This window comes from Desmodus rotundus, chromosome 7, assembly GCF_022682495.2.
Source record: "Desmodus rotundus isolate HL8 chromosome 7, HLdesRot8A.1, whole genome shotgun sequence".
Lineage (NCBI taxonomy): Eukaryota > Metazoa > Chordata > Mammalia > Chiroptera > Phyllostomidae > Desmodus > Desmodus rotundus.
In genome coordinates this window covers 131,247,027-131,317,585 of record NC_071393.1, presented here as the reverse complement: position 1 = coordinate 131,317,585, position 70,559 = coordinate 131,247,027, and the positions used below count along the sequence as shown (strand labels likewise).

The window sequence follows — 70,559 nt, the reverse complement described above, 5'->3', positions numbered from 1 at the left end:
ATACGTCAGTCCCCCTTATCTGCAGTTTTAACTGCTCATGGTCCACCACGGTGCCAGAATGCTACATGGAAAATTCCAGAAACAAACCATTCATCAGTTTTAAAGCGAGTGCCGATCTGCGTGTGCGACGAAATCTCGCGCTGTGCTGCTCTGCCCCGCCCAGGACGTGAATCATCCGTTTGCCCGGCGTCTCCAAGCGGAACAGGCCCCCTCCCTTAGTCAAGAAGCAGCTGCCTCGGTTAGCAGACCCACGCGCGGAGGCAGCGTCAGAGTGCTTGAGTTCAAGTCACGCTCGTTTTACTCAATCGCGCCACGCTCCCATGACTTTCGTTACTGTGTATGGCTGTAATTGTTCTACTTTATTATTAGTTCTTCTTGTTAATATCTTGTTGTGCTTAATTTATAAATTAAACTTTATCATAAGGGTGTATGGAGAGGAAAAACATAGTACATGATACATGGGGTTCAGTGTTCTCTACAGTTTCAGGCACCCTCTGGGGGTCTTGGAACATGGCCCTGGTGGAAAGGGAAGGGGTACTGTATTTTCTTCTCTCATTGCTTCCTGTTGGGAGAGGCGTGCCAGCATGAACTCTGCCATCCATCCAGCGGGGAGCCCAATGCCTGACCTGCCAACGGTGGACGTCTTTTTGTCCTGGGTTTTGGATGCTTCGACCCCACCCTGCCTGGGTCCCAAATCCAGGCTGCCAGGCCCCCGCCCCGCGCCCAGGGCAGTTAGCCCACAAAATGGTGTGTGTTTGCACAGTCCGGAAGAGTGTTAACTCAGGGCTGTGGCGCCCTTTTGCTCCAGGGCGGAATGACTTAATGGAAATCAACACATGTTTATGGCCGTCTGCTATGTTTGGTTGGCAGGATTGACGGCTAAAATACAACCAAACATTCTTAAAGCATGTTAATGACTCCTAATAAGGAAAGGTAATGGTTATAGGATTCATCGCCCCTAAATGGCATTTTGTCCGAAAACCGTGGGGGCCTCCAGGAAACCTGCCACTTCTTGGCACTTCACAATGTCCCGGCCACCGGTCTGTCCAGGCTCCTTTCCCTTTACTCTCTAGCCCTCCCACCATCAGCAACTCTGGCCTCTGCCCCTTCGCTCAGACCTCGAGATTTCGGCTTCTACCTGCAATGCAGACTTTTCGGCCCAGGTCTTAGGGCCGTAGAGTGGGCTGGGACATGGATTTGGGCTCTGAAGCCTAGGGTTGTGCATTAGCTTGCTGACTCCATCACAACACACCACAGACTGGCTGGTTAAACAACAGGAGGTCATTGTCTTACAGCTCTGGAGGCTAGAAGTCCAAGATCAAGGTGCCGGCAGGGTTGGTGTCCTCTGAGGCCTCTCTCCTGGGCTTGCCGAGGGCCCCCCTCCTGCTGTTTCTCCACCTGGTCATCCCTCTGGGTATCCCCCCCCCCCTCAGTGTCTCTGTGCTCTAATCTCCCCTTCCAATAAGGACACCAGTCAGACTGAATAGGACCCTCTCTAATAACCTCAGTTTAACTTAATCAACTCTTTAAAGGCCCTTTCTCCAATTAGCGCCCTATTGTGAGGTCCTGGGGTTAGGGCTTCAGCGTGAATTCTGGAGGCACACGATTCAGTCCACAAAAGACGGTAGATTCCTGAAGCCACAGGAATGAGTGATCTTACTGAGGGACAGGGTAAAACAGGGGCGCAGACTCAGGGGAGGTCAGTGACCCACGTGGGCTGGTGGTAACCTGTTAGCATCTCGAGTCATATTCTTTTCACACGTACACTTTACTTGACTATTATTCTTATTTTGAAAACAAGTGCTTTTCACAAAGAAAGGTTCTCTGTGCTACTTGTCTTAAAACCAGCCTCCCTCTCAGTGTATCTTTTGGTTTCCCGCTTTGGATGGTGGCCTTTGCATGGAGAGCACTTTCTCTGTCACGATCCAAACAATACAGCAAGTGCCCAGTAGGTGCAGCTGGTGCTCAGGCTCAGCTTTGGGGACACAAGTGGACGTGGCAGCGGCTGGAGAACCAGGAGCGCATGCTATGCCTAGAGTGGCAGCTACTAGTCCCATCCCCTAGGCTGCCACCCTGTGGTAGGGCTGACCCAGTGCTGCTGGATTTAGGTTCTTTAAAGGAAGCTGGAAAGATGCATTTTTTTTTTAAAGTGTGCAATCCTCCTACGTTAACATAAAGGCGCAACTGATCAAAACGCACAGTGAAGACCAAGAAAAATACATCTCCAGGCTGTGTTTGGAGGGTGAGACACGAAGTGAGACAAGAAGAGGCATCAGGACAGAGCTCAGAGGACCCGTCTTTTAAAAGTCAGAGGGGATTCGCCACCGCTCGTGACCCAGTTAAGAACCATGGCTGGATTCTAAAATGGTCAGATGAGAGATCCACGAGGAACTTTGCGTGGAGGGATTTTTATCCCACTCGCTGTGGGACAACAGACACAATGAGCCTCCCGGCGTGTGACAAAGCACCCGGTACCCGCTCCGAACCCTTTCGCCAAACTCACTCAACCTGAATCCATTCAAGCCTCTAGATAAAAAAAAAAAAAAAAAAAAAAAAAAAAAAAAAAAAATACAGGAAATTCAAAGGTTAGTGGAACTCATTAAAAAAAAAAAAACATTACAAGGATGTAGGAAATTCTCCTGGACAAATGGCCTGATGTTTTTCTGGGGAGCCAAGGCCTATTTTTATAACTTGACCAATTTTCCATCCCAAGCCCACACCTTTGTGTTTTCAAGTCTTCACAACTGTATGGTTCCTTTGACTAAAAGGCATAAAAGTGGCCAGCTTCAGTCACTTCCTTTAGCCTCATATTTTTATGTGGTGCCCCATGTACAAAGTTAAATTTGTTTTTCTCCTATTAATCTGCTGTATGTCAATTTAATATTTAGACCCGTTGAACAACCAAGAGAGGAGGAAGAGAAACATGTTCTGCTCTCCGCTGACCTCCCTTCCAGGGGTTATTCCCCTAAGATGTCCCCGAATCAATCATGGCGACGCTTCTCCTGGAAGCGATGGTGTTCACAGAAGGACCTTTGAGGTGGTCCTTGGGCACGCGCACCAGGAGCCCACTTCCATCACACAGAGACGTGTCTGCAGGTTTTCGGTGCGTAGCCTCTGCTCTGTCTGAAATGAAGAGAAAGCAAGAAGCAAGGCTTGAGCATCAACTAAGCTTTGATGCCATGCCTAGCACACAGGCACTCAGTAAGTGTCTGTCAAAGGCGTGGATGAAGCGGGATCTGGTATTACACGAGGCCCGATTTTCAGAGATTTTGTGGAAGGTCTGTTTCCCACTCCCAAATTTCCCATTCCTTTTACTGGGAAGCCTGGAATTCCTCCATAATCATTTGTAGCTTAAACTATTGCTCCTTTTCTGATGTTGTGAACACTCGGTGTGAAGGAAGGTTCTGGAGGGCTGGCAAGAGTGAGAGAGACAGTGAGCCAGGACAAGTGGAATAGGGGAAGTGAGGCAGAGAGTTAAACGGCCAAGCAGTTCACACTTAGGAGTAAACAGTTTATGTTTCTTTTCCTCACCCACAGGGTAGATAGCTTAAACCACCCTGCTGGGGGTGGGTAGCAGAAGTTCAATTTGTGCCCTTTGCCAGCCACACCCAAGGGCAGATGAAGTGAAGGGAATGAGTCTCAATTTGGTACATCAGCATAAAGCTGATGAATACTCTGTTGACACCCTCCCAAGTCCTTCCCTAAACTCCCAGCCTTTAAAAACTCTCAAATCAAAGGTCCTCGCACACACTCTCTGTCCTGGGGCATGCCCACACTTCTCCCTTTCCCCTCGTCTTCCCGCACAGGCACGAATTTCCTCAACTGCAAGGGTCCCCAGAGACATGCAACCAGGGGAGCAGTGGGCAGCGGCAGCTCGTCCTGGGCTAACCCCCCTGAACCTGTCTACAAGGCCTCTGGGTTACTCTTTTTTTCTCTGGCTTTCCAGTGAGCAGCCTGGCCTAGTCTCTCCCTTGTTGCTTCTTCTATCCCAAGCCCTTCCTTGTTTCACTGTCCCCAGCTTTAATAAACGTACTCTCAAAGTCATCTGGATTCATATTGTGAAATATTTCCTACATGACGTCAAGGACCTACACACTACCGGCTGGCCCAAGGCGGCCCCTCTCTGGCCCTTAGTACAGGGACAGGGACAGTCCCTGTCCCTTAACAAGCTCAGGAGTAATTATTCCATGCTTATTGTGTTTCTTGCTGTCTGCACTTAGAACTATGGAGTCCTCTGTGGTGGGGTTGGGTATTTCTTCTTTGTGTTGTTAAAAAGGAGGCAACATGGAGTCACTCGTGCTAAGCCCCACGACACCAATGGAGATTTAATACTTAACTTAGTTACAGTTGCAGCTTTCCCCGGGAATAAGATCATAAACCAGTCAGTGTGGAATTTCCTGCCACCCCCTAGGGAAGGTGACCTTGCCACAGACAACCAGGAATTGGCTTGTGTAGCTTTCTGTCCTGCCCCTGCTGCCTGTAGAATCTGTCATTCTGTACCGCTCTTTGGAGCTCCTCTCTGTTTGCTAGAGGACATGCTGCCTGATTCATGAGTCATTGAATAAAGCCAATACGATCTTTACATTTCACTTGGTTAATTTTTTTTTAACAGTGTCCTCTGTTAAAGGTAGTGGAATATGCCACCCGAAAATAGGACTCTTTGGCATAAAATTATTATTATTTTCTAACCCTCACCTGAGGATATGTTTATTGATTTTAGAGAGAGAGGAAAGGAGAGAGAGAGAGAACATCGATAGGTTGCCTCCCATAAGTGCCCCGGCCAGGGATCAAACCCTCAGCCTAGGTATGCACCCTGGCCGGGAATCGAACCTGCATCCTTTTGGTGCATGGGACAATGCTCCAACCAACTGAGCCCCCCAGCCACAGCTGGCATAAGGATTACTTGGAGGAACAGCAGATACAACAGAAGCTCTGCAAACAGAGTAGAAGTCACTCTTCTGTAAGGAGGGCTGTCTTTGGAAAGGAAATCGCCCCATGTCAGGGTCCTTCCCTCTCTGCACCAGGAAGAAAAGGTGGGTCTAACGCACCAGGGCCTCTCACCACCTGCGTGACAACCTTACCCTCTTGTTTCTCCCGGTCACCTCCCACGACTCCCCCCACCCCATTTCTTTGTAGCTAAAGATGGCGGTATGGGTGCTGGTGGGTTAGGCCCCCGGAGGAGACTTACTCACTTTCCCCCGGGGCCTCTCCCACGTCAACAGGTAGTATACAAGTTAATACACTCTGCTTATAGTTTATGTCTAGGACAGGGCAGCTCAGCCAAGAGCTCAGAGCCTAGAAGGAAAATTGCATTGCTATGCTGCTCACCACATAGTAGGCACACAGGAAATGTCCCTTGCATGAGTGACCAAGAGAGGGTGCTCTCGTCTTAGTGGTTAGCACAGGGCTTGGTGCACAGTAGGTACTCAGTAATGGCTTATTCTCTGGAAGGCCGAACACATTTTTAGGGAGAGTGGAAAGTGAGAAGCATTCTGACCTGAAAAAGTGCAGAGTTGGGCTGGATGGATAAAGAGCTTTCAAAATGCTTCCAGTCAGACCCACCGCTGATGAGTGTGCTTCCAAAATGTTAACTTCCCCCCTGTGACTCAGCGCCTCGGAGCAGATTAAGACGTTTACCAATGGCTCCCCAGAGGAATCCGGCAGCCAGAGGCAGGCTCCTGGGGAGAACAGAGGAGCTGTGAAATGTCAGACTGGGGGCAGCATGGGGCGGGGCCGGGGGGGGGGAGGGCTGGCACTTTGCCCTCATCCCCATGCCCCCATCAAGCCCCAGAAAGGACCCCTGCCTCGGCGGAGCTCGAGGCCGTGCCAAGTGCCTCCCCGGCAGCCTCAGACCCGATCCCCATAACAGTCCCACAAGCCAACCCTCAGGGGGATGGCAGAGCCATGCCAGTTCACGTGTGTGGGGTAAGCAGCAGAACGGGATTCACACTGGCTCCCAAAGCGTGTGTGTGGGCACAGGTGTCAGCACGGTGGACGCCAGCAGTCACCGAGCACTGACCACATGTACCTCGTGGTCACCAAACAGGGCCGGGCAGCACCCCCCTTTACAGAGGAGGGAAGACGCCCATTTTTCAGGGAGGAATGGAAGCTCAGTGAGGCTAAGGGGCTTTCCTAAGTGATAGGGGCTGGGACCTGAATTCAAACCCAGGTCTGTCCATTGTATCCCATGGCGAGTACCCGGCTGGGCTGTGGGTGAAGGTGGGGGCGGGAGGCTGGTTGCACGGGGCTGAGACTGGCTCTAAGTGGGAACACGGATGGGGTCACGTGACTCTGGGGCACCCTCCAGGATCCGTCTCTCTCACCCCAAGTGCTGCGTGGGAGTGGGGAGCTGGTGTTGGCCATGGCTGTGTCACCTGGGGCAGGGCGCTGACCTTCTCGCAGCCCCACTTCCCGCCTGTTGACGTGGGGCTCCCCTCTTTGCTCTGGGCATTGCTGTGACGATGAAGGGGCAGGATGTATGTGAAGCCCACACAGCAGGCCGGCTCCCTCTGAGAGAAAGAATGTGAGTGGGGCTGCTGCAAAATGGAGTCAGAGCTGCCACCCCAGAGCGGCCTTGCTCTCTCACGCCTCAAACTTTGGGATGTTTCATGTGGGCAAAATAACCCTGGGACTGGCCGAAAGCAACAGTGGATTGCAAACAACTGTTTGCAAAGCTAGCAGGAGAACAGGTGACCCGACTAGTGGACTAAAAATTAAAGACGTTCCTTAGAATCAGCAGCAGCATGTACAGCTAAAGGATAACTTAGCTTATTTGCATCTGCCCAAATCTCTTCCTTCACTTACTCACCCCAATTACTCCCCTTCCCTCCCTCATAAAACCCACTTCCCATCGCCTCCGAATAGGAACACCGTTCAAATTTCCACTTCCCAGAGCTGCAATTCTTTTTTGATCTCAAATAAACACCTGTTGCTTATCACCTTGACCTTTTATTTGTCGGCTAACACCTTGTACAGGAGCGCTCCTCTCTAGGAGCCCTGGGGAGGGGCAGGGGGTAAGCCCTGTGCCTGGACTTAGGGTGGGGCCCTGTTGCTCCTCCCCCTCTAGCCTCTCCCTCCAGGGTACACGGTGGTCACCCCCCTGGCCAACACATACAGGCTCTTCCTGTGGCTCAGAGCCTGGTCTGAGAGCTCGAGCGGCATTAACCCACTTAACGCTGACAGCAACCCCGTGAGAGAGTGCTGCTGTTATCTCCACCTTAGAGGAGGGGAAACTGAGGGCTGGGCAGGCTGAGAGATGTGCCAAGGTTACAGCTAGAAGGTGGGAGGAGGATGGTAAGCGCAGGTGGTTTGGTGTGGACGCCGCTGCTTCATGCCGGAAGCCACGCAGACTGGGTGGCTTAAACAACAGACATTTCTTCCTCACAGTTCTGGAGTCTCACAAGTCCAAGATCAAGGTGCCAGCCAATTTGGTTTCTGTTAAGAACCCTCCTCCTGGCTTGTGAATGCCTGCCTGCGTTCTTGCTGCATCCTCACTAACCTTATCAGGTCAGGGCTCCCCCCATCGAGGACCTCACTTAACCTCATTCACTCCCTTCCTTCAAACATAGTGGCAGGCACGCATGGATCTGGGGGGGGGGCATGATTCACCCCCCAGTGGGGAGAAGCGGGAATGGGTGGCACTTTAGGCATCCGTAAGGGAGATTTTTTGGGTGGGATCAAGGCTACTTGGAGTGATTCCCTTCTCTAATGCCCAGCATGCCTCAGTTTCTTCATCTGTAAAGTAAGATTATGGTATATACCTTCCTCCCAGCATTGCTGTAAGAAAGTAATGAGAAAACACTTCGGAAATATTTAGCTCGGGGCCTGGCATGCAGTAGCTGCTCCCATTTCTACCCAGGTAGGAGTGGGTCTGCTCCCACCGCTCCAACAGGAGCTGGTCTCGTGACTTGCTTCAGCCAATGGGATGTGGTCGAAGTGACTGGATTTCCGACGTCTCAAGAGGCCGTCCAGCCTTCACTACTGCTACTGCTCCTTTTGGAAGTCCGCACCCCATGGACTATGCGCTGGGCTGCTGGAGGATGAGGGCCAGGCCAGGGACCTGTGGGTGAGGTTTTTCTAGACTGTATAGTTCACAGATGACCACGGATTCATGGGCGAACCCAGCAACACATCGGTCTGGCTGGCCCGGACCAGAAGCATCACCCAAAGGACCCACAGATTCGTGAGCTAAATAAAGTGGTTGTGGTTTTTAAGCTACTACATTTTGGAGTCTCTCTCTCTCTCTCTCGTTTTTTTAACCAATAAAGGCTAAGTGATAGCGCTATTTTCTGCCTGCCTGAGTGAAGTGTGGGTGGGTATTTCTGTCAGTGGCAACATCTTGGCAGACTTTAGGGCTTCGACAGCTGACTGACGACATCTGAGATGGCATTCAGGTGTTCAACGTGGAAATGGTTCTATCACCTTGTTTTCTTAGAATGTTTAATTATGTAAGTGTAAAAATTATGCAAATAACCCATGCATAGTTCTCTGTGTAAAAGGTGAACATTTGAGGCAAGCCTGGAGGCTTTGGGCCCGCCCTCGCTCAGGGGCTTCTGTCCAGGGGTAACCGTGGTTACCATCCCATCTCATTTACATTCGTATCTATGGACCCCCACGAGTGAAGCTCCAGGTTTTCTACCCACTAAACGGAATTACATCTTCTTACCCTACAACTTGCTCTTACCGGAGGATCACATCTTGGAGAATCTTCCTGCATCTACATTTCCTTCCTCCTTTTAAAAGCTATTTCATATTCCAATCCCAGCTCCTGTGATTCCCACAATGCTGTAAATGAAATTCCTATACGCAGTTCCTGTGCAAAGCCGTGGGGGTTGCTTCAGAGTCAGTTCGCTGAGGCAGCGTTGCCGGGTGATAGGGTGGCACGCACATTTATATGGTCCGTGCTCTCCCACCTCTGCCTCCAGGGTGGGCTGTCTGCCTGCCTGTGCTCACATCTCGGGTCCCCAGCTCTTTGCAATCTGTGGCACTGCCCCTCCTCTCTGCTTAGTTCCCATTGGCTGCATCCCTGTGTGTGGGAGGAAGCCCTGGGCGATGATGGGGATGGCCCCACTGTTCCTGGTGAACTCACGGGCAAAATCGGAGCGAGGACAGGCTTGCTTTGCTCTCCTCCCTCGTACCCGCTGCTACATGAGCTTGTTTACCGGTTTATCGTCCACCTCCCTGTCCAGGGCCCAGCACATAGCACATGCCCAGTGAGTCTTCATGGAGGGACGTCTGCATAAAGAGTGGACGGGGCCTCATCACCCAGGTCTGGAGGGCAGCGGCCACCCACCTGTGCATAGCCCAAGTGCCCGGGGAGCCTGCCGAGGGCTCCTGTGATGTTCACCTGCACATGGCCCTGGTGTCTCATGGGAGAATGGAAAGAGAGACGCTGCAGCCCATGGCCGTGGCTGTGGACACTGGGGTGGGTGTGCTGGCATGGATTTGGGGAGCAGAAGAATAGCTTCAGCGTGTGGGAAAGGGTGTCTGGGGTGGCAGGGAGCCCTGGCCTCAGTGATGGAACTCCAGAGCCTTGTCCAGGTCTGGTCCGGAGAGTTCCCAGCTGCCCTGGTTCATGTCCACGCAGAGGTGGGGCTTGGGGTGATGTCTCAGTGCAGACAGTTTTGAGGACGGGTTTGTGTCCAAGTGACCTGGGAAGCAGGCAGCCTGTAAGCCCGGAGGAAGAAGGACTGTTGTTGGTCTGTGAAGTGGGGTGGTGGGTCAGTGTGTGGGGTGACTATTTCCTGTGCGGTTTGTTTTTGTAGGAAAAGATCTGGCCTGCCGGCCACCAGTGACCAATCTGAAAATCACTTTGCTTTCTGAGGCTGCCCGCAGCTGACATGATTACGGAAGCCATGGGGTGTAAATGACATCACTCTCACCCTGGCCTGCCGCCCACGGCTTGGCGACTCTGGAACTGGCCAGGGGGTATGAGTGCTGTAATCTCCACCATCTGGCTGTCTTTGGCCTCCTGCCCTTCCCCACATGGTCAGAGGTCACCCCTTATCTCCCTAGGCGCTTCCTGGGATGGCAGCCCTCCCGGGCAGGCCGGAAGGCCCAGCAGGGAAGGGCAGGCGGAGGTGAGGAAGCCCAGTTACTGGGAGGGGGCAGCAGCCGGGGACCGAGCCCCCTCATGCTGCTCCAGGCGCTGGAATTTTACAGGCATTGTCCAGGCTCCTCCTTGCAACCAGCCTCTGAGAGGGGCGCTAGTGTGAGGCTCCTGTGCTTTTTGAACAGATGACCACTAGTTATGTGGCTTACAACAACACAAATTTGTGATCTTAGAGTTCTGGAACTAGGAAGTCCGAAATCAGTGTCACTGGGCTAAAGTCGAGGGGTTGGCCGGGCTGGTTCCTTCTGGCCCTTTCCAGCCTCTGGAGGCCCCTCCTTGCATCAGCCCCACCCTTGGCTTCCACCTTCTCACCTTACGACTCACTCTGGCCCTCTTCCACCCGGGCCACCCTGCAAGCTCATACGGGCCACACGCGCCTTTCTGAGAGGAAGGGAGCACCAGTTTCTCTAGGTGGGTGTAGCTCACGCCAGGCACACAGCTTGGTCATCAGCCCGCAGATGCTCCCTAGGCCAGATGCCTCTGCGTAGTGACAACTGGAACGGCCATAGGTGACCACCAAGGCTGCCTCATGTAAGCTCCCTCTTTCCCCAAGGCTGATGGGTGAGCTATTTAGGATACAAATGGGGGGGATGGAAGCAAGTATACATGGGGCTGCCTCCTCCCCTGGGCCAGCTGTGTGGAGAATGGCCTCCTCCTAAGCTCCCTGGGCATCTCTGCCCCAAAAGAGGACCAGGAGTGGGGCCCGCTGTTTGGCCAGCCAGGAGGACCTATCTCTCTGTAGGAAGGGCCAACTCTCAGCCCTCCCCTCTGGGGTGGGGTTGACAAGCTCTTTTTTGTAAAGGGCCAGATAAGAAAGATTTTCAACTTTGCTGGCTACACGGTGTCTGTTGCTGCCGCGCAAATGCTATCTTAGTGCTTAAGCAGCTACAGACAAGAAGTAAATGAATGGGCTTGCTGGGTGTGTCCCAATAAAACTTTATTTATAAAAACTGGTGGTAGCCCCCACTGGCTCCTGTCCACGAACCATCGTCAGAGCCCACCTACCATGTGTCCAAATGTATAAAAGCTATAAATCAACGAATATATTTTTTAGTGAAGTACGTACTTCATTCTATATTGACAACTACACCTTCCCAACAACCTAGAAGGCTGAATTTGGACATAGCCTCCTTGGATCCTAGTCTGGTTAATTCTGTGTATCATCTTGGCTAGGCTACGTTGGCCCAGGCGCTTGGTCAGACGCCAACCTCAATGTTGCTGTGAAGGGATTTTGTAGCTGTGATTAACATTTAAATCGGTGGACTTTGAGTAAAGCAGATTGCCCTCCATGGGATGTTGGTGGGCCTCGTGCAATCAGTTGAAGGCTATCAGAAAAAAGACTGAGGAAGGCTCTTCCCAAAAGAGGAAGGAATCCTGCAGACTATAAACACGGCCTGAGTGTCCAGCCTGCTGCCCTGCCACATTTGGAGTTAAGAACAATTCTCACCTACATTTCCAGACTGATGACGTGCCTTGCCGATTTTTGGCTCACCAGGCCCCTAATGGCATGAGCCACTTTCTTAAAATAAATGGCTTTCTCTATCTATCTTGTTGGTCCTATTTTTTTTGGAGAACCGTGAGTAACATAGACTCTGAGGAATTCTATGCTAGAACATGGTCCCCAGGGAGAGTGGGCTCTGGCCTGGGTCCTGCCCCCCACGACCTGCACATCTGAGTCCTAGTCACTGCCTTGCCCCCATCCCACATACAGCTGTCCTTGGCATCATCCTGGGGCCTAAAGGTGCAGACACCTGTGCCGACAGGTCTCAAAAGTATGAGCCACCCAGGCCCGGAGGTGGGCCGAGAATTCTGGGGTCCCGCGGACTGACGGGTTGTCTAGAGGAGGAAACGAGGTTGCAGGTGGACGCACCCTCCTGGGCCCCTGGGCTCCTTGTCCCACAGTAAGTAGCATGTAGAGGAGGACAGAGAAAGACCCTTTAACATGTGGGGCTCGGGGACGCTGCTTGCCTGAGGCTGGCATGACCTCCCGTAAGGCGGGCAGCACCCTGCTCCCTCCGCCCGGTGGGCAGGCGGCCCCACGTGGGCCTTTTCATTCTGCCCAGAAACCCAGATTTTCCATTGCTGTTGTTGTTGGCAACCCATTAAATGGAGCTTGACGGCGTTGTGAAGGGGTTTCTGGATGAGCTGAGCGGACTTGCCCACTGACCCGAGTCCTTGGTGTATGAGTGTGAGGACTTTGTGAAACTTTATCGAACTGTCCACGTAGGACACGCGCGTTTCTCTGTCTCTGTCATCCTTCAACAAAAAGCTTCACTGAAACAAGACAAGAGTCGTGCGCAGGCCCATAGCGACGAGGTCTGAGGGCCGGGTTCCGCCCAGGACCCACACTTATTTTTCGGGGCAGGACCTAGATGTACACAGGACGTTTTGATCGATCTCCCCTGCAGTTCAGGGCTACTCCGTGCGTGCGGGCGTAAGCTACCAAAAGATGCCATTCCAGAGCTTCTGCGGGGCTTCCTGGAGGAGGCATTTCTCTCCCAGTAGATGGCAGCGAGGGGCCTGGAACCTGCCCTACACACCTGGCACCTTGGCCTTTTCACATTTCTAACGCCACACTGCCCCCTGCTGGCTGGGGCTTCTGTGTGTTTCCAGGTCCTCCAAGCCATGGTGCCCTCTAGGGGCAATTTTTGGGAATGAATTAAACGCACTGGAGTTTTCTGGGCCGGGCAGGATTTTGAATGGGTGTCCAGAGAGTGAGCATCAGTTTGTTCTGTGTCTCTGGGTCGCTTTCTGTTTTGTTTATTCTTTTGTTGTAAGAACACATCGTAAGATCTGCCTTCCTGACAAAGTTTGAGCATGTAACACAGCATGTTGAGGAACAGACACTATTACATATTTCTCATCATGTCACTAGCAGGCGTTAGTTAGCTATTTCCTCATTTGCTTCCCGCCCGCGTTTACCGTCAGAAGGTGGTGGACACACCTGCTTGTCCCCTCACGCACCCCCGCGTCTGGAATAGCGCCTGACTCACCGTGGCGCTCAATCGGTAATTATTAATTGAACTTCAGTTTTATTTTCTAAAAGCCGCAGACTCGACTCCTGTGACTCCGGGGCTGCCGGCCTGCCTGGGAGTCCTCCTCTGGTTCCCCTCACCCCCCGGCCCCCAGGCTCCCCACTGTCCATGCTCACACCCTATTGTCTTCACTGAGCATCTGTGCCCCCACTTCTACCCCCGCCTCCAGACAAAGCAGAGGGGCCCTGCCTGCTCCTGCTTCTCAGAGCCTCACCCTGACGGATGCTGTGCTGGGGGCAGTTGGCCATTGGTTGGGAGAGGCCAGCACAGCCGCGCCTGTCCAGAGGATCGGAGCTGGATTGGAAAGCGCTTTGCAAACCCCGAGGGCAGCACCTCCGCAAGTGCTGGTCACCAGTGACCGTGGCAGTTAATGTCCTTTGTGCGGTTTGCAGAGAAGGCCCCGGCAGCCTGGCTGGCATAAATACGAATCACCAGGCCGTTCCTGTTGCCCTGCCCTGCCCAGGCCAGCGCTCACACAGCAGGAGCCTGAGCAATTGGGGCCTGATGAGGCCAAACGGAAAATCACCCACTGGCCAGGCTCCTGGAATCACGAGGGGGCTCATCACCATCCTGTAACCTGTCCCTCTTCTCTCCCCGCTCTTCCTGAGTTCCTCCAGGCTCTGGCAGCTCTGGGGGGTGATGGGGGGAGTGGCTGCGCGTGTCATCCCAGCTCCCCTCCTTTGTTTATTCGCCCACTGGGTGAAGTATGACACTCCACTTTGCCTGGGCATTGTGAGGGCACAACAGTGGTCCTGGGAGTCTTTGCCCCCTAGTGGGACAGGCAGGCTTGTGCAGGAGAGGGCGGCACACCTGCCCCACCAGCTCAGCCGGCTCCTGGTCAAAAGCGAAGACCCATGGTGGTTCGGCTGATTATTTACAGGCCTGGTGCTCCACGCTGACAGCCTGCTCTGTGGAAGCCACTTCAAACCACGAAAACACCAAGGCTGACTGGCAGCAGGCAAACAGAATGCGAACCCATGTATTTACAAACCAAATTTGATAGCAGGGAGGATGGCAGTGGGGAGCAGGGGACACTTTTAGAATGGACTGGCCTCAATGTCACCTCTTAAAATATAAACATAGTAGTATTGGACTGTGGCTGCCAAGAAAAAAGCCTTGCTACTAGCTTTCTTCGTTGTTTCAAAACGATGCTCCTCCGTGGTGAGAGGATAGTCTGTTGGGCCATGTGAGACTGAGCTGGGGGCAGGGGCAGGTGCCAGGGAAGATGGCCCGAGGGGCAGGTTTCAGGGGAAAAATCAGGAGTCGAGTCTCATCTTCTTTGTCGCCTCCCTGTCCCAGACACTGTGCTTGGGTACATGTGACGGCAGCCCATTGCCCGCCACACTGGCGTTGAGGGCCGCTCCAGGCTGGTTTTAATCACCACCTGGACCTCCAGCTTGTAGCCTGGCTTCCCACACCACAGCCAGGCTCAGGCTGCAGTGGGAGTGCGGGGCACGCCTGTGCCCGAGGCTTCGTGGCCGTAAACCCCTGACGCGGGACCCGTGAGTCTCTGGATGGCATCCCTGCTCCTGCACCTGCCCCAGTGGTGGACAGCTCCTGCCTTGTAGGGTGACCAACCTTTAAGTTGGGACCCAGAGCTTTGGGCCCCAGCTCCAGGAGCTGTCTGCTCCTGCATAATCCACTGATCCGATCAATCCTTTGCACCCACTGTTCCCGCTTCAGTGGTGCTGGCGCCCCGGGTGGACCTCCGCTGGGGCCTGGTATGGATTCTTCAGAAGAGACCCTCGTGCAGAACCCAGTACTTGGGTCCCCATCATTTCAGCATATAACACCCGACAGTGACATTATTTGGGCCCCTCTCTGCAAAAGTGGGTTCCAAGGCAGGGGCTGCTCGCTGCCCCAGCATCCCTGCTCCTGGCACGGGGTCCCCAACAAGTGTTGAGGGGGCATCTTACAGCCCTCGGAACATGGACTCTGAGCCAACCCTGGATTCCAGTCCCATTGTGACACTACACGAGCTGGGGCGAGAAATCGCTCCAACCTCAGCGTCCTCCTCTGTGACAGCAGGATAACAGTAGTGTCTCCTCTGTATACTACATGCGCAGAGAGCGCAGAGCCCAGCAAGTGCTACATGTCTGCTGCTATCAGTGAGCAAATGCATAAAGCTCACTGCCTACGCACTGTCCCGGCTTGGCTGAAATTTCCCGAGCGGGTCTTTCAGACTTCATTCATTCGCCCTGGACGTCCGCTGGCTGTTAGTGAGCCAGGCACCGTGCGAGGTACGGGGGTAACAAGTTGCCTACGAGAAACGGGGCTCTCACATGACTCAGAGGGTGGGGAAATGGGCGATGGGTGGGTGAGCAGAGCTTCTGGACTCACTACAGGAATGATGATAGGGGCGGGGCAGGGGAGGCAGGGACTGTCCTGCCAAAGTTGGGGCAGAAGGAGCCGCAGGGTGGAGGTGATGCTGAGCTGAGCCTCCTGGAGAGAAAGCACAGGCTGGACTCAGACACTTTCTTTTCTTTTAATTGTCACAACACACGAGGACCACAACAGCAAGAGCGCTACCAGTCAAAGACCCACGATCCCACAGCCACATTTTTACATCCACTAAAGTTAGATACTTGTAATCAAAAGAGCGCATTGAAACTCTACGTTAAGAAATAGCCTTTCCACTGCAGTAAAAGTTGGCGATCTCATCCGAACCAGGGGGTTTGAGTAGCAAAGCTAGAATTGTTAAAATACTTTTTTATTCAGCAAATGACTTACAAGTTGATTATGAAAACGTTAGTAAAACACAGAAACGTTTCTGATTCGCTCAGAAGAACTGGTATCTAGAGGTGGCTAGTTATAAGAATAAGTTTTCTGTAAAACTTGAGACGGTAGAAAGAGGGTTAGTGAGCATTCAACGGGGGGGGGGGTAGGGCGGGGGCAGGGCAACAGTTAGAAGCTGGAGGGATGTGGGTTTCTCCAAGGCTGTCCAGCGGCCCCCATGCCCACCCCTCCTAGGCTTTTCCCCAAACCGTGCTTCTCAGAGGCATTGGCAGGAGGCCAGGTCCCTCAAGGTCCCAGAGATGCGAAGTTACTGGGACAAGTTCAGCCCCACCCACCCACCATCCAGGGCGGGGTTTCCTCCATCCAGGCTGAGACTCCCCATGAAAGTCGAAGGCTGTGGAAATGAAGAATCACAGGGAAACAGTGAGTCCCGAGTATTTCAACAACGTCCGGGTTCCAGACCACTGCCCTCCGCTACCCTGTCTGAGCTCGAGGCCGCAGCCACGTGGCTGCTTGCTCTGAAGAGCTCTGATTTACTCAATGACTCGCAGCTGGGGAAAGCGGACCTTTGGGAGATACCACCGCTTTGGAATCAGAGATAGTGTGGTCTGGGGCTGGGTTTCCCGCCCTCGGCACTGCTGGCGTTTGGGGCCAGGGAATTCTTTGTGGTGGGGGTTCTTTGTGGATCGCTGGCTTCGATCGCCTGGTAGAAACGCCCCCTCCCCTGCAAGTTGGGAAAATCAGATTGTCTCCAGACTTTGCCAGAGGGCCCCTGGGGGACAACATTGTCCCCCGTTGAGAAGCAGTGGCCCAGTGGTTCAGACATTTTGGAGACAGATGTCCTGGATGCTCTCCTGCTGGCCAGCCTGACCTGACAACCCCCCCCTAGACCTCTCGGAGACTCAGTTTCCTCACGTGTAAAAGGCTGGCGGCCCCCCACCTGCCAGTGCCCTGAGCCCTGGTCAGAAGCATCTGGTTTGGTGGGACAATGCTTTGTGCGGTGCATGCAGTGACTCTCTGATAACGATGCTGGGGAGAAGATGGCAAATCAGACAGACGCCACTGGCTGCTGCTCAGGCACAGGGGGTGCTTGGTGAAGTGAGGAACGAGGGTCTGATTCCCCCACGGAGGGGCTGTGGTCAGGGCAGGTGCACATCGGCACCGTGCACAGCACACCCCGGACCGCCGGCCACCTGTCCAGCTGTCCGAGGGCTTTCTCTGCCTTTATTGTGTCTTGATCAGACTTACATTCCAAAATGTATGCAGTGGATTTCGTGTGCCTTCGACCACTCCGCTATGCTCCTGCTGGCTAGCGTCTCTCACTCTGGGCCAATCCTTGCTCTCTCCAATCACTAGGGTTTGCACTGTTTTGGCCCCTGCCTCCCCACCCCATCCTGGACCCCACCCCTACAGGGAAAGGACACGCTGAAGGTTGAATCTCAGAATTGCCTCATTGAGACCATCTGGCCTCTGCTTAATTCTGGCTACCTGAGTTTCTCAGACTGGCTTCTTTTTCTGCTTGGAGATCATAGACTCGGTCCTCTGGGGTCTCGGGGCTCAGTTCACCCATCCTCTCCTGCATCCCTCTCACTGAATGACCCAGGTCAGGGGCCGTGGGGCGGGCAGGGCCAGAGAGGTGGGTGGGGCAAACACAGGGTGGTCAAGCTCCTGCTGCTCTGTTTGGCCCGAGTTACAAGTCATAGCAGCCCAACCCACTTGTTCTGGGGACAAAGGGATTTTGCCAGGGCGTGGCAAAGGGGCCAGGTGACAGGTGGCAGAGAACATGATGCCTGTCCCAGAGCTAGGGCTGGTAACCCAGGGCCACCCCTTCCTCCCCGTTGAATGCCCTGCACTCGGGGAGGTGGCGCCCTGGGCCAGGCATCCGGAGCCTCCTCGGCTCTCCACTAATTTGCTGTGTGGCCCCAGCTGCCCTCCCCAGCCTGAAGGGTCCTGCTGAGCAGCTCTCTAAGGCCGCTCACAGCTCCGGGACCGATAAACACGTGCTCACTGCTGTCCAGCCCTTCCCAAGTTCACAGCCGCCAGCCTCAGAGGCCCGTCCTGGTACAGACAAGTCCAGAGGGCTCATCTGCTGGGGGGCGGTGGAGGCAGGGAGATGTCAGGCGACTATGCAGCCTGTACAGCCGAGGAGGTGGAGCCCAGTCACGGCTCCTTAGCTGTGGGTTCTGGGGCACAGAGCCTGGCCACAGGTTCTCCACAGAGAAGTGCAGCAGTGACAATAAATGAGCCCTCCCCCGCACCCTCACTCCTGCCCAGGGGGTGGGGGGGGCCGTCTGAGGAGTAAATGAGGTGCCAACTGCCCTCTGCACAGGGAAGGAGCAGGGTGCACGACAGCAGGAAGAATGACCATTAATGGCATCATCATGAGCCAGGAGTCGGCGAGGGCGCCGATGGCCAGCCTCTCTGGTCTCCAGGGAGGGGTTGGCATATGTTGGTGGCCTGGCAGGTGTCCAAGCCTCCCACTTAGACGGCTGGAACACGGCCTGTTGTTGCTCCAGGCAAGTGCCACCAGCCGGCCCTCCCCGGATCCTGGAGAAGGCCTGAAAGAGGAAATAATCGTCTCTCTGAGGGGGCAGAGAGGGTCAGGGGAGCCTCATTTACCTCTTGACCTGGATCTCATGGGAACGAGGAGGGGCAGCCATGACAGAGCAAAAGCTGGCAGAGTGGTCCCCTTGCCCAGGCTCCAGCAGGAGGTGGCATCCCCTTAGGACACGCCAGGCTAAAGGGTCCTCTGGCCTCCCCATCAAGCTCCAGTGACAGGACCTGACCTGGCAAAGCAGGTGTTGCTCTGTGTAGCAAAATGTGCCCCTCGTGCAAACAAACACTGGCATGGGACACCTACAGCTTGCAAAAGGGAAGGGGAGTCAAAGTGTGCACAGAGAACATTCCAGAAAATGTAGGACCCCTTCTTGGAGGAGCAGCCACAGAAGGGTCCAGCCGCTCCTTCTCAGTGCTGGCTTCTCAAGTCAAGGTGGGTGCTGGGACCACCCCACCCGGGAGAAGCCAGAACGGGAGCCCCAGGCTGGCTAGGTTCTGAGAGAGGAGCACCGGTCCCCTCCCCTGACTCCTGTCCCCAGCTCTGGGCAGCTCTGAGGTTCAGCAGGAAGCCTGAGCCTTGGCCGGAGCCAACCTGCAACTCCAACTGTCCCACGGCCCTCCTCAGCAATTCCAGCTGCATGTGCCTCACTGCTCAGGGCCCCCCTGTGGGGCTCCCCTCTGCATACGTCCTCAGAAAGCTGGTCTCTGGGGGCTCCTCTGGTGTACAAAGTGAACTATGCTCAGCCTTAAAGAAGGGGAAAGGCTACAGAGACCCCCACCACCCCGAAGCCCAGGCAGAGAGGGAGCATCGGCCGGGGGAGGAGCATGCCCCATTCCAAGCACAGCCGGAGACTTCGACCTGTGGAAGCCAGAGCTGGCCCAGGCCACGCCACGATGTGGGACCTTGGAAGAGGACCTCTGGAGACTCAGGGACTGGTGTAAAGGTGGCCAAGAGGCGCCACCCAGCCACCAAAGGCAGCATGGTGTTGCAGAAAGAGCCCGGCCTTGGAGCTGGACGGTCCAGGCTCCCATCCCAGCTCACCACTTTCACGCTGTGTAGCCTGGGGCAAGTCACTCTGGTTGAGCCTCCGGTTGCTTGTCTGTGGGCTGGAGCGATGACGCTGTAAGGTAACCGTCAGCATTAAGTACGTGCACGCCGGTCTGGCACGGAGCCTGGACACACGTCTCAAACAACGGTGCCGCATCTTTCTGTCTTCCACCCAAGATTCAAGACAGAACCCCAACTCAGACAGGAGGGACGGCGCAGAACACTCTGGCTAGGACTTTATCACACACGTCTGTCGCCATTGTTATCTGAGAAATGGTGGGAAAAATCAGTAAGGAAACCACGGGAGGTCGAGATGCAATAGCCCTGGGTACGTCGCTGTCATCTGTGCGATGCCAAGTTTGGACAAGAGGGTCCCTAAAACTCCTGACTCTCCTTGGCCTTGACACTGAAGAGAGATGAAGGCGCTTATGTCTGGGGAAGACAACCTTCACGAAGGAGACCGCCATGCCCAGGGAACGCTGGCTCCCAGGGCTGCCTGGGAGGCTGGAGTCCACCACCCTTTCTCTCCTCCCCACAGAGCTCCCTGTCCAATGCCACCTTAACAGGCCATTTGGAGGACAGGGAGCTGCCACCTGCCTGGTCCAGGGCCGCAGGTGTCAGAAGATGAAGAATCAGGGCAGGTGGGCTGGAGAGACCTCCAAGCATTGTGCTGCCTCCCCAGCCTGGCTCTGGCCTCCCTGCTTGGGCTCTCTAAGAAGACTTTGCTCATGGCAGACATGGGGGCTTGACGGAGCGGAGTGTGCTGGGACGATGGGCACTCAATGGCTGGCTGGCCAGCCCAGTGTCCAGGCCGGTCCTGCAGAGAGCAGGGCCACCTCAGTGATTCCACAAGGAGTCCAGGCAGCAGGTCCCATGTCCCTTCTCCTTCTCTGCAATGTCACACCAGTCCCCTGCACTCCTGACCTCCCCTTGAGCAGAAGCATTTGTGGTGGCTGCGTGGCTGCAATGACAGATGTGACTAATAAAAGCTTGTGGCCATCTGCCGGCGCTGTCTGGAGGAGGGGCTGGTAACCCTGTTATCGCGGCAGCTCAGGGCCAACCTCCCAGGGGCGAGCGGCTGCCTCTGGACAATGATGATGTCCCTTTGCCTGTTGACAAGAACACTCATCTCCCACAGTAAGCAATGCAGCCCGTTCCACGACTGTGCCCAAGCAAGCACAAGGGCTTCCTAACCAGCCTTTCTAGTTTCTCGACTACAGAGGGGGAGCTTGTGCCCTGTCTCGTACAGTGCAGGGAGAGAGCAGGGAGACAGCTACCTGGCCCACAGGGGAGAAAGCCCCCCCACTCCCACTCTGTCCCCCTCCAGAAGGGCATCCTACATAGTGACCCTCCCTAAGGTCAGAAGAAAAACAAGCCCTTTTTCTACTGCTCCCCTGGCATGTCCCATCATGCTCCCGTCTTCATGGGGGGTGGGCTCCTTGTTTGCCAGGCCCCCAGCCACTGACTTCTAAGAATGTCGGGAACAGACTTGGGCAGGTACCTTCACACCTGCAACAGACCACACGGCAGCCAAACCGAGTTCACAGAGTGGGTGTCCGACCGCCCCGCCCACCCTGCACGCAGTTCCAGACCCCCTGGGCACTGCCCCGAGGGCAGCTGGGGAGGGAGAACGCTGCTCAGAGAGGGCCCTGAGTGGAGTCAGGAAGTGTCCTTCCAGATCTGGCCCCCCCCCCCCCATGGACCTGCCCCCAGACCACACCCCTCTCCCGCCCATCTACCCAAGGCCAGGTGGACAAGGCCTCATTCATCTCGAAGAGCCTGGTTTCTCAGGGAACCAAGGGCGTCTTCACGTGTGTGGCCCGAAGAGCGAATTGACTGGCAGTTCTCATTTTCAAAGGTGGCTTTTCCGCTTGTTAAAAAGAAGCAAAAGTCCATCCAGCTGAGGAAAACCGCCACCCCAAAGTCCCACCACGTCACCTCTCGTCTCCCCATCCCTGGGTTTCCTGATGCTTTGGGGTCTCAGAAGGTGTCTGGTGACAAGGGTGCCACTCGGAAGTAGGATGAGGACTGTTCGATAGCCCTTCAGGGACCCCCACCAACATGCCCGGGGGCCGAGACAGGGGCGGGAACGCTCAGTTCTGAGGGGCTCCAGCCCGCACCCCACACACTGGACATGCTACGTCTGCATGGAAACAAGATACGGAAGTGATTATTCCCTGCCAGCAAGCGCTTGCCGGACCGTGTCTGCACTTTGACCCTGGCTGGCCGATCCCTCAGGTCTCTTGTTCTTGGACAGCAGTTTTAAGAATTCCCCACGCTGCTCCTCGAAGGCCTTGCCTGCCAGGGCTGTGGGGCTGGGAGCTCACATTGCCATGTTTTCGCGATCGGCTGGACCACAGCGTGGAAAGTGAAAATCAGGGCTGCTCGGGGAAATCCCAGACGCATGCTGCCACCCACGGAGAGGCCGTGCGTGCGGCCGGACCTCCTGGTTCTGGAACGTGGGCGCAGCCGGAGGCCCGCAGCGGCGGCGAGCTGGCCCGAGCCGCGCCCGCCGCCCGGCAGGGCGGGTGCCCCTCAGAAGGTGAATGCATACACCACCCCCACCACCACGATGTTCCCCAGCGTGGCTATGATGGCGATCCAGAGCAAGACGGCGTCGTTGGAGGACCGCGGAGGCTCCTCCAGCTGGCCCTGGCCGCTGGAGGCCGCGTGGATGTTGGTGGAGGAGTTGAAGAGGGAGTACTCCGCGCCGAAGTCCTCGTTGGGCGAGTCCATGAAGGCTCCTCCCATCATGGGCAGCTGTGAACGAGGAGAGGGAGAGTTAACGGGGCCACCGGGCCTGGGGAGAAGTGCCCCCCATAGGCACAGGGGCCGGTCAAGCCATTCCACGCAAAGACACAGTATGTGTAATTGCCTTTATAATTGCCAGTGCATATTTTAATCTCTCAAAGTTAGTATCCATAAACCCTTTGGAGGCAGACACTTCCGTTTTGCAGAGGGAAGTGCCCAGGCCCCAGCAGCTCCGCTGCCAGCTGGCCGGCAGCAGGCCTGGCCCCTCCAATGCAGTGTGGCTGCAAAATGCCTCAGTACTATATGTACTAAGTACTGTATGCTCCGCTTAGAACACCAAGAACGTAGAAAAGAAGATAAAGAGAAAAACGAGAATCACAACTCCACCATTTGGGGATAATTGCTGCTAACATTTTGGTATTTTTCTTCCAAATCTCTTATCTGTGAGAGAGAGAGAGAGAGAGAGAGGAAGACACATTTAAAGATGTGAGTTTATATTCCTGTATAAAAAGTGCATCAAAACACCATTCTGATAGTTGTATAATATTCTTCCATAAACACAAGCTACAGTCTAACTATCCCCCTAGAACTGGAGATTTAGGAATCTCGGTTTTTCCTATTGTAAATAATGCACACATAAACAACCCACACCTGCGTGCGGGTGTATGCACACAATTGCACAAGCATTGTTATTTATCAGGCAGACTCCCGGACGCGGACCCCTGGGCCCACGGCGTGAACACTGCAGAGCTGCTGGAGCACAGGGCCCAGCCGCAGGACAGAGTCCGGCCCCCACAGCCCCCTCAGCCACGTGAAGAGAAGACGGACCGAAAGGCCAGCCTGGGTGCCATCAGTGGACATGGGGAATCGGAGAGCAGGAACCGACTCATGGCCAGACTGAGAGAACAAGGGCTGAAGTCACCTCGGGAACAGGTTGTGAGAGAAACATCTAGAAGAGGGTCCCATCTACTTTTAGGCCACTTTTGGGGATGTCGTCCAGGTGATAACTGGGCATATCACACCAGAGGGCAGGTGCAGTCACTGGCCCCTGAGAATGGAGTAGATTTGGGGACACAACCCCTAGTATCAAACCCTGGAAAGGCCACCATGCAGAAGAGAGGGGCACAGGACAAGACGGCAGGTTCCCTATTGCTGAGTTAGACACACTCAGCATGGCACGGGGTGGGGAAGGGGGCAGGGGCGGGGGTCTCGCTGCCCCATCAGATGCTGTCATGATCAGAAGAACACTTGTTGGCTTGTTGAAGAGGGGACACCAGCACATAGTGGACCCATGGCCAAAAGTCAAGGTCAGGGTCATCTCTATAGACTGTGCTTCCTGACTACAACTTCCAGGAAAGCGGGGACCTTCCCTTTCCCCCCGTACCCCCAGGGCCTAGAATGGCATGGATGCTCAAAAACTGTTTGGTGAATTAAACAAATTCTAGGACCATCAGCCAACAATGCTGCAGGCAGGATGAGATTTGGCCCCAGAGCCAGCGTGTCCTTGCTGTGTGTCCTAGGGCCACTTGCTAACCTCTCTGAGGCTCAGGTTCCTCATCTGAAAGTGGGGAAATGAACCTCAACTGCCTCGTGGCTGACGGCAGTCTCACTATGTGAACAGCGCTTTCTGGGGGGAAAGGCAAGTCACAAAATAAACCCAGCTACCATCCCCGACATTAAAAACACGCCTACACGATAATACTACATGTTACACATGGAACCACACATGCGTAAGTAAAGTACAGCCACGGATTGTGAATAGATAAGCCAGGCCCACGGCAGCAGCTGCCCCTGAGAAAGGGGGACGTGGGGACCACGGAGACTAACTTTGTAATTGTTTATTATATGAAAAGATAAGCGAACACAATGAAATATATCTTTTTAAAAGATCTATTCTGGTCAGTGGGCTTATGAATGTCTGTTGCTTTTTGGCATTTTTAAACTTTATAACCAAAAGAGCAGGCTTTGAACACTAGGGTGCACCACAGAAGATGATTAGGGTCACCCCAGTGGGACTGGCTCTTCCCTGAAGCCAGGATGTGGCCCCAGCACGCAGGGTCCCGTCCCTCAGCGTCAGGGTCACTACGTGGCCTGTGGTGGCCGAACGCTGTGTGGAGGGGCTCCAGGAGTGCACGGCGGTCATGGACACTGGGGTGCCTGGGGGCCACGCTGTCCCCACCCTGCCCCCCATAGCAGAGCTGCTCCGGGAAAGGTGGCAGCCTCCTGGTCCCCATCTGCTCCTGTTGAGAAGACAGAGGTTACAGAAATTTCCCCCAAGCTGGGCCTGCCCTGAGCAAGGGACAGAAAAGCCTTTCAGAAGGAAATCTTCAAAGCACAGTAACCAGACGTGGCTCAGGCACTTCCCCGAATAATGCCCGCCCTTCAGAGGCGGGAGGCCAGAGAGAATGGGCTTTTGTTGGTGGAGGCTCCGTGAGACCGGCTTGCAGGTCATACCCTGGTGTCCACTCCGCCCTTCAGAGGCCGTCCCCAAGGCCCTCCCTGGCACTGTGGCAGCCTGGCCACAACTAGGGTAAAATCTGTGCTCCTGGGCTGTGGATTGTAAAGTTACGTTTGTGCATGAGTGAGAACATTTGAATTGTTCCCTCGTCTCCTTGGGGCCAAGGTCAAGTAGGGCCAGGGTTCTGGCTCCACTGGAGCCCTGCCTCCCTCTCTGAGCCCCACTCACTGGGGAGTGATGGCCAAGGTCAAGCCCAGTGCTCAGAAGTCCTTGCCAGACACCAACAAGGCGGCAGTCAGGTGCAGACAGCCCGGAGGTGGGAGCTGGGTGGAGAGGACTGTCAGACACAATCCACAGAGAAAAACCAGCGCACCCGGTTAAATCTGAATTTCAGATAAACAACAGAACAATTTTTTTAGTGTAAGTACATTCCAAATATTGCATTGGACATAACTATAGTAAAAACTTATACTTTTCCTAAAGAATGATCTGACCTTCCTTCAAGTTTAACTGGGTGTCCTGTATTTTTATTGGCTAAATCTGGCGACTCTATGTGCGGCCAATCTGAGAGATAGCTGCAGTTTGTCCAAGGGGCCACGCCCCCAGTTTTGTCTGGTCGCAGCGCCATCTGTGGCCCAGGCTCCCCGAGTGACCTAGTTCATCGGAAAATTCCAGGGCTGCCTTCAGCCAGCCCACAAACATCATGAGAGAATTCCTCTTATCACTACGTTTTCACAGGCGCTCCGTGATCCAGATACAAAGGCGGATAGACTCAGGTGCCATCTTTCCATTCCTGCTTCATCCAACAAAGTCTGAAGGCCCAGTCCGCTCCGGAAGGTGCCACACAGATCGTGGGGATGCCGGGGGTCACCCATGACCTCTGACCTTGAAGGGCTCCACATTGAAAAGGAATACGGACTCAAACACCATCCTACAATAGCATTACATGCACTTTAACGGAGATAAGAACAAAAAATGGGGGTCTCACACATAAAGCAGGGAGCGTTGGGGTTGATTCCTTGGGCCAAAGAGCCAGGCATGAGGCTGGGCTTCGTGCTGTTTCCTTCTGGCTGAATGACAAGGGAAAGTGACTGACCCCCTCTGGGCCCCAGTTTCCCTATTTGTAAAAGGAGTGTAATACTGGGGATCACCCTTCAGGTGCTGTGGGGGTGGAACGTGCTCCCGAGGCTGAGGCCCAGCGCTGGCTGCAGTACTCAGCGCTCGTGAGCCGCGACTGTAAGGGCCACACTCGCTGTCATCGCGGGGTGGGCCCCAGGCACACAGGGATGAGGGCCGGCCAGCCTGCTGCCCCCTCATGGCCTCGCCCTAGAGGAGAGCTTTGGTTTTCTCCCTTTCCCTCTTGTGGATCTCGTTAGGGTTAAGTGAATTCCGTTGGGAGCACGAGCATAGAAACAGAAGGCCCAGGGAAGGTGAACAGAGATAAAGGTGATTTCCTGCCAACGTGCCCTGAAGGTGAGGACCGAAGACCCTCACCGGGAGCAGCGGGGAGGCAAAGGCACCCTGAGCTGTCGTCTCCCGCCCATGCAACCTCACCAAGTGGCTCGGATCCTGGGAGGCCTGGAGGGGACCCAGAAGGGGCAGGGCCCCTCCAGAGGACGCGCAGCCCTGGCTGCAGGCATTGCTGAGCCTGCTGGACGGGCCACTGCTGGGTCTGCTTCCTGTCTACACAATGACGGTTTCAGCCAGGACCCAGGGGATCCTTTGGGAAAAGTTAAAATACAACAAAAGGCTCTTGCCGCCTGCCAAGACTGAGCAGGCCCACTATGAGTACAGCGAGGAGCTCTGGGCACTGCGGTCAAGGCTCCGAGGCTCCGCCCTGCGGACGGTGGGTAGCAGCTGGGCTGGAGGGAGGAGAAACCTTGAGCAGGACAGGCCATCGAGAGTGCTGGGCTTTCCCTCCTCATCTCCCCGCTCCCACTGCAAACACCCTCGGAGAAAGATGGAGGGCTGAGAGGCTTCTGGGGCTGGAGAGGGTGGGGGAACCCCCAATTTTTTTCCTTTTTCTCTTTTCTCTCTATGGCCCCGCTCCCAGGCCAGCCTCAGTCACTGAGCTGTGCTTCTATGGCAGAAACAGTGGCAGCAGGGGCCCGGGAACCCGAACCTGAACCCTAATGCTTCTCTCTGGCCAGAGGACCAGGAACGGGAAAAGCGTCCCATGGTTGGAAGAGTAAGGGGGGGGCGGCTCCCTTGTCTTTTCTTTCTTTTTTCCCTCCTGCTTTGCCAGCTGGCACGTGGCAGTGCAGAGCCGTGTGCCAGACAGCACAGGATAATAAAGTCGACAGGAACACCTAATTTCTAGCCTGAGGGTTAGGAGAGAAGGCCCCTGGGAGCCAGAGTGTCCTGGGAGGGGGGGAAGCTGGCAAAGGGGACCCCCGCTTCTGTGCAGGACTCTGCACAGAATCTGGTCTCGCTCCAAGCTGGGTGTGCATGGAAGCGACCGGAAGACACACGGCGAAGACACTGAGCATGGAACCAAGACATGAACCCCGCCCCCGCCCAGACACAGCCCCAGAGGTGGGGGTGTAGCAGAGGCCTGAACGGACTGGCCAGGGCTTTCCTGTCGGAGCTGACGGTGGGACCACAGTGTGCAGAACTGAGGCAGAAAGATCCTGAGAAAAGAAATCTCCAAATGCTCTCACTGGTGAATTCTACCAAAAATGCAAGGAAGACTAATACCAGTTCTCCACAGTGAAAACCCTCTTTGGCCAAAGGGTGCGTGGCCCAGGGGCTGTCGGCCCAGCTCTGGCTACAGGTGTGGAGGGCCGGGGTGGGGGCGGGGCATTTCAGCAAAGCCACCCGGCTCCATACACGAGGTAAGTCCTGTTCTGAGAGCAGGCTCCAGGGTGTGGAATGTTAAGTGGAAGCAGGAAGATATCTTGCTCCCTTAATTTCCTGGGGTGAGACCTTTGGGAAGTGCTGGAAGAAATGCTGACAAGCACAGGTTTGACGACTTCTCCTTAAGGAGGGGTTTATGCCGAGGGCCCCCCATAGACTTCCAGCTTGTAAAAAAAAAGGTTGGCAGGCTTGTGCTGGGAAGAAGGGCCCCCCCACCAATAAAGCAAGAGCCATCCCCTCTGAAACAAAACACATTTAAGTCCTAAAAGGTCTCAGAGAAAGGCAGCATCTCCTGGAGCTCAGAGCAAAACCATCCATTGCCTTCAGCTCCCTCGCACGAGTGGTCCACGAAGGTCGCAGTCAGATGCCAGGCTCTGAGCCCAGGGCCTTCGAGGCCGAGGTCTTCAAACGCTGGCCCGCCTGCTCAGGCCGGCTGCCCCAGCTCCGCGTGGCCCTCTCACGTCACCTGCTTCATGTCCATGCCACACCTGCCCTAGTTAGTCAAGGTGCCTCTAAAGGAGGTGGTATTTCTCTGTCTTTCAGGTGGTCAAACCGGGGCTCAGCATTTCCAAGTCCCAGAGCCTGAATTCAAACTGCCAGAGCACGGGGTTCGTGGCAACACTCCAGGGTTATTGTAACAGAACCGACCGTTTCCACTGTATCCCAGCGCTCGGCACGCGGCACACGTGCTGTGTGAAGGCCACGAGGTACCGGGGAGCAGAGACCTTCTACAGAAGCCTGATGCTCATAGGCTTTTGCCAGCAGACGTGTGTTCTGCCCACCGTGCAGCCCAGCGGGTGCTCCTGACCCCACACGCGTGCTGGTTCTGATGGAGGCGGAAACAAAGAGCCCCAGACAGACCCGCTTCCGCCCCATTTGTCAGCGGGCGGGCTCTGCGTCCTCCTCCTGTCAATGCTCATTGCTCGAGTCAGTGCTGGCTGGTCTGGAGTCTCAGCTGGCTCCAGGTTTTCGGGCATCATTCGCGTGGACATCACACGTCTGGGGATGGCGTCCAGGGGCTTCTGGACCCCAAGTGCCGCAGGCCTTCTCACTCAGTCATCCAGCGGCCCCAGGACACTGTGGGATGATGTCCTGAAGAGAACTGGCCTCCAAACTAGGCTATTTTGTTGAAAGACCCAAGGAAAAAATCAGTTCTGCCCTTTCCCCAAATTTGACACCACAGACAGCCCCCCACCTATCTGTGTTTTCTTCCATGTGGGCGGTAGGTAACGGCGATATTTGTTGCCTGGTGTCGGTGCCTGTCACTCTTGTTGGCTAATGTTTACATGAAGAATTTTCAGTTAAATGAGGTGTATGAAATAAAGACCAAAGCTAGTATTTATTGAGAGAGGCTCTCTGCCAGGTACGGGCCGGGTGCTTTATGGGTAGGAGTGTGTTTTATCCTGAACGAGCCCACGAGGTGGTACCATCACATGCGTGTTGACAGGCGACAGACCCCACAACGCTCACACCCGCTGTAAGGGGCACCCCTGTGTCTGACGCCGTGCTGGACAAAGACAGGAGACTCTTCGTTCCCTCAAAGAGGGGAAGGCAGAGGTCACACCTGCAGCACCCGCCATGTGACAAGCCACAATGACACAGTGACCGGTGCGGAGCGTACACTGAGAACTTCTAGAGCAACATCTGTGTTTATTTCAGTGCCACCCTTGGTAACTCTGAACCACGATGACATCAGTCTCGTTCTGCAGCGACTCTCAGAGGGCGGCTGCCCAGTGCCCAGGGGTAGGGATGGGCCAGATCCGATTCCTGCACTGGCCACCCTGGCTTCGCCCCTGACCTGAAATGATGTGCAGGCGTTTTCCTGAAGCCCCCTTGCTGCTCACGCTGCTGACTTTGTTGCAGGCACTCCTGCCCCCTGACCACCTGTGGGTCCTCCATCTGTGCTCATGTCCTTTCCCGAGGCGGCTGAGCGGGGGTGAGCAGGGACTCCCAATGAAGGGCAGCTCTGGACTGGGAGCTGTAACTTCGTGGTGTTGCCTCACCCTCACCCCAGCTCAGCGTGAGGTGGGTGACTGGGGGCTCAGAGAGGGAAAGTCATTTCCCTGAGCTCACACAGCGCATGAGTAACTGATCTGAAATCAAATTCCAGGTTTGCCAACTCCTAACCCGAATTGTCACTCTCGGTGAATCAATGGCTTTCTCCACTGGGTCCCACACTGATCTGTTCCCACAGTTGACAAAATTACTACATTGTTACACTACATTGTATTATTGTATATATTATTATATGTAGTTACAATTACATGTTATATATAATTATTATATATACTTACAATTATTCTATATAATTGTTATATAACTATATATTATAAAATGACATTGTATTTACATTATGTATTGTTGCATTACTTTCTATTATGTTCCATTATAGTTAACTATGTACTAACATTACATTATTCTATATGTTATAACATTATAGTTGTGTACTCATATTACATTATGTGATGTTATGTTACATTATATTATAATTAGCTATGTACTTATATTACCTTGTTATGTTGGTTATATTACATTACATATTGCAGTTAGATATGTACTAACATTAAACTGTAATATGTAACTGTAATGTATGCTACATTACAGTTATATTACATTATATTATAGCCAGCTGTGTACTTACACTGTCTTGTTAAGTTAGTTACATTACACTACATTATAGTTAGGTGTGTACTCACATTATGCTATAGTATATGTTACATTATATTATATCATAGTCATGTTACACCATATATAGTTAGGTGTGCACTGACATCACACTGTGTTATGTTACACTGTATTACAGGGGATCGCAGTTAGCTGTGCACTTGATTGTTTTCCTTAGAGGAGGCGAGCTTGTTAGGGACACCAGCTGAATCTAATTTCTCTTTCACTTCCCAGCGCCTAGCACATCAACTCACAGAGTGGATGGTAAGAACGTCTTTTTAATTAAAAAATGTTTGCTTAATTGCTTACTGTGCATTGTGTTATGTGACACAATACCTACATACATGGTGGATGATGTGGTTCCGTGTTCTGTGGCCAAACATGTCTAGACCCACACAGGACCCAGAAAAAGAAGGATATTTTTGGAAAGGCTCAGAACATCACAGAATTAATAGGAACAAGCAAATTCACCTCTTTTGAAACCGTTGCCACAGCAACTCGGCACAACACAGCGGGAGAGGTGCTGTCTCAGCAGAGTGTGGCACCTTGGATTAGCAATTGTGGAGGAATGCATGCCAGATGGAGGTGGTCCCGGGCTCTGGGAACACGCCCTCCACAGCGTGTCTGTGGTGCCCAGCGTGTTCGTGGTCCACAGTGAGCAGTTAGGGGTCAGCGCTTAGTTTTAGAGGGGCCTGGCCAAGCACCTAAAGGAGAAGCAGCCAAGACTAGCTGCTAGTGCACTGCCCTCCCTGGCTGCACCTGGCAATCCTTCACCCTCCGCGGCTCCAGTGGGTGGAGGCATCACTGAGTCTCTGGGGTTCAGCTACGAGATGCTCCTGTCTCCGCCTCTGCGCATCAGCGTGTCAGTAGAGCAAACAGAGAGCGATGGGGAGTCTTCCAGTTCCTCCTTAGGGAACAGCTGGCAAAGGTTGTCAGAAATTAATTAATCCACTAGCCTCTTTGGGGTGATTTAACAGCAGTGGTGGAACCAAGTGGGTGTCTCATGTGAGCCAGCTTCCTTCCAATCCTCCTCCTGATCATATGAAGCTCCCTTTCACCAAGCAGAGTGAAGCCTTGGGGCCTTAGGGTGATGGGTGGGAAGTTCGTTTGTTCAACTGTTCACTCATTCTTTGGCTAAACAAGCATTTATTATGTACCAGGAAGGCTGGGAAAGCCAGAGGGGCAAAGAGAAAAGCCAAGGGATCTCTGCTTTGGAGGAAGAGAAAGAGAAAGAAGGAGGAGATGAAAGGGAGGGGGAAGCAAGAGGAGTGGGGACTAGAACAAAAGAAGTAAAATCAGAAGAGAGCGTCAGAGCATCAGCGAGCTTGCCCACCCTGGAGCGAAGGCAGCACGGGCAACGGCTCGCCTGTGTCTTCACCTCCTGCGTGGGTCCCTTTGGGTCATCTTAAATCTCCCCTCCTCTAAGAGCCAAAATCACTTTAAGTGGTAATTGTTCCATAAAACAAATGGCGATAACAAGACGGCAGACTCTCCCTGAAGGTGCGCAGGGGAATGTTTTTAACAAGCCAGAGTCTCTTCCCTCCCACCAATGAAGCTGCACCCCTCCCCCAAAGGGACACCTGTGTAAGCAGGAAGAAAGGACAGATATCACACAAGGCAGAGCATGCCCTGGAATGTCCAAGGAAGCTTCTGGGAGGCTTCCAGGAGGAGATGTCCCTTGAGATGTATCCTGACAGACAGACAGGAAGGAGTCTGCCCAGAGAAACGGTAGTTCTATCCGACACTGGCCGGTACCATGAATCAGGACCTGCTCAGCAGCAAACTCGCGCCGTCTCCGCTGTCTGTGCTGCACACTATCTCGGAGAGCTGGCTCTGTGCCAGCCCGCGCAGGACACGGGCAGCTGCCCACGCAGGTGTTTATTTCCGCGTGCCCAACGGGGTCAGAAGCCAGAGAAAGACTCTTCCCCCCCGTCTGTGTGCAGAAAGCCCCGTCAAAGCCTCCTGTCTGTGCACGGGAGGGAGAGAGCCCTGTGTCATGCTCGGTCCCAGCCAGAGAGCACACCCACTCAGCGTCAACCCGAATGGAGTCCCAGTATGCAAACGGCCAAGTGCCAGACAAGCGAAGAGAGACTGGAGGTGAGGTTTGTTATTCCTCAAAAATACCCAACAGTCCCGGTCTGTGGGTCAAGAGGACTTTTAACGAAGAATCTTAGTTCCTTTTCAGGTGGTGTGTCAACAACAGGGATGCCCCTTCTTACCCCTGAGGACAACCACCCACCATTGGGGACTCAGCCAAGGTCGAGGACAGCTGCCACCTGTCTCACAGCTGCAAATCCCAGCTGCTTAAAAGCCTCTCTGGTCTCAGCTTACCGAACTTTCAAACCGACAAGACGATCCTGGCCTCATCTACCTCCCGGAGGTTTCACAAGCATCTGATGAAAAATTTTTCTCTTTATGTGATGAAAGCCGTGGCCTGACCATGGGCTAACACCCTCTCCTTTGATTCAGCCTGGAAGGACCCGAGTGGCCACCTCTGATCCTGAGTATTCTACGCACAGCAGGTAACTCAATAGATGCTCACTGGCTCGTCTGAGCAAAATTCAGTCTACAGGGAACCTGCCTGTTGAAGAGAAATCATCTCAGAAGCAAGGCTGGTTCTTCCCAAGAACAGGCAAGGACCCTCCGAGGACTGAGGAGGCCCAGCGCACCACAGAGAGGAGGTGCTTGATGGCCCTGAAGCAAAGAAAAAGCTTCAATGCTCTGTTTAAAACCCTGGTCCAGTTTCAGCTGCAAAGTTTGGAAGAGGAATCTGGGCCTGTTCCCTGGGGAGTCTGGCAAGGGGGTGCCCAGAGGAGTCCCTGAGGGAGGGAGCTGGGGAGTAGGCACTTCCTCTACAAGGAGAAGGCCTCCTTTGTGATGGGAAAGACCCTCCGTATCTCAGATGGTCGCGACAAAGATGCAGATGAGCGGCCATAGTTGCAAAGTCAGCTTTTGCAACCGGTAGGAAAGAAAGGAAGAGAAGAGAGACGAAGGGGGTGATCCAAAGATTCATTTGTCTTTTTTGGCTCCCCCCCCACCAGATTAACTGGGAACGATCAGAGATGTGGTGTCTGTCACAGGGCTGAAGGGACAAGGAGAGCCGGGGATCTGCCAGAGGCCAATTAAGGCTCTGTCCCCATAGACACACCTGTGAGCCCACCCAAGCCCATTTCCTCACCCGACCTGGGGGACAACGCCCTGACCACCAGGCGGTGGGGTCATCCAGAGATGCTGTGCACACAGCAGATGCTTGGTGACTTGCTGGAGAAAGTGGTGAGCAGAGGAGAAAGCAGCTTGAGAGGGCTCTCGACTTCAACACACGCTGAAGGCCCCGGCAAGCTGGACAGAGCACCTGTCTTCCGGGTGTTTGAGTAACTCCTCATGAAGGAGGGGTGTGGCTGCAGACCTAGAAGATGAAGTATCAGGATAATCGTCCCGGCGAGGGCTAGAGAGAAAGCCATGGCTTATGCTGAGGTGTTTATTTCTTTGCATCTCGCTCCCCCGAAGGCCTCATCTGTCACACACCAGTTACACGGAGACTAACAAGTTCTGCTTGAAATAAAGCACAGTGTCACACACACACACACACACACACACACCCTTCACTGAGCCCAGGTGTGCATGACAAGTGCACGGGCTCTCCTGGTGCCCTTGGTTGTTCTTCAACAAGAGCAAGCAGCTCCTCGAGCGAACTTACAGCTTGAAATACGGAACAATCGCACGCACGCCCCATGGTGACAAATAAAACCAAATCCCGCCTCCTCCCACAGAGAGAACATGCTGGACAAGTCGCGGGGCCATCTGCATCCCGTGTGTGATTTGGCTACCGAGGAGATGTGTGCCTGTAGACCAATCCGTCACCCTTCCTGGGCCTTACTCTTCTCTTCTGTAAAATGGGGCTGAGAACACCTCCCTCCTCGGGGGCTTTGAGGACTTCAGGAGCCGACAGATGTAAAGACCTGAGCCCAACGCTCGGCCCAGGGCCTGGCACCTGGTGGATAATAATTTAAAAAGCTGCCGTATTTCTTCATGTTACTGTTACTGTTAGTGGGGGTAGTTGCTGGTGGCAGTGTCTTAATTTTCACTACTTTATGAGGGCGCACGCTCTGGGAGAAACACGTCCCAACTGTGGAATTTTGAGCACTTGGTATTCTCCTTCCCACTCGAGCGTGGCAACTACGCAATGAGCTGGGGAGGCGGGTGGGGGTCTGTGATGGGGACCCACCCGGTCAGCCTCTGCCAGCCCCCTCTGCAGATGGTGTCTTAGAGCCTCTGATGTTTGCTGTGACGGATGTAGGGCTTATTCCTCTTCAGACAGGTGTGTTGGGTGATTCACCATGGTGGGCAGATTCCCCGGGGTGGGATGTACGTGGGGTGGGGTGCAGCAGACGCCCCTGGCTGAGGAGGAAAACTAGTGGGCTGGTGAGGCAGGAGGACAGTGAGGAAGACGGAGGGAGAAAGGACCGAGCTGTGGGTTAGTGGAGCCCTAAACTGCTGGCCCCTAGCAGGAGAGGATGTGGCGGATACGAGCCATCTGCTCAGACACAACATGTTCATCTGCTGGACCAGCATAGTGTACAACTGGAAATGCCACACCCCGCAAGGCACACCTCCACTGGCTCCACCTGTTCCAGGGCGCTAGCCGTCCAACCCGGACTTCGGAGGAGCCTGCGGACTTCGGAGGAGCCTGCGGCTCTAGGGCAGGAGGACTTGCCAGCGGCCCTGCAGTGAGCAGGGCGGGGCCTGCTCAGACCCAGGCCTGCCACCCCAGTCCTACCTGCCTTCATCTTCTGTGCAGGGTCGACTCCATCCCCGCCCCAGGCTCTGTGCTTGGAAGAGCGGCTGGGCCTGGGCCGGCCAGGGCTCCACCTGACGTCCGCACAGCCAGCACAGTCTGGGGATGGACGTGAGCAGGGCCAGGGGAGCGTGGCAGAGAAACGGCACTGCCTTAGAGCGTGGGGTCCAGGGCGCCTAGCTATCACTCCACGACAGGATCCTGACCCCTCTGGGGAGGACAAGAGCCCAGGGGTCACTGTGCCTGCTCCCCCAAGCTCTCTGCTTGTGAAAACAGATGCATGGAAGCATTTCCAACATCATGTACAAATCTCCACACCATGCTTGAGTGCCTGGCTACGTGGGAAAACCGCAGTGTTGATGCTGATTGAAAACAGTTCTAATGAACCCTGCCCTGCTTTCAAATAGTCTCAGAGCAGGTGAGGGACTGGAGCCATTTAGGAAGTCTCCAGCAAGAACGCAGACTAATAAACACCTCCCCCCCACCCCCATGGGAGCGTTTTAAAAGGGTGCATCATTTTAAATAAGTGAATAGTCACAAGGCTTTAAGTAAGAAGGGGAGTTAAGTGCTGGGGTGGGGGGTGGGGAAGAGGGGAAGTAGAAATGGTGCCACTGAGCAACATTCTTCTGGGGGCTAAAACACGACCTGGTCAGGGGCTGCACTTTCCAGGAGACAGATGTGCTTGTCAGTAAGCTCAGTGCAAAGAAACCACGCAACTGTTCTGGGTGCAAACAGATGCAGACGAGTGATCGAGAGAGAAAGGTGCACCCCAAGAACTACTGGGAAGCATGGGGACATGAGAGCAACAGGTGACAACGGTGGTTGGGGAGCACTGGCCGGGAGAGGGTCCCTCAGAGGCGTTGGAAATGTGCTATGTTTGGCCCGGGGGCAGTTGTGGGGGTGTCTGTGTGTGTACGTTGGGGTCCCCAAGCCCACTGCAGGTTCAGTGACCCTCCAGGACCCCTGTCATTTATTACAGGGCACAAAGCACAGGCATGGTGCTGAAGGAGCAGGCGCACGGGTGAAGTTGGAACCAGGCACAGGCTTCCAATGTCCCCTGCCGGTGGAACCGCACGGGACACACCGAATTCCCCAACAAGTGGTCGTGACGTGACGTCTAAGATGTAGCCAACGAAGGACACACGGTGCCCAGGGTCTTTACTGGGGCTGGTCACGGGGGCACCCCCCGCCTAGCACGGACCAAACCCCAGACTCCCAGCAGGAAAGCCGCTGTTCCGCCTACCTGTGCTGTTTGCCCAGTTTAGGCTCCGCGAGGCATCGTCCTCGGTCAGGACAGCTGGGACCCTCCCGGATGCTGTGGGCACAGAGCCCAGCCGGGGCCGACCGTGTAAGCAGGGCTCCCACAGGGTGGCGGTCAGGCCTGTCACGGCGACGACCTGCACACTGTGCACTGGGTTGGCCAAAAAGGGTGTTCGGGTTTTTCTGTACGACGGCTGTAGTAGTGCGTAGCTGTCTTTAGCGTCATTCGAAACAACTTTGTTAGGTTGCACTGTGACAGCCGTCCTGTCTGCGTGCATTTTAAGAAAACACTTATCAAAACGGGTGAATGTTTGTGTAGCCATTTTAACACTGAAGATGGAAGAAAATAATACGCAGGATTTTTGGCATTTTATGCTTCATTATTTCAAGAAAGGTAAAAATGCAACTGAAATGCAAAAAAAGACTTGTGCAGTGCATGGAGAAAGTGCTGTGACTGACTGAATGTGTCAAAAGTGGTTTGCAGAGTTTCGTGCCGGAGATTTCTCGCTGGACGGTGCTCCACGGTCAGGCAGACCAGTTGAAGTTGACAGCGATCCAAATAATCGAGAACCACCAATGTGATACCACATGGGAGATAGCCAACATACTCCAAATATCCAAATCAATAAAATTATTGGTGAAAATGAGAACTGTGTCTTTTATTTTACAGAAAAAAAGCACACAGACTTTTTGGCCACCCCAATAAACTCACCCAACTGAATGTGGAAGGAATGCTCTGTGTTGTCTGTGAGTTACCCCCCAGTTAGAAAGTAGACCCAGAAACAAACGTAAAACAGAACCCACAGATGGGCTGGTGTGAAATCTGAGAGACTTGGGAAACCAGGGACACAGGGCGGGTCAGTTTATCTTGTTCGATAAGTGGGGAGAGAGGATTAAATGTTTACGTAAGTTACTGATCCATTTAAGTGGCAGCCGTTGGATTCTGCACCTGGTCCTCAGAAGGTCAGACTTCATTCCAGGTACCAGGAAGCATCACCAGCTTTGCTGTCACAACGAATGTTTGGTTGTAACAGTTCGAATGGCTGTTGACTTGTAATCTTGAGCCTATGAATATGTGTTTTCATTTGTTAGGATATTTGCTGACGGACACTATTTGGTCACTTGAGGTTATGAACCATCTTTGCTCCAGGAGGCTCTCCTCCAGCCCCCTGGGCCAGAGGAGTCCACTGACCGCCAAGTCCCTAAAGTAGCATCAGTCAGCTCAGCCGTGCTCACTGTCTTAAACTCAGGAACATAGCGAAGGCTTTTGCTTCCTTGAACAGACGTATTTTGCAAGTGAAACGAGGTGGTGGATGGAGGAGCTTTCACAGCAATGCTGATCTCACCTGCCGCCCAGCACCACCCTAGACCAAGAAGGAGCTCAGACAATGGAACTGGATTTCCACATTTGAGAGAAGGTTCTGGGCAGGGGCTGGTGTGAGTCCGAGACTTCGCCAGCTGGGGCCAGGCTGTTCAGCCGGAGCACGAGGGAGCCAAGAGACCCCAGCATGGGTGGCTGGCAACCCAAACCCCTCAGGTCCGTGTCCTTGAGCCAGTGATGACACACAGGGCCATTCCCTTCCCTGGGTCTCCTTCCTTAGATCTGGATAATGCTGAGTGCCAGGTGTCGCGCCCTTGCTCTTCCTAATCCTACTCTGCACTTCCAGGAGGATTTTACAGGCGAGAACACAGGTGCAGAGCCGTTCGGTGGCAGCTCTGGGAGAACACGGCAGCTGATGGCAGAGCCAGATTCGAAGGCAGATCCAGAGGCAGAAGCACAGCTGGGGAAGGGGACACAGAGGGCAGTGTGTCCCTCCAAAGGGGAGGCTTTTCAGGGTATTACGAGGACAAGACAGTTGTGAAGACCGGTGAAAAGGAAGCAGAGGGACAGCAGGTGGTCTAAGAGGCACCACTTCAAAGGTGGCCCCAAACAAGGGCGCAGAGCCTGCCCTGGGTTCAGCCCTGCACCCCACTGCTGCCCCGCCCAGGGCACGCACTGGCCCTGTGTGGAGGGACCTCTGATGCCAGACAGAGCCTGGTACCAGCTGGAACCTAGAATTACAGAACTGAAGGACCTGCCAGCCTGTTCCCTCCAGGGCCTGTGGCCACACCAGAGCTGCTGTGACCTCGAAGAAAGGTTCAAGTGCTCAGAGGCAGAGCAGCGGGAGAGGAAGACCCGTAACAGCAGGCTTCAGACACCACCTCCTCCAGGAAGCCTTCCTGGACAGCCTGCCCCTGCAGATTGCTGGAGGTGCCCTCCTTTGAGGCCCAGAGATCAGAAAGCCCTCTGAATCCCAGAGGATCTCTCAGTAGGGTGACCAATTACCCTGGTTTGCCTGGAACTGTCCAGGTTTCAGCAGTAAAAGTCCTGCATCCTAGGAAACCCCTCAGTTGTATGCAGACCTGGAGGGCTGGTGGCCTTACATCTGAGTCACCAGTTTGACCGTGAAGTCCAGAGGTCAAGAGGCATCAGCTTTCTATTCAAACTCAAGGGCTATCAGCTGTCTGCTGCAGACACCTGCACTGCTCTGGGCCCCATTCCTCACTAGTCAACCGGGGGCAACCACAGGTCAACACCACGGCCAGCACAGGGGGCTCCACGGCCGGCACGGGGTGGGGGGCCCCACAGCCAGCGTAGGTTCACACCAGTTATCATAGGTTCACACACTACAGTCATCACAGGTTCACACCATGGGCCTGTTCAGAGGAGGGACCAAAGTGCTACATGGGAAGCTCCTGGTCCAGGAAGCAGCATTCACCCCGCAGGGGACAGGGGAGGGTGCTGGGGCCTGGGGGCTTTCAGGGGCAGTATGTGGGTGCAGGAGCAGGACTGGGTGCTGTTAGTGACTGGCGGCCTTGGGGAAAGCTACGACGCAGACCCCAGGAGGGATGCTGGCAAGCTGATTCAAGACACGCTTTCCCATCCCGCTTTTCCTGTGCTTTCACTGCTTCTCCCTCTTGGGTTGTTTATGAAATATTCACCAGCTCTGGGCCTGGGCTGCACAGCTTCTGACATAAAGGAGACGGGAACCTCAGACAGAGGGATGCTCCAAGGGAGAGCCTGACACAGCTTTGGGGGCCAGAGGAGGGGAGGGAAGGTCACTTCTAGAAGGAGCAAGTGTCCCTTCCCCCAGACCTCTCCTTATCCTTCCAGCCTCCTGGGGTCCCCAACCCATCTCTGGCGTCAGCCTGTCTGCGTTTTAGAATAATTTGCTTCAGCTATAATCCACTCTGTCCGCACAGGCAGTGAGTGGAGGACCGAGCTAACAGATGGCTGGGCTGCGGAGGTTTGTGACACAGGACCACACGTGTCTAGGCCTCAGGTCATCCTCACTCCCACTGCAACAAGTGTGAGCCACCAGCTGCTGTCCCGCTCTGGCATCTGGGCCCCAGGCTCCTACCTGGTGGCCAGGGGCCAGGCCCTCGGTCTCCTCCTCTCAGAAATGGGCGTGTGATCGGTCGCACTGCATGCACAGGGCCGTGCCCTCCTCTGTCCCCTCCATCCCTGCCTGCCTCACCTGTCTGCACACCTGAGAGCCATGCCCTGCATGTAATGTGCTCACAGGATGTCGGTGAGGGTGACAGAGACAGGCTGGCGATAGCTCCTCTGTGGCTCCTCAACACCCCCCAACACAGCACAGGGGTGTCTCCAAGGCATGCTGCCTGCAGGGCCCACCCTGCCCGACTGATTTGGTCATCCAGCTCTCCTCGGGAAGGTAGAAGGACTGCCTGGGCGTCAGAGAGGGGCCAGGTGATGTGGGCAGTGCTGTCATGGCTCAGCAAAGACCGGCGGGAGTGTAGGGCCCGGAAGCCCATTAGTCTACCCACGCCCCTGGTCTCCCTCAAAGCCACTGGACGCCAGATTATAATGAACTTGTAATCAGCTCCTAGCATGCTATGCCAAGGAGATGGAGGAAGGGATTTTGGGGGATCTGGAGGGGGCAGACGGGGTCCCAGCTGTTGGCTACCACCCTGGTGGGGGTAAGCCTGGAGTCACCTGCTCCCCACTCTCTCGATTTCATCTTCTGGGGAATGAGGCTCACCAGGGCTCTCATGCCTAGGACAGAGGCCTAAGGGGACCCAGCCCTGGTCACTGAGCTGCCCGACCTCTGGCTGCTGGCACACAGTCCTCCCGCCTGATCACCCTCAGGTTCTATCGATGTCCCGTGGAACGTCCTGTCACAAGACACCCTGAGGGAACTCAAGTGGCAGGGGCAGTGTGGAGAGGAACGTGGTCCGTCCACGCACAGGTCGGGCCCCCGACTCTGGAGCTTACCTGCGAGGTGAGTGTGCACGTTACCTGCGTGTGAGCTCACTCAGAAGACACAGGGCAGTGCTGGACCAGGTCCCATCACTGGGAGGGGAGGCCGTGGGCCAGACTCAGACGCAGGTGTCACACTCCTTCTCCACGAGGGGAGGGGGGGCAGGGGTGGGAATAGGGCCATTAGGAGCACAGACTTAAGAAAACTCTGCTTCCCGCCCTGGCTGGTGTGGCTCAGTGGACTGAGTGCCAGCCTACGAACCAAAGGGTCACCGATTCAATTCCCAGTCAGGATGCATGCCTGGCTTCCAGCAGGTCCCCAGTAAGGGGCACACAAGAGGCAACCACACATTGATGTTTCTCTCCCTCTCTTCCCTCTCTCTAAAAATAAGTAAATAAAACCTTTAAAAAGAAAATTTTGCTCCCAGCCAAGATGGAGAAACAGGGACAAGATTTTCCCTCCCAAATGAAACAACAGAAAAGGGACAAAATATACAAAAATGGCTTTCAAGATATTGGACACCAGGCCACGAAGGACAGTGACCTTGAGAGATAGAAACAAACAAGGCGAGCCCTACAATCGCCTCAGTTTACTGCCTGGGGAGAGTTTCCGGGCCGTAGAGCAGGGAGGGGAACGCAGGCAGAGACCAGCAGACTCCCTGGTTGAAGACACAGGACGGAGAGTCGGGGAGACCGAGGCAGCCGGAGAGCACAAGGCAGAGTGTGGAGAGGGGACAGCTGTACGGACTGAGTGTCCTGGAATTCTGCAGAAGGACCACAGATATTCAGCAGAGGACACGTGTGCGAGGACACCACCGGAGACAGGGAAGAATCGCCCAGAAGGATTCAGGGAACACGCCCTGGTGCATGCACAGGCCGTACATAGTGCCTGATCCACCCAGTCTTTAAAATGTCTCATGGCGCACAGAGCCTGCGTAGAATGCTCGGAACAGCCCTGCCTCCGTGGTGGGAAACAGGTGCTGAGACTACAGGCGGCTCTGGTCCCACCTGCCAAATCTTACAAGCAAAACCCAAACCGTCACACTGTTTCCAAGCAACAGAACTGCATCCCAGAGCAAAGCTTGAGAATATTTCTAGGACTATGAGAACATCCAGCATCCAAAAAGGTAAAGTTCACAGTGTCTGGCATCCAACTGAAAGTTACCAGGTACGCAAAGCAGCAGGAAAGGCTGACCCAAAGGGAAGAAACAATCCATCAAAACCAGCCCCGAATGGACTGAGATTTAGAATTAGGAGAAAAGACATTAAAACGTTGTTATAACTCTATTCCACATGTTCAAAAAGCTAGAGAAAACATTGACCAAGTTAGGAAGAGAATAGAAGATATTAAAAAAGACCCACATTAAGCTTCTAGGCATGAAAACTACAATGTCCGAGATCGCACGCTGGATGGGATTAACAGAGATTAGCTATTCAAAGAAAATATTGGTGAACTTGAAGACATATCAGTAACTATCCAAAATGAAACACAGACAGAAAAAAGACTGGAGAGAGAATGGCAAGCGTCAGGGAGCTGTGAGACAACTTCACGCAGCCTGATCTACGTGCTGGACTCTCCAAAGGAGAACAGAGAGGGAAGGAAGCTGAACTTAATGGCCAAAAACCCCTAAACAATCCAATTAAAAACAGGCAAAGGATTGAATAAGTCATCTCCCCCAAAGAAGACACTCAGATGGCCAGCAGATACGTGAAAATGTACTCAGCATCACTGATTATCGGGGAAATGTAAAGCGGAACCACAGTGAGATGCGCCTCACCTGTTAGGATGCTGCAGGCAGAAAGATGGTAGGTGACAAGTGCTGGTGAGGGTGCAGAGAAAAAGGAACCATTGCACTCGGTTGGTGGGAGTGTAAGCTGGTGTAGCCACAAGGGAAAACAGCATGGAGGCTCAAAAAGTTAAATTAAGAATTTAAAGACGGAACTAGCATATGATCCAGCAGTTTCGCTTCTGAGGATGTGTCTGCAGGAAACCATACCGGTCCCCTGAGAAGAAGTCTGCACCCCACGTTCACTGCAGCACTATGTGCAGTGGCCAGGGCACAGAAACCAACCTCGTGTCCGTGGACGAATGAATGGATGAAAAAATGGGACATACACACACACTGGAACATACTCAGCCACGAGCAGAAGGGAATCTTGCCATTTGTGACACCATGGAGGGACCTTGCGGGCCCCATGCTAAGTAAAGTAAGTCAGACAGACAAATACTGTATGATCTCCCTTGTACATAGAATCTAAAGAAACCCAAACACATAGAAACAGACCAAAGTGGGGGCTGCCGGAGGCAGGGGGTGGGGGGACTGGGTGCAGGGAGTCAAAAGGTACCAATGTCCGGTTACGAGATAATTAAGTCCCGGGGATGTGGAGCACAGCATGGAGGTTCTAATTAACAATACTGTATTGTCCACGGAACGTTTCTAAGAGAGCAGATTTGAAAAGTTCTGGTCACACGCGGAACATGGAATTGTTACTATATGAGCAGATGAATGTTAACTAAGTTTATTGTGGTCATCATTTTGCAAGATATACACATATCAATACATCATTATGTTACACACATTACACTTATACAATGTTAACTATATCTCAATAAAACCGGGGTGGGGGTGGGGGAAGGACAGAAAAATTTCCAGGATAAACCCACAGGTGCAGGAAGCTCCCAAACCCTTTGCACAGGAAACATGAAGAAAAAAATGACCCAAAGGCACATTATAATCAATATGCTTCAAGTCGGTACAGAGAAAACTGTAAAAGCAGCCAAAGGAAAAAAAAGACACATTTTGTTTAGAGGGATAAGACAGAAATGACAGCAGGTTTCACACTGGCAACAATGCACGTGAGCAGGAAGGTGGCGGAGTAATATTCTGAAAAGCAAACTGTCAGGCTAGAATTCTATGCCCAGTTAAAAAAAAAAAAACTTTTCAAAAACAAAAGCCAAAAAAGACTTTTTTTCCAGACATACAGGAGCTGAAAGAATCCGTCACCAGCATTTCTGCACAACCAGAACTGTTAAAGTCTGTTAGGCAGGGAAAAAAGAAAAAGGATCCACGCAAGGGAATAAAGAGCACTGGGAATAATAACCATATGGGAAACTATACAGGATTTCTTTCTTACTGTTTAAATCTCTTTAAAAGGTAAGTGACTTTTAATAGGCATAACAATGTAATGTAAGGTTTATAACAGATGTAGAAGTGAGACCTATAACAAGGAAAGCACAAAAACTGAGAGGGGAGAAGTAGAAGTAGATTATGGTAAGATTCTTGCACCGTGGGTGAAGAGGAACAATTTCGCTCGTAGAGAAGTTGGATAGTTACAGATGTAAACTCCACACCCTAAAGCAACCACTAAAATAACAAAACAAGGAGTTATAGCTAATAAGCCAACAGAGGATATAATGTGGAATAAAAACTTGTCAGTTAATCCAAAAGAAGGGAGAAAAAGAGGAAAGGAAAAAAAAAAACCAACAACAAAGAATGGATGGGACCAATGAAAAAAAAAAAAACAGCAAGATGGTAGCTTTATACCCAGTTGTATAAAACATCACATGAAATGTAAATGGTTTAAATACTCCAGTCAGGAGGTAGGGAAGGTCAGGTCAGATTTTAAAGATGGGCTGAAGTGGCACAGAGATTTTAGCTGTGTGCCCTGGGCAAGTGACTTCGCCTCTCTAAGCCTCGCTTTCCTCATCTATAAAATGGGTCTAAAGTGGTCTATCCCACGGAGCTCTTAGAAGGAGGCAGTGAGTTTCTGTGCACTATTCAACCCAGGGCCTGCCTGGAGCTCCCTCCGTATTCGATATGTGGCAGCTTGGATAACAGAACACAGACAGGGAGGGAGGGAGTGAGCAGAAATGGATTCCCATCCTCTCAGTGTTGGAGGAGGTAGGGTTCAGACACCCCCCCCCCTACCGCTCAAAGCAGGGCTGATCATACAGCAGGTGCTCTGAAAAACACTTCAAGTTTTTAATTGGAGACTCGCAGTCCACCCCCAGATGCCCCAGGTTTCTTAGCTCCGTGAGACACAGTTATTCCAAGTCCAACCCAAGGCCTTGGCGCTTGCAGCGCCGTCCGCAAATCTGGTCTACGAGAGGCGCTACAGATTTTTCCTTTTTCCTTAACTGCTCATCACACGCCTGTGCACACGGAGCCCTATATTCCCTCCCGAGGCAGGTCTGCTTAGCATGATAAAATATTTAAATCTTTTTTCCGGGAATTGGAAGTACAAGACAGGCCCTTCGGTTAAAAACATCTGAGATAATAGACAATTTGTATTTTAATGGTAATTCTTGCTCCAAGGAGAAGGAGCCGTCCCTGGCTGGGGAAAGCGTTCTCTAAGTAGCAGACTGCCAGCCACCCTAGAACCCTATTTTCCCGGGCAGGGCCAGGTTCCGCCATGGGGGCACTTCTGCTGGTTCTGTGCAGATCCCTTGGAAGGAGCCCGGACTGTAGCTAGGACCCTCCCAAGAGCTAATGCACACGCCTCTTCAACATCACCAGATCTCTTTTGTGTTTTTTCCCCTTCATGAAAAATGATTAAAATGCAAATTAACTGCGAGCCTCCCAAGGTCCGGAAGGAGAGAGAAATGGAGAAAGGGGGACTGGAGGGGGTGTATCGGCATCTCAGCTATGATTAGACCAAGCCACACGAGCTGTCTTGCAGAACGACCCACCACGGTCCACATAACGTGCCAGGTGCGACGGTGCCCTCCCACCAGGGAAGAGTCGGGGAGGGTCCACGCTCTGAGCAGAGGCAGCCTCCTCAGATGTCTCCAGCAGGTAGCTACTCTCCACCAGGCCTCCTCACCCCACCCCCTGCCCCACGGCTTTTCTTCTCTCAGGGACCTTACTGTCTTAGCAGGTAGGACCTATTAGGTTGACGAAATGAAAGGTCATTTTGTGGGTCAAAAATGGTCAAATATCAGTAGCTTCATATGGTCCCACCGAACCAAGTCACGGCCAACCTGCCTAGTAATAACTGACTTCTCTCCAGGCTTGGCTGTTGACCACAAGGTTTTGTCCGGCTCTGTCCACCCACCGCCCAGTCTACAGAGACTACACCGGCGGCTGCAGGACGAACGCGGCCCCCACACCTGCTCTGTTTGGTCCATGGAGCAGCCAGTCCCCCAAGAACGGCTTCCACCCGTTCCTTCCCTGCCTCCTGGACGCCCACACTGCCCCCACATCGATGGGTGAGATCTGACCCCTTCCCCTTAAACCTGGGCGGGCCTCAGGACTCCTGACCAAAGGAGAGCAGAGTTAGCGAGCCCCTGGGACTTCCAAGGCTAGGGCATGAGAAGTTTTGCACCTTCCACCTGGGAATGCTTCTTGGAGGGGAGGCAGCGCCACACAAGAGGTGCAAAGTCCCTGAGGCCACCCCACTGGGCGGGGCCCGGCTGCCCGCAGGAGCACCTTCGGGCTGAAACGCCCAGTGGAGAGAGCAGTCGGGCTGCTCAGCGGTGCCAGGTGTGTGTGTAAAGAAGCCACGGAGCCCCAGCTGATGCCATCATGCTGCCCGAGTCCCTCCCAAACTCTGGGGCCACAAAATCGTGAGCGAAAGACAAAGTATTGCTTTAAGCCACCAAGTGCCTGAAATAATAAGCAAGAAGAAGCTGAAACTGCTCACGTCATGGCTGGTAGGTTGGTTAAAGAAATCAATTAGCTGCCGAGATTTGAAAATCCAGACTGCAAGTGCAGATCAAACGTTCAGTTCCCTTGAAAACCCAGAGGGCCCGCAGCCCTGGGCCTGTGTGTCTGGGTGGCTCAAGCGATGGGCTGCAGCCAGACCCCTGCCCTCCGGGGCGCCCCGGCCCCTCACCCCATCTTGTTCCAGTCCATGAAGCCACCTGCCTGGCCCCAGTCTCCCCGGTCTCCTCTCCCACCTTGGTCCGACCACACGGGCACTTACACCCCTGCCCCCAACAGGAGACACTACGTCCAGCTCCGTTCCATCCCCAGCCTTCACGCATGATGCATGCCCTCCACCTGGAATGCCCTCTCGTTTTGTCTCTGGAACAGCTAAGCGTCCCTGAAACTCAGCTCAATTCAAACCTCCGGGAGCCTTCCCTGACCTCCAGGGCTGGGTTGGGTGCCACCTCTGGGCTCCCAGGGCACTTGTGTCTACCCCCTAACCCTGTCACATAGGGCCTGTGACTCCTCCCTCCCTAGCACTCCAAGTGGGGAGGGCCTGGCACACAGGGAACATCTGCTGAATGACTAGATGAGCAGCTGGGCAGGCGGCTTTGTCCGCATTTTACAGGTGATGAAACTGAGGCTTCGACCAGGGATCGGTCTACTGCCTCTCGAAGACCAGTGGCCGGCAACACAAGAACCAAGATCTCTATTGTTTAGGGGTCTTCAAACCCTGCCATGGGTTGAATTGCGTCCCCCCAAAAAGATATACGGAAGTCCTAAGTCCTGGTGCCTGTGAAGGTGACCTTTGAAAAGGGGACCCTGCAGATATAATCAAGTTAAGAGGAGGTCATGAGAGTGGGCCCTAATGCAATGTGACGGGTGTCCTGATAAGGAGAGACACAGAGAGACTAGTGAGAACAGAGGCCGAGATCACAGAGAGGCACCTACAAGCCAGGGAGGCTGAGGACTGCCGGCAACAGCAGGCGCTAGGAGGGAGGCGTGGACCGCCTTCTCCCTGCCCCCTTCTGACCTGCCCGGCCCTGCCGACCCCCAACCTCGACTTCCAGTCTGCAGAACTGGAAGGGATTGCATTTCTGTTGCCTGAAGCCGCTCAGCGAGGTAATTTGTTTCAGCCGCCCTAGGAAATGAACACAGGCCTCTCTAGCGACTTATTTTTTAAAAAAATGTACGTAATCCCCACACTTTGTGCACCTCAGAGGATCCATGAGTCTCTGAAGCTGATGCGTAGCGAGGGGCCCCCTCCCGGCTCTTGTGCTTTGCAGCGAGCCTCCCCAGATCCTCCTTTCCTCCCTGTCTGTGCCGTGGGAACCATAAAGATACTCACCCCAGGCTCCAGGTTTCGCACCTGTGGCAGGTGTGGCCTGGAGAGAGGGAGAACCTTGATTTTGGAACAAGTTCCCAGGTTATATTATTCTGGATCTCTCTATTTGAAGTTGCTGAATGGAGGCTGGGGTGACTTCCAGGGACCATGTGACTTTAATGACCTAAAAGGGACCAAAGGGCCAAGGATCTGTTCCATCCTGAGAAGGGGAGGGAGGGAACAGCCCTACAGTAAGGATTTAAAGTCTGGGTCTCACCCCTGACCGCACACTGGAATCCACTGGGGGATGAAAAAGAAACCCTGATGCCGGCTCCCGCCCCCGACTCTGAAGGCAGGGCTTGGGCTGTGGCTGGGGCTTCAGGACTGCTAGGAGCTCCTAGGTGTTTCCAACGGCAGCAACATCTGGGGACACCTGGGTTCGGGCTAGTGACTGAAGGGACAGTGCAGGACGAAACTAGACTGAGGTTGCAGGGGAGGGGTTACAACTTAGGGACATGGGAACAAGCACTCCTTGTCCCTCTGGTTCATCCCCTGTGCTGGCCCAGCACACAGTAGGTGCCTTACACGTCCATTCCCTTCCGGCAGTATGGAGGCCTCAGGGTCTCTGCATCTCTGCAGAGGGGGATGTCCTTCAGAGCGGGAATCCCTCTTCACAACATTCCCAGGGGAAGAGGCTTGGGTTTGGGGCTCCCAAGGAATGATCTGGTTTCTTTGCTCCATCCATCAGGCAGATGCGTGCTCCTGACCCCACCCGCCCTCCTGCCTCGGTCCTCCCCTGGGACTGAGTGATAAACCCGTGCTGCTCGGTGACCTGCAGCGGTGCCCACTGCTTACTGACCGAGTGACCTCCTCCTCTCACCTGGCAGCACCTTCTGTCACCTCTCCTGGGCCCCTGCCCTCCTGCTCCCCGAGGATTCTGGGACTGTGTTCGGGGCTTCATTCCTTCACGCTTCTGCCTAGGATGCCCTCGGTGCCAGGCCCGCAAGGGGAATCTGCCTGTTCTCATCCACCAGGACGTCCATCCTCAGCGTCCTGACAAGGGCAGGTGTTTGGGAGGAGAGCACCTGGCACTCGAATTCACTGTCCTTTCCTGAGAATGCCTTTTCTGCACATACGTCTGGTCTGGCCCTCACCCAATCGTCTAACGGATAGATACCTGTGGAGGACCTACTACGTACCAGCCACCTTGGTCACCTGTGCTGGAGATGGCGTGGCTTATCATTTCTCCAATACCCTGGGAGTACCCAGCAAGAAAGTCCACGTTCCATTCAACTCTGTGCCCTGGGGCGCCCCTGTCCCCTTCCCTGACACAGAGCGGGCACAAGACAGGCACTCAGCACGTGCTGAACAAGTGTGTGGTGGCACTGCCATTTCTCTGTCAGATCGCCCACTGCTGACGTGTGGGGACAGTCAGGCACGCCTGGCGGTCACTGCACACTCAGAGCATGTGCTGAGCCCTCGCGCTGGCCGAGTCCTGTTAACGCTGCAGACAAAGGAGTAAAGGACCCTGCCGTGTGGGGCAGGGAGACTCCGGAACGCCAGCCCCCCAGAGCACAGCGCGCCATGGCCAGGCCGCTTCCTGGGGGAGAGGAGGAGACTGGTCATCTTTAAACACCTGCGCTGCCCTTGATACTGTGTCTTCAGGGTGGAGCAGCGAGGTGGGACGCTGGGGCTGAACACCACCGCTACGCAGACCCAGATTGAAACCCAGCTCTTCCCCTTCCCCACGGCACGTCCTGGGAGAATGACCGAAGCGGGTTGAAGTCTGATCTCCTGATCTGTGAGACAGGGACAGTGGCACCCAGGTCACCGGCCTGCAAGGACTCACTGTGGGAAAGGGTGCGCGTGCCCAGTGACTGGCACTCAGCAGGCGCTCAGTAAACCTTAGTGTCTCTCCCCGCGGGGTGGCACTTCGTGTCTCGCTCCTTTCTGGACGGAGCGGGGAATTAGTGCCCAAACCTCCGTCCATGGGAATGAAATGACCACATGAGACTTCAATTATAAACAAAAAAGAAAAGACAAATCTCTGCACAGTTTCAGCCTATAGGCGCTAAAAAGCCCTGTTTATGTTGCCCCGTTACCATAGCAACTCCTCCTGCTCCAGCCAGCCCCAGGGTTAGCAGAGACCAATTCATCTTTCAACCGCAGAAACGCCAGCTGTTTGGTGGGGTCCCGCCGGGAACCAGACAGACACGGTGTGAGCTCCTGTCCCCTCCAGAAATGAATCCTCTGAGCCCACCTCAGTCACCATGCAGCTAAGTCACCACCGTGTCCATTGATGTCCACGTGACAGTGCTTTAAACACGGGGTGAGAAAGAGGAGACAGAAAAATTCGGCACGAACGGCCCGTGTTGCTCACGGGAGCAGGTAGCGTTATGGAAAACCCATCAAGGGGTGGCCAGGAGATGGATGGGGGTTCCCTGGGGCCAGTTTGGGGACTCTGCACCCTTTCATGCCTGCATCTGGGCACTCGCTGTCCCTACAGCCTAGGTTTTGCTGTTACATTTTAAACAAGCTTCCACCACAGTGAAGTTTGGGGGGAAAAGGAAAGTGTGTCTTTAAACTCCACTCCCTGGACAATGAAACGGCAGCAAGTGGGCTCTGCCACCCACCCAGGGGGCAGAGGGGACCTCGGTGGCCTTCCCGTGTCTGGGCTCCCAACGTAACCGACCTCATAGAAGCTGTGGGACCTACTCTGCTGGAGCGAACATGGCCCTTCCCTGGGGTCAGACTGGCACTGGAAAGGCCCCAGACAGCTGGGGAAAGCGGGCGTGTGCCTTTGTTCTGCTTCAAGAGAGTTATGGCACAGACACAGAAGGGTGACCCAACCTCAGACCTCAGGGGGTTCTTTAAGAGAAGTCATCTGTTTTCCCTGCTGCTGGGAACCTGTTTTGCATCAAGGGAAGAGTTATGGTCCCGGCACTGATGGCCGCAGACTCAGCACAAAGCAAAACAGGATAAAACAAATGATCGCTCTCCTGGCGCGTGGCAGGTCACAAAGCAGCCGCCTTGCTCCGGTTCTGGTCTCGCTTAAAGGCAAGAGCGAAGTGGGGAGCAAGCGACAGATAACCAGGTGCACACATCTGGGCTGCCCAGCCTTGAAGGGCTTGGGGTATCCGAGGGGGACAGCAAGTGGTGGTGGGGGGAGGGGAGGGAGAGGACACCTCCCACTGCCCAGGCGCCTAGCAGCCTGGGAACAAGTGAACCCAATGAGCTCTGAGCGCAAGGCCCGCCCCACCACCGGGGAACCGAGCTCGCCATCCTGGACGCGCGCACCAGGTGGGGATGCCCCAGCTCCGGACAAAAGACAGGGACAGGGATCCCCGGCTGGTGCCACAGCCCAGCCCGAACCCTCCGGCACACCCGGCACCAGTGGGAAGGGCGAGACCGTAGCCCCGGACCTGCCCAAACTTGGCGGCGTGGGTCGCGCGGGGAAGGCGTCCCGTTACCTGCGCGGCCATAAAGGACAGATCCATGGTGTCACTGTTGTCGCGGCTGCTGCTGCCGCCCGCGCTCGAATCGTCACTGCTGCTGCTGCTGCTGGTCCAGCGCTTGCACAGCTGGCCAAGAGGGAACCGAGCAGCTAGCAGGCGTCTTCGGACCCCGCGGCTACAGCGCCGACCTCAGCAGCGCGGCGGCAGGTCCCCAGCTCGATGGGCGCCCTACGCTGGCTCAGCGCTGCCGGCTCCAGACAGAGACTGGGAGGAGGGCCCGGAGTGCGGGGGCGGGGTGGGGCGGGGCTGGGGGGAAACTGGGTGCCCCTCCACGTGACCACGTCCAGCCCCACCCCCGAGGGCGGGGCGCCGAAACCCCTGAGCTCTCACTGTTGTCTGTCTGTGTGGGCCGAATGGAGAAACTGAGGGCAGACGTGGCCCAACTGGTTGGTGCTAGAACCAGACTTGAACCCAAGTCCAGGGCTCTTGGCGCCACCCCCCCCTGCTTTTGAGGCCATCCCGTCGGGCGCAGCGCGCAGGGCTTTCCTGAGGCTGGTATGCCTGGTTCCCAGGCCTGAAGACCAGGACCTGGGTGGCCCACCTTCCGTGCCAACTCGGAGCGCGCAGAGTCGGGCATGCTGGGGTTTCTGGCGCTGGGCAGAAGGAAGTTTAAATGCCAGCTCTGCTCTTCTGTATGGCCTGGGCGTCCTCATCTGCAAAATGAAGACAGCAGAACCTGAGAATTAAATGACAAAATGTATCAGACACGCAGTGTCTTCAGGACCTGTGAGCTAATAAGGCAACAGAGACTGGGCCGGGAACAGTGCCTTCTAGGATGGCACAGGGCGCAGCCTGCACAGCTGGCCTCTGGCTGGTAGGACGTTCCCTTACCTCACACGGGGATCCCAAACCGTGCAGGTGCCCTAGCTAAAATGAGGGCAATGGCAGAGATGCCCAGAGGGGCCTATTCCCCTGTGTGAGCGCGTGCACGTGTCCTCAGAAGAGCTTCTCTAAATGCCACTGGTAGGGGATGGCTTGTGATCTGACAGGTCTCAGCGAGTATTACTTGGTCCTTTCTGGAGGGGTCCCTCTCCGGGCCTTTCCCTCATCACCCTGAGCGATGAGGCCTCATGGTGCCTGTGAGGCAGGTGGCCCCCGGGACGGGGAGGCTTTGTCAAGGGCAAGGAGGCTGTGGCACAGAGAGAGGGAGGGGGTTGTTCAAGGCCACCCAGCAGGGGCTGTGGGACTGGGACAGGTGCCTCACTGACTGGTGCAGACTGCGCTTGTGTATGTGTGGGCGGAGCCCTACTCCCCAGTGTGGGCAGTGGGAGGTGGGCCTTTGAGAAGTGGGTAATGAGGTCAGGAGGGCAGAGCTCTCAAGATGGGATCTGTGCCCTTGTAGGAAGGAGCACAGAACAGAAGATCCTAACTTTAATTTTGTCAAAGTTTATTAATATTTTTCTATGCAAGTAGCCCCTGTTTAAGAAATCCTTTCCTAACCGAGACCATAAAGATACTCTTCTGTAGTTTTTTATTTTATTTTACTTTTTTGTATTTCAGCCCTTTTGTAACTGATCTTTTGGGGATGGGTTAAGGAGGCCATTTAATTTTTCTCATATCAATAATCAGGGATTATTAATATGCCCCTTTATTGGCCATTCCCGCCCTTTCTGTTTGCCAGGCTTCCGTCTCGGGGTGGGTCTGTTTCTCTGCTGTCTATTCTGTTCCATTAGTTGCCCTCTGTTAATTCCATTCTGATTTTGTTATCTTGGTGGCTCATTTTATGTATCGACGTGACTGGGCCACAGGACTCCAGAGAGCTGGTGAAACTCTATTTCTGAATTTGTCCACGAGGGTGTTTCTGGAGCATTTGGACTGGTGGGCTGAGCAAAGCAGGTGGCCCTCCTGATGCCGGAGGGCCTCGCACAAGCCCTGGCAGGCTCGACTGGAACAAAATGAAAGGGGAAGGTTGAATTCTCCCTCTGCCTGACCTCTTGAGCTGTCTTAAATTTTGATGAAACCAAAATTATGATGTGTGAACAAGGACTTCACTGTCCTAGTCAGTGGGGGTGGTAGGCACCGTTGAGTGAGCATGTGGACTGTGTGGCCATCACATTCAAAATGACTGAGCGAGTAAGACAATGAGTCTGCATCGCATTTTGCATTAAGTTTGACCATTTCTCTGCAGAAACTATTGAGATGACTCAGAAGGCTGCAGCTATGGGCAACTGGTGACTGGCAGCTTCATCACGACAATGCACCCGCTCATGCATCACGTCTCGTGCAGGGTTTTTCATGAAACATCTGATCACCCAGGTGACTCTGGCCCCCTACAGCCCAGATTTGGTGCCCTGCGACTTCTGGCTTTTCCCAAAACTAAAATCACCTCTGAAAGGGAAGAGTTTTCAGACCATTGATGAAATTCAGGAAAATACGATGAAGTAGCTGATGGTGACTGGGAGAACTGTGTGAGGTCCCAAGTGCCTACTTTGAAGGGGACCGAGGCATCATTGTCCTATGTAAAATGTTTCCTGTATCTTGTATCTTTTTCAATAGATGTTTCTATTTTTCATAGTACATGCTGGATACTTCCTGGACAGACCTGTATATCTGTATATGTGATTTGGTACTGTCTAAGGTTTCAGGCATCCACCTGGGGGTCTTGGAATGTATCCCTTGTGGATGAGCTACTGTATATAGAAATATTATTTATTTTATTGTATCAAGCTTGCATCCTGTGACCTAGAATTTCTCTCCTGGCCTTGCCGACCACACTACCAGCATTGCCAGGACTAGGTTCAGTGAGTGGTGTTCTCCTTTGCTCCTCACGAAGACCCCGGGTGGCAGGTAGGACACTGGTGAAGGTGGAGAGACCTGTGCGAGGTGGCTCAGCTGAAAAGCAGAGCATTTACTCCTGCAGCCCTCACTGCCCACGTGGTGATGAAGTGTCCCCAGAGCTTCAACAGTGACCCAGATGGCAGGCCTGTCCTTCCTCAGCCATGAAGGAAAAGAGAGAGGGGACAGGAGGAGGGCTGAGGATGCCTGTTGGTTTGCTGGGTTTGTTTTTATGTTTGAAACCCCAACCTTCCTGAGCGGCACCTTGTAGTCAATCCCGACACCCAGCTGTGTGTCCCTGGACCAGCCTCTCCTGCTCTGAGCCCCAGTGCCCCCATCTCTACGAGAAGCGACAAGCATGGTCATGCCCATCTTGAGTCCATTGTAGAAGTCTGCCGTGTCCTGGCGGTGACCAGACCCGTCTGGTCACGACATCCTTGGAGAGAGAAGACACCCTCCACTGGTCACCGCTTCAGAGTGAGAAGGACGACCAGCGGATTTCAAAAGTTGCCGACAAAAACCTGGCGTGAAGTATCTTTAAATTACTCTATTGATGTGTAATTTTCATACGTGTAACCACTTTATGCATACAGGTTAAAGAGTCGTGGCACATATGTACACCTGTGTAACAGGAACTGCGGTCAAGATAGAGAACATGCCACTCGCCCCTACATGGGCCCACTTGTCCCTTTGCGGGTAGCCCCCACCCCCACCTCCAGCCTCAGGTTTCTGTTCTCCAGGTTACCCACCTCTGCTCAGGTGTGCATCTCTCACTGCAGATTCAATTTGTCTTTCCTAGATTTTTCTGTAGATGAAATCTTGTCGAACCTGCTCCTTTCTTTGGCCTCTCTCGTTCAGCATGCTGTATTTGAGAATCACCCATGTTGTCGCGTGTGCTGGTAGCTCCATTCTTGTTCCTAAAGAGTGCTGTGGTGTATGGTTGCTCCGCAATCGGTTTACCGTTTCTCCTGCTGATGGACATTTGGCTTATTTCCAGTTGTTGGCTATTTTAGGAATAAAGCGCCTATGAATGTTTGTGTCCAGGTCTTTGTGTAGATATTGTGTATTCATTTTCTCAGATAGTAATGTAGGAGTGGGTTTTACACTTATAAGAAATTGCCAAACTGTTTACAAAGTGTCTGAACATTTTTCATTCCTCCCAACAGCGTTTGAGGACTCCAGTTGCTTTGCATTCTCGCCAACACTTGATGTTTTCATTGTTTTAATTTAGCTGTCCTCGTTGGTGCAAACTGGTTGTTATTTGTAGTTTGAAACCGGTGTCTCTGATGACTGAAGGGCCGAGCACATTTCCTCTGTGCTCATTACCGGCCATTCGTGCATTTTCTCCTGTGAAGGGTCTGCTCCAATCTTTTTCCTGTTTTAAAAAATGGATCACTCCTCTGTCTGTTATGGAGTTGTGAAAGTTCTTTTTGTGTCTTTGATACCGGGTCTCTGTCAGATCTGGGTACTGCAAATATTTTCTCTCAGTCCAGCTTTTTTCATTTTCTTAATGGTGTTTTTCACAGAAAAGGTCTTTGTTTTGATAAAATCCAATACATTGTTTTCCCTTTTTATGACTCATGACTTCTGTGACCTGGGAAATATTTACCTACCTCAAGAAAATAAAGATTTTCTCCCTTTTTCCCTCCAGAAGTTTTATAGCTACAGCCTTTATGTTTCTGCCTATGACCTATTTTTGGTTTTATATATGATGTGAGGTTCCTTTTTTTTTTTTTTTTGTCTTTCCCAAAAGGATGTCCAATTGTGCCAGCACCATTTATTGTAATGACTTCTTTCTTCTCTTAGTCCTGAATCACCCAGGACTAAGGCTAGATTAAAGGAGACACAGAATTTAAGGTGGTACGTACCTTCATTACTCTCAGGTACGACCCTGAGAGTGTGTGTTTCCTTAAATTTTGATGCCTAGGCACCTTGCTGGCCCCACCCACCTACCCCTAAGCATCTCACAGATCTGTACATTATAAATGTCACTCTCTTCTCTCTAACTGGGCCTGGGTGCCCTGCAGGTGTGTAACTCTAAGTTAGTGAGGACTCGAAGACCCTTGTCCTGAGCTCCAGCCGGACACAAGCACCTGTCAACTCAGCATCTTCTCCTGTGTGGCTGATGGCAGCTCAGATTTAACCTGGGCAGCCACGGGCTATGATGTCCCCCTTCCAGCCAGCAGCATCGCCACAGATAATGGCACTACCCGGGCCCCATTGCACAATGGTGCGTGTTGCACACTGCATGCGGGGCCTGGCAGGGAGGCAAGGGGCTGGTTAAATCCAGCAGTGGTCCTCTGGTGCACTCCTGTGCTCCGGGGTGGGGCTGTCCAGGGCAGGGGTGCCTTTGCTTACTTCCCAAAGGCCTCGCAAGGGCCAGTAGACTCAGGAGTCACCTGCAGGCTCCTTTCTCCCTCACACGCACTCTCAGCTCCCAACCAGCTGGTTCGCTGTGCTCTGGCCGAGCTGGGCTTTCTGTCCCAGCCGCGCACCGAGTTCGTTTCCCTACAGGCTCACAGTCTGTGCTCTTCCTTCTGCCCGGAACTTTCCTCCTCCACGATCTTCCTTTTGATGGTTCAGGGTTCATTTCAAAAACTACCTCCTCCAGGAAGCCTTTTCTAGTTTCACTAAGTGGTTTGCAAAATTATAATGTTGATGATAAAAGTACCTTATTTTATTGTTTCCAAAACAGTTCTCCATTTTGGAATTGATTTATTTGTTGGGAGAGGCACCCTGCCGTGGGCCCTGAGCGCCCTGGGTTTCAGGCCATCTGCAGGCTTTTGGTCCTGGCAGCTGGGCATGGGGACAGGGAAGGAGGGCACATCTTTGCACAGTACGCTTGGAGGATGTGGGTTCCAGGGCCAGGCTCAGGCTGCTGGGATGCCAAGTACTGGATGCATAATTCATGTGTGCAGGGCACGTGGGATCCTGGGATGAGGGACATTCCATTCCTTCAAAGCTTCTCAGCCTGAAGGTCACAGCAGAATGGCCTGGCCTTGTCCTTGGAGCCTCATCTGGAACTCACATGGAGAGGGCAGGGGCCACAGAGACGCTGGGGCAAGGCCCTCCCTTCCTGGGAGGCCCTTACAAAGGTTTAGGAATTCACGAGACCCTCACTGAGTGACTGGGTGCATTATTTAAGGCACATCCCTGCGGTGGAGCTCACCCTGGACCCCTCCTCTTTTTATCAGGCAGACAAAGTGGGCGCAACAGCACGAACAGCCAAATGCACAGGAGACCCTGCTGGCCTTTGAGACTGGGCCCTGACACGCCCCCCTCTGTCAAATCTCTCAGTTAGACCCTCTTTTTCCCTGGCATTCACCATGGGGTTTCCCCCAGTGTTTTTCAGAAAGTGACTCCTACATCAGTCTACAGATCACCAGGGACCTTGTTGACAGGCAGATTTCTCCCGAATCGGGCTTTCTGGGAGGGGGCTGTGCAAGCTGGATGGTGCACGCTCCCCAGATGCTTCTGACGCTGGCCCATCTGCCTCCCAGCCAAAACGAACCTCCTCTTCCCCGGGCCTCCCTACAATTCTGTTATGAAATTGCCATCCAATTCCATTCCATTTACACGGTGTTTACTGAGCACCAACATTAAGAATGACATAGGCAAGTTATTTCAGCTTTCTGCGCCGGAGTTTTTCCGCCTCTAGAAGCCAGGAGTCGAGTGAGATGATGAAAAGTGTGCCCGACACGCCCAGGCACGCGGCAGATACCTGGGCAGTGGGAGTGGAGAAGGAAGGCACGTGGGAGTCTGTGGGGAAGGAAGGTGTGAGTTTTACATGGAGGCTGCTCATCTGCTGTGTTTATTCAAGTTTGTTCAAGTTCTTCTAGAACAAGCGCACCAGAGGATCCCAGAGCGGGAGGTAGGATGGTGTCTCATTTACCCATGAAATGCACCAGTATCTAGCCATGCCTGGCTTCAGTGTGGCCCTGTGAGGATGTTTCCTAAATGAACAAACTAATGAGCTAATAAGCGTTTATGGTTGAATAGAAGAATGGATGCAGTGAAGTAGGAGGATGTAGGAAGTAAAATGTCTCCTTCTGTCCTGCTCGATGGCCTGAGCTGCTTTCCTTTAGTTACAGAACAGACCTGGGAGGGGGGTTGTGAGTGATACACTATTGCCGAATGGTCCCACCCTTGTGCTCCGGGGGTTCCCCTCCCCCCATACTAGGTTTGCCTTGCCTGCTGCCAGGGAAAGCGTCTCTCAATGACAGAGATTGGTGGAAAGGAAAGGGATTATTTATTTAAAGAATTATACAAACTTAAGAGTAATGATTTAATGTCTTCATTGAGATCCCAAAGTCCTTTAGAAGACCCACAAACACACAGTCCTTCCTTCCCCCTCTGCGCAGTCCAGGGTACCATATCTCAGAAAAAGAAATCGAAGTCCGTGGTTCCTCTCTGCCCAAGCTGCATGGTCCCAAAGAGACGCCGCATGGCTGTTGCGCCTGGGTTTAAATCCCAGCGCCAATCTTCCTCTGCAGCCCCATTTCCGACTCCTCACACAATTGGCCCCAGCTGCCAGCATTCCCGTATTCTTCCAGCTTTACTGGGCTGCCATAGTAAGTCCGGGCAGGTGTGGTCCTGTGGTGTGGAGCCAATCATCTCCAAGCTCTTACGCAGGCTCTGTAACCAGAGGGGGAGTGGTTTGCCTCCCAGTTACATCATGGGTTGAAGTCACTCCCATCTCCCTGGCTCAAAGCAAGGCCACAGCTGTTTAACATATCCAAGAAACCAGTTAAAGGTCATAGATATGTTAAACGACCATTCTAGAGGTTAGCTGCACAGCTGTTGCTATTTAAAACAACTCTCAATGGCCCTGCTCCATGTGTCCCATCCCCCAGCTCAGACTTGTGGGGCTGAGGACATCCTATATATATATATTTTTTTCTAATATTTCCTGGATACCAAGTTCTGGACCCCGTTACAAATCCCTATTTTGGCCCCCCACCCCTGGCTGCACCCTGTTACACTTTCCTGGGCACACACACCAGGGCTGATTTTTCAAATGAAAGTTGTCAGGTGCCAGAGCTCACCCGTCGCTCCCACCACTTCCTGGGAAGTGGGGTGCTCCTGCTGCACGGGGAGAAAAAGGGGAGAACAAGGCGTGCCCCACCCACATCCTAGCCCCATTTCTTAATACGAGGGCAGAGGGACCCACATAAATCATTCATTCACTGCACAGCTCTTCCTGAGCTCCTACCAAGAGCCAGGCCCTGTGCCAGGCTCCCTGGAGAGATGGGTCCACCCTCACTGGGCCCTCGTTTCTCGGGTGGAGAATGTGCCAGGTTGATAAATGGAGACAAGGCCGTCACCCACGTTTGCACAGTTCAGGTCTGCATCGTCCAGTAGGGTGGCCCCTGGCCACGCATGGCTACTGGGCGCTTGAAATGTGCTCAGTCCAAATTATGTGTAAAATACACACAGGATTTTGGAGACTCAATATAAACAAGTAATGATTTTTAATATTGATTACAGGTTGAAATCACAATATTTGGGATACACTGGACTAAATAAAGTATATTATTAAAGTTACCTTCACCTGTTTCTTTTTGCTTTTTTAAATGTGGCTACTGGAAAATTTTATGTCGCAAATGTAGCCTGTGTCCTATTTCTACCAAGAGTACTAGCAGAGACAGTTCAGAGCAAAAACCTCCATCTGTGATGCTGGGTGTGATTCAGGAGGGCTGGAGGGGCCTGGGCCTGCTTTGTGGCCTTCCAGGATGGGCTGCTTTGGGGCAGGTAAGCAGGGACTGGGACAGACAACGTGCCTCCAGCTGGGGTGCAGTTTTAATCAGAATAACCTCCATGTAGACCAAACAGAGAGACATTTCGAGTCTAGCCATGTTCACTTAACAATCTGGGGTAGATAACAGCCCACCCAACGCTGGCATCTCAGACACACTCAGGGACCTCGACAGGGAGCTGGGGTGTGGAACGCTTAGCCTCAGAAATCCCATGAGCCCCTCAGAAATCCAGGCACAGAGAGCAAGGCGCCTCCCTGTCCCCAAAGCCCCAGCTGAATCCCCCCACGCCACCCACACTGGCTCCTCCTCCTAGGAAACTTCCAAAGCGCCAGGCACTGTTCCCAGAAGATAATGGCTGTTTTTGCTGCCTTTGTTCGCTGCGCCTCCAGACTCTGATGGACTCATTTTAATTAAAGTGCTGATTACATCAGGCGGAAATGATGGGGGCCTGCAGGTCTGCTGGGGAGGCAGCGAGGCCCTGACGCCGGAAGATGCACTTCCTCCTCCAGCCCCGCCTGCCCAGGGCAGCCGCGTCCAGCTGCCTCCAGTAACCAACAACGACGATGACCCATGATGGCGATGAGAGCGGTCACGAGGCCACCAGGCTGCTCGTTTCCCACAGGAACACTTCCAAGCCCCTTGGGGCCCATCACGGGGTTCCTCCTAAAAGCTGCCCCACAGGGTGAGGTGTCTGGGCGTTGGAGTTGCCATTCCGAGAAGAGAAACAACTCCCCTACAGCCTCAGGAGTAAAAGGGCAGGGCTTGAGCTCAGCACCTGACGGGCGGTCTGTCCACAGCCACTGCCTCATAGCCCCACGCCCGGGAGTAACCTGGGGCTTGGGGACTTGCTGAGTAAGAGCCCGGCCACGGTCTGGGGCTGCCTGTACCGGCCGATACAATCTCTGGTGGGGCCGATGTCCCCGGCCTCGAGGACAGTGAGGATTTGATGAAAGACAGCACCCTGCTGCAGCTCCGCCCTAGCCCCCGGGGGAATGTCCCTGAGTTGGTGTCTCAGTCCTACTCTAACTGCAGACGGGCGGTTTACAAACTACAGACAGTTATTTTCACAGCGCTGAAGGCTGGGAAGGCTAAGATCACGGTGCCAGTGGGTTCTGTGTCTAGGGAGGACCAAATTTCTGGTTCATAGATGGCCACCTTCTTCTTGCTACGTCCTCCGATGGGTGTGGGGAAGGGCAGAGAGAGAGAGCAGGAGGGGGAGGGAGGGAAAGTTCTCTGATGTCTCTTCTTCTAAGGGCGCTGACCCCGTCTGGGGCCCCGCCTGCGGGACGTCATCTAACCCTAATTAACCCCCAAACGCCTTGTCTCCAAAAAGCATTGCGTTGGAGTTCAGGGATTCGACATATAAAATTGTGGGGTTTTTTGGCGGGATAGCACAATACAGTCCAAAGCAACATTGTTATTTCGATGTTCACATGGTCTCAGATTTGTCCACTGGGAGCGCCTTCAGGTTTATTCTATGTCCCTTGTGCACGTTTTTATCTCTTTTTATTCTAAGCACTGCTTGGGAGACACAACTGAGCGGTACAGACCTACGTCACACTTCTCTGCCCCAGCCTGTGGGCAGACTGACAGTGCGGCTGCTGGTTAGAAATCAAGATCTAGGATCACTGGGCTTAGGAGCCTGGAGCGGGGTGCACAGGGTGACACCCACCACTCCGACAAGCTTCTCTTGAGGCTCGGAGCCCTCGGGAGACGCTCGGGGCCTCTCGTCTGGGAAAGGCAAACACTTCCCGTTGTTCCACCATCTGATGTTCAGCTTTGGTACACTTCGTTCAGAGATGCCCGATGGGTGAGACAGATGTGCCGAGTGTCTGAGAGACGAGTTGGTGTCCAATGTCCTCAGCAGCTGAGGACACTCGAGGAGGGTTGAAAGGGGACGTGTCCCCTCTCCTGCCCCATCAGGACAGGCAGCCAGGCTGGGAGCCCCAAGTTGGAGCTCTCTTGCATCATGAATTCCAGCTTCTATGGTTTGAGATTAAACTGGTTCTCCAGGGGCGGGCTGTTTGTGTCTGAGCTTTGAGGGCGGGCATGCGTGGAGCATCTCTGTCTGGGTTTGGCGAGAGACGGGTTTTCCATGTTCCTGGGGTGGGCGTGCCAGGGCCCTGTCGCCACAAATGGCCACCGTGGGCTGGGATGGTGACCACAGGGACCCACCCCGACGGAGAGACCCAGGTCTCTCCCAGTTTTATGGTCTGAATAAGCCTTGGGGGTTGGGCTATACCTGGAAGGAGTCAAGGGTGGGGAGTCCTCTGGTGTTAGATATTGGACGTTTTGGAAACTTTGATGAGAACTTGCAACTGGATTGCTTTCGATTTTTTAAATTTCATTTTTAAAGTTGGCATTTTGCGTCCATCTGGGCACTTGGGGGCTATTTATTCTTGGCACATAGGTGAACACAGAGCCCGCTTGCTGGAGAGGGGCACCCAAAGGCAAGCAGAATTTTCCGTATTCCGCAAACACCCCATGCGGAGGTCTGAATGAGGCAGCACTGTGCCCAGCCGCCCAGCCCGGATGTTGCCGTGGAAACGTCCCAGCACCTGTCAGGCTGAGTTTCCTCGTTTGTAAAGTGGGAACAATGACACTTTGTCGCAGGGTCGTCATAAAAGTTTAGTGACATGGTCCAAGTCACTAGAGAAGTGTCTGGCCCAGCACCTGCTGGCACGACATGCTCAGTGAAAGAGACTGTCAGTCTTCGTCGACTAGCTCTCTGACTTCCTTCCTGATTCATTCTCGGGGCTCCAAGGCCTCGCTCTTGTCTGTCCGTCCTTAAAGCTCTGGCCCGCGTGGCCGACTCCCTGGTCTTTGACTTGGGGTGTTCTAAGGCCAGGCGTCCCATGCCCATGTGCAGGCCACCACAAATTGTTACCATCGTCAGCTCCCCCACAGGGAGCCCTTGTTCACACTCCACACATGAGAACCAACTTGGACATGACAAGGTGAGAAGGACGGGCTTGGGCACGTACGTATGAGCCACTGGTAAGGCCAGAAAGAAAGGCTCCACCTTGCATTATTTTGGGAAGAGCTCCCTGTCACCTGACGGGGTACCCCTGGGTATTGTGGGCATCCTGCCTTCTCTCGGCTTGAGTTCCAGGAGGCCTGGAAGCAGGAGAGGAGAATCCCAGGACAACCCCCCTGACTTCTTGTAATGGATACACACTAATTAGATCACTGTTTCCCCAGCTGAGAATCCTCACTCTGGGCAGCTCCCGAGGCAGTCAGTCAGTCAGTCCTGGTGAGCCCACCCCGTCATCCCGGAAGCTGTCCTGGGCCCGCTGGCCGGGCAGCCCATCTGGCCACTCCGCAGTGGGGAGGACCTGGAAGGCCTCAGGGCGAGGCCCTGGGGGTGTTCTGCAGCCAATGAGGCAGAAGATAGCACTGTCGGGGGGCCTGTCCCCAGCAGACCACCTGGACGCAATGAAAAAACGTTTCAAAAAGAGCTACAGTGGTGACTGAAGACTCGGAGGTGACCTGTGTGGCAAGAAAGGCAGCTGAAGTTATAATACCTACCCAGGTGTTTTCTCCAGACACCCTCCGAGGAGCCCGGTGTGGCAGAGAGACCAGCCAGATGTCGAGAGGCCTGTGTCTCACCCTGCTGCACAGCGGCTGGTCATGGGCCCTGGGCGTCCCCTCTCTAGCTGGGCGGACGAGGCGTCTTCATGCCTCTCAGAGGCCACGCAGAGTGTGGCTGGCTCCTGGCTCCAGCCCTTCCCAGCTGGTCGCGGCGTCTGTCTCGCTGAGCTGTGCTTTTCTCTCTCATAAATGGGGCTGTTCCTAGAAGCTGTGCTGTTGGTAGTTGTGAGGACTAAGTGAGACAATGAATTAAGGTGGATTATTCACCTTAGTTCTGAGGAACTATCTCTGCTTCATCTCCTATGCTATTAACCTGGGCTCCACAAATGGTCTTCTTATCATTCCCCGGAGAAAGCCATTTGGGTGTGTTCTTCCGCTCTTTTTGCGGTTGCTGAGCGTGCTTTCCCCACCCGCATCTGTTGCCTGGAGACCCTGCTTCATTTTCAGAAGCTCTGAAGGGGGCAGGTCTGGCCCTGTGGGCCCCTGAGCCCCTGAGTGACCCTTCCCGTAGCGCACAGAATGCCCAGACAGAAGTGGGCCCATTAGATGCTCCCGTTTTAGGAATTCAGCACTGAGACGGGAAGGCTGGGACGTCGGCTGCAGGGACTGGGCTGAGTCTGCACTGAAAACTTTGTAGAAGGTGAGCAGAGAGCAAGGCGTGAGAAACCTCCCAAAAGCGCCCGGACACCTTCCTTTGCAGTCGACCCCTCCTCCATCCCCAGTCTGGACCAACCGCTGATCTGTTAGCCACGCCTACCATTTTATCTCTGGGACAGTGTCCTTGAAATTGAATGACGCACAGGGAGGCCTTGGGTCTGGTTACTTTCCCTGAGGGCCGTGCAGCTGAGATGCACCCAACGCAGCTGTGTGTCCGAGAGGTTCAGTCTCCTTTCATCGCTGAGCGCTGTCCCACTGCGGTCTGTCCCAGTGTGTCTGCCCGGTCCCCACCGCAGGGGCTGGGGGCTGTTTCTTTTTCCTTCTTTCTTCCCTCCTGCCCTCCTTCCCTCCCTCCCTCCCTCTCCCTCTCTTCCTTCCTTCCTTCTTTCTGGCAGCTACAAACAAGCCACTATAAACATTCATATCCAGTTTGTTTTACTTGAGCTGTAACTCACGTATGTTAAAATTTTACCATGAGACCGTGCACAGCGAAGTCGTTTTTAGTATATTCACAGAGCTGAGCAACCGTGACCACTGCGTAACTCCGAAACACGTTCGCCCCCCGTAAGAAGCCCCGTACCTGTTAGCATCCCTCTCAAGTTCCTCCTCTCCCAACCTGCAACGACCACTCGTCTGTTTCCTCCTTCTCTGGCTTTGCCGACGCAGGACGTGTCGGGAATCACACGACCTGTGGGGTTCTGCGTCTGGCTTCCTTCACCCCAAGTAAGGTGTTCCAGGCTCACCGGTGCCGTGGGGAGGGGATCAGTCCTTCGTTTATTTTATGGCGGAAAACACTGTACGGGTAGAGCACATTTTGTTTATCCCCCAGTTGGTGAATATTTGGATATTTTCCGGCAATTATGGACAATTCTGCTGTGAATCCTCGCGTGCAAAGTTTTGCACGGATGTGTTTTCTGTTCTCTTGGGGCAGAACCGTTGGCTCTTACGTTCAAGTCTGTGTCTAACTTTTCGGAACTGCCAAACGGTGTTCCCACATGGCTGCACCACTTTATAATTCTACCAGGAATTCCACTTTCTCTGCATCGTCAGCGGGCGGGAGGGCGACAGGGTGGGCTGCCCTGTGGCTGTAGTTGGTTGCCCGCTGACCTGAGGGCACCAGAAAAGTTATGAATTTACAGACTGTCCAGCATTTTTGTTGTAAAGAGGGAGCAACCCAGTCCCCGGTTCGTGTTTCTTCATCCTACGTACGTGAGGCTGTAGGGGAAATCTATGAGGATCTAAACAATTTTTGTGTGAATTGCAAGGCAATGAACCTCACCAGCCAGCTGCGGCCACTGTCAGCCCAAGACCCCTCCCGCTCCATCTGTGCCCACCCCACTTCTCCCGGCACCAGCGGGAAACTGCAGGAAATCTGACGTGTCGTTGAACGTCAAACACAACACGTCATTGTAAGATACACTTTAAGTCAGTAAATGTATCACAACAGTGAAATAACTCAATTCATTTGTGTTCAAATGTCTCTGTTTCCCAATGCAGGAACGGAGGTCTGGAGAGGAGCACAGCAAACTGACGGGAGAAGCCTCTGCCCCCTGAAAGAGCAGTGGGGTTGGGTGGGCCTCCCGGGCGCCGGGTGCTTTATCCTGAAGTTTCTTATTAACAACGGCAGTGTATTCTTGGACTATTCATACGATCTAAAAAGCATGAAAGGGAACAGGAAATGGAAAGAATAAAAACAGACTTTGGAATCCAACACGGGTTTGAGTCCTGCTTTCCTTGCTCACCGTATGTGTGACCTTGGACGAGTCACATGACCTCTGGGGCTGGGGGTGGGGAGGTTTGGGGGGGCAGATGGGAATCCATTGCAGCACTAACTGCACTAGTGGATTAATTAACTCACCCCGTGTAACTTCCTGGCATATAGTAGGCACTTAATAAATGTGAGAAGCCTAATTTCTTTTCATTCTCCACCCAATGTGGAGTTATGAACAGCCACCGATTCATTGAGGAGTATTAAATCCAAATTCTCGTGAGCTTCTTCTGCCCCTGTGTGGCGTGTTTAAGTTATTGCTAGGATTTTTCTGAATCATAGGACAATCAAAGTGATTATTATTCATTTCCCCCTTAAACTGAAATTCATCTGTTTTACCTCTTGGTCTCCAGGACCGATTCTGCAGGGTCCTATTTAGGCCTCTGTTATCATCGACTGCTTATAACATCCCTGCTTCTCCCACCAGCTTGTAAACCCCTTGGGGACAGGAACTTATTTATCCCTCTCTGTCTCTCTTTTTCCAACAAAAAAAGGGATAAGGCAGTACCAAGTCTGCAGGACTGTTGCAATGGTTAAATCACCTGAAGTCTGTGAAAACATCTTGTAAAGTGCTAAGTGCTTTCCCGATCTGTCCATCTGCTCACTCACGACCTTGGGTTAATGAAGTCCACCTGCCGCACAGGGCACCGTTTGGAGAACACAGCCGTGCCCTTGAAGAATCTGTAACCTCGCTTGTGGCGGGAAAGAACAACTGTCCAAACTACAGAACGAACGTGGCCAGTGTCATACAAAGTGCTGTGGGGACCGAGAGAAGGAAGAGGGACCTTTGGGGACAGGGCAAGTCAGCAGTTCGCCCCAGAAAGAGGGCTTGCGGTCTCAGCAGCAGGTCACCCTGCAGAGAAAGATGACTTGAGAGGGGATGTCATCAGCACATGCAGAGGGTGGGAGCTGGGGAGGCACGTTCTGGGACCACCCCGGGGCCCATGAGGCTGCACTTTAAGGGGCGTGGTGGGTATGGCTGGAGAAGAGTCTGGAAAGGTAGGTGGAGCGAGTGCATGAAGGATCTTGAAGGTTGTACTGAAAACATGGGCGTGCATCACCCAGGCTTCGTCTGGTGCCTTTGAGAGAGGTGGATATGCAACAGCTGAATCAGATGAACGGAGTGAGAAGAAGAGTCATTGTTTCTTTCTTGAATTGGTTATTTTTTGTTTAGAGGGAAGCGACTGTCAAAGTTGCAGCCTCACCAAGTCTGTTTTAACAGTAACGTTTCTCTGATCATTCCCATTATCCCAACTCGTGAAATTCACATTCATTATATAACAACTCTCGTGTCTTCAGAGTGTGATGAGTTTTTTGGGTTTTTTTTTTTTTCCTAGAAGGAGATCCTTGAAAAGAGAACGGCTTCTTTTAGAGGTTAGCACATATGTACACGTTTTGGGGTACAAAAGATTCAGTAATCAAATGTAGATTTCAGAACACCTAGAAATGGAGCCAAGTGTCTTTTCGATCAAAAATAAATATCGCTCAAAAGGACTGATCACGTCAGCAGCTGACAGCCTGCGTTCATCAAAGTCCTTGCCTTGGGCTTTGAAAGCAAAGGAAGAAAATGCAATTGGTGGGAACAGAGCTGGTTGAAACAAAGGGCGAGAGTAAATTAGGATGGCCAGTGGTGAAGTTCTTAAGGATACATTTAAATCTTTATAATTATGATTATGGATAAAGACAAGCCTTCAACTCATAATTTGCTCTCGTTACCTTTGCAGATGGGTTGTTATCTGAACTCCTACTTCACAGAAAAGCCAGGTTTAGTTTGTAGAAAAGGAGCGAGGACTTTGATAGGAATATCACAAAATATGGGAAAGTTGGTAACTATGTGGACAAAAGATGCCTTAACAAGTTAAAACAGTGATCAATTATTTACCCATGAAATTGGCAAAGACTCAAAAACCCCAGTCACAATGTTGCCCAGGCGGGAGAGAGTGGACAGCCAGATAGTGGTGTAGTGGGGGGGCAGAGTACCACTCACTCACATTCCCACGGAGGACAGAGGCCCTAGCTCCCCAATTGCCAGGCAACTGCTGACAGAAGGCTCCCAGCTGAGCATCTCTCGCCCAGTGACTGGTTCCTATGGACACACAAGAGCCAGACCCTTCGTCTTGATTCAGGACAGCTGGAGGCACGTCCCAGTCCCAGCATTCCCTGAGATCAGCTCTGCGGCAGTTCCACATTCCCCTCACCGGTCTTGCTCCTCTGACCCCCTTCCCAACAGGTGTCTACGTGAGAGCCCTCCCCAGTCTACCTGCGCGCAAATCTGTCCTATGCCTGTCTCAGCCTAAGACGACATCCAGGAGGAAATGAACACATTTCCCTTTTCAAATCTATTCACACTTTCTCTCATGAACCCTCACGTGGGCTCTATATTTATAGTGTATTTACCACCGTGAATCAAAGTAACGCGCACCCCCATTTCCTCCTAGTTGCTTCAGTGGTCCCAGTTTCTCAACGCAATTCTTTCACCCATCTGGAGTTCACACCTGCGCAGTGTGTTTCGCGGAAGCTACCGCAATCAAGGCTCCCCCATACCGCTGACCCCCAGCACTCACAGAATACGCCACCCTTCTTCTGCACAGCGTTTGAGTGTGGTTTCATGTCACAAGTAAAATATCTGAGCGTCTTAACTTGGGAGTTGTCCACCTTCGAGGGTCCGATTTAGGCAGAACCGGCATGATTCATATGTAGCCAGCAGGGGGCTCTGGTGCATAAGACATAGGCACCTACTAACTTGCTAAGGTCCTCCTCACGTTTGGCTTGCTTTCTCTGAAATGAATTCTGGCATTCCAGTGCTAGACCTCCCAGAGGCCAGCTGGGGCCAAGGGCTGGGGGTGGGGGGCCAGGCGGCATTGTAGGGGGGCCTCTTTCTGCCGTAGGCAGGAGGGCACGACAGACGGCGTCAGAGAGGCGAGAGAGGCCCCCAAGCGCCCCCACAGGGAGCAGTCTGCCTGCTCAGTAATGAGTTTCCTGTTGCTGGAAGGGCTTAGACGGAGGCTCCAGAAATGTTTCCATTAGTTTTCCTGAGACCCAGAGTCCAACCATCAACGGCGCTCCAGGGCGTCTGCACGCTGATGCACTGAGTTTATAAAATGCAAAGTGCTAATGACATTCCTTGATGAAACCGTTCTCAGCAGGGACCCAGTAACTATGATTCGAGGCTTGGGAGAAGGCCCTTACCTGCCCCCAATTCTCTGCCACGACACCTGTGTTGACATCACTATAGATTCATTGCACTGGCTCCCAAGAGCACTTCATTTATTCAAAACACTCTGTAGGAAAAACAGCAAGGGCTGCATCAGCGGACCAGTTCTGGCCCTTGACAGTCAGCTGCGAGGCAGACGGGACTTTCATGCAATCAGGTGTGTGGAACTGTGGCCACGGCCTTGGCGGTGGGGGCACCTCCCTGGGGCACTGCTGCCGTCATAGGCAAACTCCTTCTCCCTGAGCCTCATCGGGAGTGAGGCCCTCACAGGAGCTGAGCCCTTATTTTCTTGGAGGCCCTGAATTGATTTTGAGATGATGGTGTGAATGTCACCGAGAACACCAGAGTTGTCCAGTGTGGTTGCCTGGTGTCTTTGCTAGCCAGAGTGGGGTTCGGTCAAGGAGCTTCCCCTCTCCCACAGCAAGCAGGGCTCCTGGGACCACACGCATGGGGTCACCTGGCTGCTTGTCAGCGTGAAGACCCTGGGCCCCTGCCCAGCCCTGCCGAGCCCGAGGTGCTGGTATGGGCCCAGCAACCTGCACGTAAGCGACCCTGAGGGGATTCTGGTGCTCGGGGAGGTGTGAGAGCACTGCCCACAGGATAAAGTCCGGCCTCTCTCCAGCACAGCGTCCAAGCCCGGCAGAGTCCGGTCTGTGCCTAGTGCGTGTCCCTGTGCACCCTTCCACCACGACCACCACGACCACCACCACCACACCGTACACTACGACCCATCACCCTCCATGCCTGCACTTTGGAGATTGCTCCTGGACGCTGCATCCTGCTGTGGTCGTGCTCACACTGGCTCCTCCGGAACATTGTTTCCGACACGACCCCTCAGCCCACCTCCACTCCCGGACACCCAACCAGCTGCGCAGGCTTCAGGTTCCATCTGAGCTGCTGTCTCTTCCCCGAAGCCCCTCTGGAATCATTCATCCTTGGACTTCATCGACTCTACCTTCCCTATGTCCACTGCACCATGTCCAGACTTCTGTCCCCTCAGTTGTCATACTCTGGGGCCCTAGTGTGCCCACTCCCTCCCCCACAGCCTGCAATCCACAAAGATAGCACCACCGTCCTATCGGTCATTATAACCTTAGGTCTACCTGAGGATGCCCAGCACCACGAGAGACTTCTTCAGGGTTCGCTGGGTGAATGAATGAGTCATTGTCTTCAGGGCTCCTGAGAAGAAAGAGCACAGTGTGTGGTCGGCTGGGTTCTGGAAGACTGGGCAGCGACTGGCCAGCTTTGTGAGTGTGAGAAAGACCCTTGCGGGACAATGGTGGAGTATCCTGAAATGGGAAGGGGACTTGACCATCTGGGCCTCTGTGTCACATTTGACTGAGGCCAGCCTTGGCAATTCGGATGGCGCAAGTTTCAGGAAGCTGGTCTAGCTCTTTGTCTCAGGCTTAGTGACTGGCTCAAGGTCCACAGCAAGTAGCAGAGCTGGGGTTTGAACCTAGGTTCATTGGATTCCAAAGCTTATGCTCTTTTTACCTCTAGTTCAGCTTTGCACCTGCTACCTTTTCTCTTCCCTGCTAAAGTCAACTCTGCGCTCTTCCAGTTTCTCAACTCACCCAGCCAACGTTGCCTACCATCTACCTGGCACTGTGTTAGCCACTGAGGGTCTGGGATGAGAACCTCGATAATCAGAGGGCAGCTACCAGGAATGGAGCAGTGGCAGCCAGGCTAGACTCTGTGGTAGAAATAAAGACACCCAGGATTCTCTATGACTCAATGCAATGAGGGTTTATTTCCTATTTCTTTGTCGTACAAAGTTCAA

At 53.5% G+C, this 70,559-nt stretch overlaps 1 protein-coding gene and 1 long non-coding RNA gene across 2 annotated transcripts in view; one reads left to right on the top strand and one right to left on the bottom strand.

Moving 5' to 3' along the window:
- The window catches only part of LOC139441052 (uncharacterized), a 10,898-nt gene extending 6,854 nt beyond the window's left edge, over nucleotides 1-4,044 (top strand). Inside the window, exon 2 of the long non-coding RNA XR_011651454.1 lies at nucleotides 2,889-4,044. This is a non-coding gene — a long non-coding RNA (uncharacterized lncRNA). The remainder of the gene's footprint in view (nucleotides 1-2,888) is intronic.
- Nucleotides 4,045-21,204: 17,160 nt separating this feature from the next.
- C7H14orf132 (chromosome 7 C14orf132 homolog) lies at nucleotides 21,205-51,197 on the bottom strand. Its single transcript, XM_024568224.3, has 2 exons — nucleotides 50,974-51,197; nucleotides 21,205-22,246 (listed from the first exon to the last, which is right to left on the bottom strand). The coding sequence occupies exons 1-2, from the start codon at nucleotides 50,998-51,000 to the stop codon at nucleotides 22,022-22,024; spliced, it is 252 nt and encodes an 83-aa protein (XP_024423992.2). The 5' UTR covers nucleotides 51,001-51,197; the 3' UTR covers nucleotides 21,205-22,021.
- Between the last annotated feature and the right edge of the window lie 19,362 nt (nucleotides 51,198-70,559).

Excerpts from the sequence above, each read along its gene's own strand:
- C7H14orf132 (XM_024568224.3), bottom strand. The coding sequence starts at position 51,000 with ATGGATCTGTCCTTTATGGCCGCGCAG. Across the intron at positions 22,247-50,973 it reads TGTCCTTTATGGCCGCGCAG|CTGCCCATGATGGGAGGAGC; the intron begins GTAACGGGACGC and ends CCTCGTTCACAG.